At 53.1% G+C, this 69,815-nt stretch overlaps 2 protein-coding genes across 7 annotated transcripts in view; one reads left to right on the top strand and one right to left on the bottom strand.

Moving 5' to 3' along the window:
• The first annotated feature begins 11,172 nt into the window (after positions 1–11,172).
• On the top strand, positions 11,173–47,522 carry TMCC2 (transmembrane and coiled-coil domain family 2). Of its 6 annotated transcripts, none has more exons than XM_079761274.1 (5): positions 11,173–12,006; positions 23,942–24,484; positions 43,253–44,193; positions 45,439–45,574; positions 46,040–47,522. In XM_079761274.1, exons 1-5 carry the CDS (start codon positions 11,794–11,796, stop codon positions 46,349–46,351), a joined length of 2,145 nt encoding a protein of 714 aa, XP_079617400.1. In that variant the 5' UTR covers positions 11,173–11,793; the 3' UTR covers positions 46,352–47,522. The 6 variants fall into 6 exon arrangements, with proteins under 6 accessions (XP_079617400.1, XP_079617402.1, XP_079617403.1 ...); XM_079761276.1 differs by lacking the exon at positions 11,173–12,006 and adding an exon at positions 12,404–13,071; XM_079761277.1 differs by lacking the exon at positions 11,173–12,006 and adding an exon at positions 16,108–16,130.
• A 21,081-nt stretch (positions 47,523–68,603) lies between these two features.
• NUAK2 (NUAK family kinase 2) overlaps positions 68,604–69,815 on the bottom strand; it is a 20,561-nt gene continuing 19,349 nt past the window's right edge. Inside the window, exon 8 of the mRNA XM_079761567.1 lies at positions 68,604–69,815. This exon is cut by the window's right edge and continues 505 nt beyond it. The gene's annotated coding sequence lies outside the window, so the exon portion shown is untranslated.

Below are 69,815 nucleotides of genomic sequence, written 5' to 3'. Positions count from 1 at the left end.
AACATCAATTTGTTGTCCCACTTTTTTATGCATCCATTGGTTGATTCTTGTATGTGCCCTGACCGGGGATCGAATCCACAACCTTGGTGGGTATATTGGGATGATACTGTAAACCAACTGAGCTACCTGGTCAGGGTTAGAAATTTTTTAGAGTAACTGACCCAAAGCTTTCCAGAAATCCTGAACATAGTTTTGCCACAATTCATTTCTCATCAGCAAGATAATATTGCTTTTCCCAGTCTAAGTGGTTTTGATTCTTTATCCGCTATGTTGTCTGACACTTTAGTGGAATTCATTGTTGGTTAATGTTTTTTGCCTGCCCAGCGTAAAACATAGCAACAGGTTGTATTTTTATATCTCTGGGCCAATCCTGGATGGAGGAAGATGGATAGATGAAAACCTGTCAATACCCTTTTCTGTGTCAACGCTCTCTCGGTAGAGGTTTTCTAAAAGATTCTGAAGCCTGAGTTCTAAAACATATTCCAACTGGCATAGTACATATCTATCCACACGTGTCAAACATAATGCCTGAAACAGAGAGGGTGCTCAATCTATTTCGGCTGAAAGAAAATATCTCTCTCATATCATCCTCTGGCCTACCCCCTTTCTCAGGAATCCAGCTCTGAAGGGAGGTGGTTTAATGGGAGTGAGGGTTAGGATTCTGAAGCAAAAGTGGATGGAGGACATCCTGGTCACGAGAACATTCCCCATCCCCAAATTGTAGAGGAGAGAGGGAGTTCTACGTAGCAAGCTGCACATACATCTCTAAGTGCATGGAAAACAGGTCCTGGGACCCAGCGGAGCCACCTTCCTACGTGCCAGCGTCTGGGGCTTCTATCATCCTCCTGGAGCTGATTTCAGCAGCACTGATCTCCGGCCCTTCTTAAAGGGCTAGTGATCCACTTGGGCAAGTTTCCAGATGACATGAGCATACATCTCTGGCCTAGGGAGTATGGAATGTTTTAAGGATGTGGAGGAGTAAGGGGGGAAAAGTAGTATTACATTTAAGACATCATAAAAATAAATACATGTCAAATAAAAATGTTCAATAGCACTCCTGTCCCATCATGGTTTCTACAGATTTTACCCATAGAGTTTATATCATCTTTAATTCTTATAACAACCCTGGAAAGATAGGTATGTTTACCCCCTATTTTATAGACAAGGACATTGAGAGGCAGGTTAAGGGATGTGTCTCAGTCCATCTAGCTAATAACACAAGTTCGTCGGACTCCAAAGCCCTTATTCTAGCTCAAGGCGAACTTTGTATTCTAATGTTTTCATTTCACATCACTTAAAGAAGGCTTTTTTGTGTTTCTGTATCCTTGTATGTCTTTTGCTTAATAGCAACATACCATTCCATTGTATCGTTATGCCATTGTTTCTCATTCACTCCCTATTCTTGGGCATTAGGGTTGTTTCAGGCTTTTCATGGTAATAGACATTTTTTGTTGTCGTGCCATTACTTGCTTTCTTTTACATTATTTCCCAGGAAAATGCCCAGGAGGGTATTACTTGGTGAAAAGAGTACAGACAGACATTTATATGACTTGAGCTATCCACGGCTGAATTGCACCGTCATTCTATCTTGAATGGAGTACTAACTCCCTTCAGCAGCACCCTGTGAGAGGTACAAGGCAAGCCTGGGTGGATTCGCCAGTGAAAACGGCCCTTTGTCTCTCTGTCTGCGTGAGTATGCCCCAGGGTGTGTGAGACTGAAAATTATTTATAAGTATGCATGCTTCAGAATGAGATCTCACATGGGACAGTGTGATTCCCCTTCTCAGAAGAGGCTTCCTTGATGAAGTTGTCTTTTTCTTTGTAGTCACAAGATCAGCAGCAAGTTTTTCAAGCCACTGACATTTTCCTCTTGATTCAGACTGTGGCTCTCGTTCCTGTTCAGAAAAGGTGTGGTAGCTGTTGGAAAGGAGACCTAGGTTTCAGCTCACCATTGGCCATTCCAAACGAGGTGCAAAAGGGTCGGGATCATTTATACCAAGAAAGGAAGCCCTGGCAGCTAGAGCTGAAAAAAAGTATTAAAAACTCAGGAGGAAGTAAAAGTGAGGAAAAGCAAAGAAAACTCTGTTGTCACTGGTGGAAGGTAATTTTTAGGTTATAAATTAATACCTCTGAATCTTAGTTGTCTTACATCGCAAGAGTACCAGGCAAGGGCATTGAAAGATTTAGGTTGAAATTATATGGCACATAATAGGCACCCAATCCCTAGGCAACGCTGTGGTAGGCATTGTGGGAAAAGCATACACATTGAAGGCTAGCAGAACTGGTTTGGCTAGCTCTCTCCAACTCAGCAAGTTTTAATTCTCTTTGAGCCTCAGTTTCTTCAACTGTAAAATGGAGGTTACAATACTTACCTACTAAGTTTGTTTCACAGACGAAAGTGAGTGTGTGCTAGGCATACAATAAGTGCTCAATGAATAGGAGATATTATTAGCTCACAAATCTATCAATATGTGTGATTAACCAAGTCTTCTGCTACATCAGTTTCTCAAACTTCAATGTGTATAAGAACCACCTAGGGCCCTGGCAGGGTAGCTCAGTTGCTAAAGCATTGTCCAAATATGCAAGGTTGTGGGTTCAATCCCTGGTCAGGGCACATACAAGAATCAACCAATGAATGCATAAATAAGTGGAATAACAAATGAATGATTCTCTCTCTTCTCTCTCCTTTCCTCTCTCTCTAAAAATCAGTAAATAAAAATTTAAGCCCTTAGCCATTTTGGTTCAGTGGATAGACCATCATCCTGTGGACTGAAGGGTCCCAGGTTCAATTCCGGTCAAGGGCACATACCTCGGTTGCAGACTCCATCCCCACCCAGCCCTTGTAGGGGTGCCAGAGGCAACTAATCAATGTGTCTCTCTGTCTGTCTTCCCCTCCCTTCCACTCTCTTTAAAAAATCAATGGGAAAATCTCCTGGGGTGAGGATTAACAATAAATAAATAAATAAATAATTTTAAAAAACAGAATCACCTAGGATACTTGTCTAAAGTGCAGATTTTCAGGTTCCACCTCCAGCAATTTGGTTTCTATCAGTTTGGAGTGGGGCCTGGGAATCTGAATATAAGAAATCTGCATGTATACCTAAATTCCAAGGTGATTTATGTTGTCAATGTGATATCACTGTATCTATGTGATACTGTTGTCATTAACCCAGTTATTAATTAATTAATTAACAAGAAAGGAGCAAAGGGAAGGCCCGATAACACAGGCATGCCGTTTGTGCCAGGAAGCTGCAGCTTAACACTCTCCAGGTCTGTTCTCTGCAGGACCTGGGGAAGGGACTGGACAAAGGAAGAGTAGATGTGTGCCCAGTAACGTCTAGGTGACATAGAGAAGGTGACTATTTGTATTTGTCAGTCACACCTGGGAGTAGGTCATGGGCCAGAATAGGCAAAGCCACTGCAAGGGCGTGAAAGCTGAGGCATATAAGCTCCTGAAAAAAGGGAGCTCCCGCTCTCGGCCCTCTCGCGTTCCTGGCTCTCTTGTTGCAGGGAGTCTACTCCTCTGCATTCGCCCACAAGGCCCACAGCCATGTGGACCCCACACACAATGGACTGATGGGCTAAAATGAGCCTCATGCTGCCCTAGCTGGTGTGGGTCAGTGGATAGAGCGTCAGCCTGTGGACTGAAGGGTCCCGGATTCGATTCCGGTCAAGGGCATGTACCTCGGTTGCAGGCTCAATCCCCAGTAGGGGGCGTGCAGAAGGCAGCCAATCAGTGATCCTCTTTCATCATTGATGTTTCTATCTCTCTCTCCCTCTCCCTTCCTCTCTGAAATCAATATAAATACATACATACATACATACATACATACATGAGCCTGATGCTGTCCTGGACTCACCTCCACCGTGGAGTGGAAACTTGGGACACTGGCTTTGCTGCTAGCTCTGCTGAAGCCCCGGCTGCACACTCTCCAGGACTGGGTTTAAGGGAAATGGGACTTTACCCACCAAGGGGTATAACTCTGTGCAAATAAAAATCACTCATTCTCCCGTGTGAGTCTTAGAAACTTCTTTTTCTCGAGATATCATAACAACCCCACTCCCATGAGCAATGGAGAAACCCCACCCTGGCAACACTCTGATAACACATGAACCATACTTTGAGAAACACTGCTCCGTGGTCTCAGAGAATACAAAGAAAAGGTGTTTTTCCCATGACTCATATGCCATAAAAATTCTGTCATATGCAGGCGTTAAATTAAAGAGATCCAAATACTGAATGAGTACATATTCAAGATGACATATAGTTCTTGCCTACTTAAAGGCTTTTGAACCATTCTAAAGCAACATTTTATCCTTTTAACGTGAACGATATGGATGAATGTGTGTACCACTTCTTCCTTAGTCATCTTAATCCATCCCAGAGAACTCTCTCTCTCCTCTGGACGGTGGTAGGTAATCACCGCGCCCCCTCACCCCACTCTGAGTGTTGACCGACATTACTATTTCAATCCTGTGCTGTTGTTTTATGTTTCATGTGTGTCCCATTTCCCTCACCAGAACTTTTTTTAAAATATATTTTTAATTGATTTTTTACAGAGAGGAAGGGAGAGGGATAGAGAGTTAGAAACATCGATGAGAGAGAAACATCAATCAGCTGCCTCCTGCACACCTCCTACTGGGGATGTGCCCACAACCAAGGTACATGCCCTTGACCGGAATCGAACCTAGGACCCCTCAGTCCACAGGCCAACGCTCTATCCACCGAGCCAAACCGGTTAGGGCTGGACCTTTTTAAGTGCAAAGGCAGGGACCAAGGACTTTCTTTTGTTCTCTGCCTTCCACAGGCATCTTGCAAAGCGTTTGTACGTATGTGTTTCATAAATATATTTGAATGCATGTCGGTATATTTAACTGTAGACTAATACTCATTGATAAATTCTTTACCACGAGAGTGGCTCAGAATTACAGTCGTGAAAAGGTGAGCTATAGGCTTTTAGGGTTCGAGCCAGGCAGAGCACAGCGCAGATCTCAGGCCTATGAAAGGGCTAGGGTCTCTCCAAGCCTGTTTCCTCTTGGGGAGTGTGCGAGTAACACTTGCCTTTGCAGACTTGTTGTGGGGATTAAGTGAGCGAGAGTTCACAAGGTTCCCAGCGAAATGCTCCACACCTAGGTTTCTCTGTGAATGGTAGCTGCTTGCTCTTATTATATCTAAAAGCACCGCATAGAATAACAGATGAAACTGCCGAAGGTATTTATCTTCAGAAGTAAAATAATAAACAACGGATTTTCTCTGAGCGAAGCTGACATTTTCTCTCTTTCCTTCTTCCTTGTTTTTCTAAGGTCTAGCATTTTCAGCTTTAAGTAACAGATTGTCCGGAGGTTTGTATGGTTTCCCTATAGGGACGGGAAAGGACACAAAGCAGCCATTTTTCCAGTCCCAGGCTTTCACACAGAGCCGTATAATCAGGGTTTAAGTTTACGCCTCACAAGCCTCCTCTGTTCATGGCCATGATTATTGTGACTTTTCTCCCATCACGGAGCAGCAACAAGCACCCAGAATGAGGAATATGCATCCTCCCTGAAAGGAGAAACAGAAACTTCCAGCTTGTACTACCGATGGAGAGTCACCGCTCCAGGGACCAGCCGGATCCTGGAGCCTCCCATCCAGGCCTAGGGATGCTGGGAGAGCAAAGGTCACAAGCCGGGTAATCTATTCAGTTTGTTCAATCCTTTAAAACATTGACCGGTATCAGAGGTTCTATGCTATGGAGGAATAATATATATCATTTCTGAATAAAAAGAGTAATTATAGTTTATTTCTGAAGGTGAAAAATGGAAATAATTATCTAAGAATAAGGAGGTTAAACCAGGATATATTCACTTGATAGAATGGTAACCTGTCATTTTAGACGTTTACTTAGCATATGTCTAATTGCATACGCAGTAACATGGAAAATGTAATGACATCTGGAAAATGCTCCTGAGTACATTTTAAATAAAAAAACAGGATAACGTTTGTTTAGACACAGAGCCTTCTCCAACTCAGGAGCGAAGCAGAGCCTTCCTGGTCCTGCCTCCCTTTTACAATAGCCAATAGAAAGCCTGGATTGTGGTGGTGGGATGGTGATGTAATCAACAATCTAGCCAATCTCCCTGAGGATGATTTGCATAGTTTCCTCCTCCCAATCCAACAGAACCCAATTTATTTTTAAGGGGAAATGGATATCTCCGAAAGAAAGGGAAGAAAGTTACATCCACAAAGGAATATTTGTAATGATGCTGGTATCAAAATACAGTAATCAAAATTATTATATCTAGTCGTTCTAAGAATGCTTTCACCTTCTCAGAAAAGCAGTCTACTCCGTATGTTTAAAATAGCTCTCGAAAACTACCTACCCATTTGATACGTAAAATGTGTTTTTAAATTAAAATAAAACTTTTAAAAAATAAAATAATCTTGCCCTAACCGGTTTGGCTCAGAGGATAGAGTGTCAGCCTTCGGACTCAAGGATCCCAGGTTCGATTCCGGTCAAGGGCATGTACTTGATTGCGGGCACATCCCCAGTAGAGAGTGTGCAGGAGGCAGCTGATTGATGTTTCTCTCTCATCGATGTTTCTAACTCTCTATCCCTCTCTCTTCCTCTCTGTAAAAAATCAATAAAATATATTTAAAAAAATAAAATAATCTTAATAAAAATGTTTTTTAAAGAATGTCTACAGAATAGGAAACAATTTTCTTGGATAATCTACAAGCCTCTTGCTATTGGCAAAAAGAAGCCTTTTATTTCTCAGATTTAATTGATTTTACACACCCTACTCTATGCTTACTTGTTGATTTCAGCAACTTATCCTCTATAATTAAAACTGTATCAGTTTATCAAGCTAAATGAATTGGCTGTTGACAAAGGAACAGGATTCCACAACCCTTATCTTTATCCTTGTTTATACAACTTACTGGTTTCACAAATTTGATACTACCAGGAGAGCCCCCTTTCAAACTGGGGTTTCCTTTGACAAAAAGCATTAATCTTCATGGGACAATTCTGCCTGTCTCATGTGGCAGACAGGGGCTTGGACAAGTTGATTATTTTTGTTTCATTCAGGTTTACTGAGCACATACCATGTGCCAAGCATCTTCACATACATTGTCTAGTTAATCCTTACAATATCCATCTAGGATCATCTTGAACATCAAAACATAGTATGTGCCTGTATTTTCCCAAAGAAGCCTAGAAAAATAGAAGGATCCAATCCTTTAAACAGAATTTCAATCAAAATACTTTCAGGTTCTATTTATCTTATGTACTCAAGAATTTATGATGGTTGACCTGACCGGTTTGGCTCAGTGGATAGAGTGTCGGCCTGCGGACTGAAGGGTCCCAGGTTTGATTCCGGTCAAGGTCATGTACCTTGGTTGCCTGCCCAGTGGGAGGTGTGCAGGAGGCAGCTGATCAATGTTTCTCTCTCATAGATGTTTCTGACTCTCTATCCCTCTCCTTTCCTCTCTGTAAAAAATCAATAAAAATATTTAACAACAACAAAAAAAGAATTTACGATGGCTAATGCAAATGTGCTATCAGCTTCAAACTGGCTGTTGCAGGTCACACAGCTCTCTGCACAGACTTCCCACTCAAACTTCCTTGGCAGTAGCACATTTGTTCTACAATATGACACTCAGTGGAAGTCAGAAGTGGGTGCGACACATTTAAATGAACTACCAAGGATAGAACCGTTGGAGTGGAATGTGCAACGCTTTTGAAACCAGATGACATCTCTGATTATAGGTATCACCCTCCCTCTGTGCCAGGCAATATCTAAGTGCTTTACAGACAGAGGTGGCAAAAGTAGGTTTACCGTTGTGAGTGTATATGAAATATACATCCTTCTGAGTTAATAAAACTATTGCAATAATCATAACCTGCATGTCTGTTTCCATCCGAACTCCTGTAAACCTACGTTCGCCCACCCTATTACCCAATACCCACTAAGGTAGATACAGTCAGTATCCCCCCTTCCAAAAGAGGAATCTTGGCATAAAGAGGCTAGAGAAATGGCCTCCAATCACATACTCAGTGGAGAGCAGAGCCAGGATTGGTCCCCAAGCAGTCTGATCAGAGTCTGAAGTCTTAACGACTATGCTATCCTGCCTCTCCAAAACGGAATGTAAAGTATTAGTTCATTTCATGAAACACACCACTGACTTTTTGTTGATCTGCATCACACCTTGTTAAATATGACCACAAATAGGAAATTTGGCTATGTGTATCCTATATGAGAAAAGCCTAATATGCTAAGTGTACGGTCAACCGGTTGGCCATTCAACCAATCAAAGCGTAATATGCTAATGATATGCTAAGGCCGCTCAACTGCTCGCTATGACGTGCACTGACCACCAGGGGGCAGATGCTCCGACTGGTAGGTTAGCTTGCTGTTGGGGTCCGGCCAATCAGGACTGGGCGAGATGGGCCGGACACACCCTCGAGCCCTCCCTCAGTCCCTCCTTGGCTGGCCAACCTCCCGCATCCCTCCCCGGCCCTGATCATGCACCACCAGTGGGGTCCCTCAGCCTGGCCTGCACCCTCTCGCAATCCGGGACCCTTGGGGTATGTCAGAGAGCTGGTTTCAGCCTGATCCCGCAGGCCAGGCCGAGGGACCCCACTGGTGCATGAATTCGTGCACTGGGCCTCTAGTGACAATATAAAAACCAAGGCCTTGGCCGGGTAGCTCAACTGGTTAGAGTGTTGTTCAGATATGCCACGGTTGCAGGTTTGATCCCTGGTCAGGGCATTTACAAGAATCAACTAATGAATGCATAAATAAGTGGAACATCAATGCCTCTCTCTCTCTCTCTCTCTCTCTCTCAAAGCTTCACACCATCTCTCCACTTTTCTTCAGCTTAGAGTCAGGTCATGATCATGTGTCCATGTAGGTTCACCATTTGCTGGTCACTGCTTGCCCCCCCCCAAGACTGGCCCAGGGTCTGTGAGGCCCCTGCACTTCTCTGGGGCCAGTCAGGCAGGGGGCAGTAGACTCCTCTGCCTGACATCTTGCACCCTGGGGATCTGCCCCACTGGTTCTGTCTAGATCTGACTAGGTCTTCATGGCCTGTAGCCTTTCCCTCACCTTTGGAAATGCTGCAGGCTTGCAGCTTGTGTTTCTTCTACATTGTGTCTGATACTGTGTAGTGGATATGGTGGGGGGGGGCGGGGGTTACATTACCAACCCATCCTAAGTTCCCATCTTCTAAAAATGGAGCTGCCTAGTTTAGAAAGCAAATTCTTAACAACTTAGGCTCTTCTAGGATGCACATTAAGATGAGTGATTAGAATGGGAAGAAGATGGAATAGAGTCAAGAAACTCACAGGCTAGTCCTAACCAGTTTGACTCAGTGGATAGAGTGAGTGTCTGCCTGTGGACTGAAGGGCTCCAGGTTCTATTCTGGTCAAGGACATGTACCGTGGTTGTGGGCACATCGACAGTAGGGGGTGTGCAGGAGGCAGGTGATCAATGTTTCTTTCTTATCAATGTTTCTACCTTGCTATCCTTCTCCCTTCCTCTGTAAAAAGCAACAACAACACACCAATAAAATATTATTTTTTTTTAAAAAAAGAAAGAAACTCACAGGCTAGTAGGACTGACATGAGGCTAGAATAGGATGATGGGTGTAAAAAGGATTGTTAAACTGTAAAACAGTGGAGATCATCCCTGTGACTCACAGAGTCAGTGTCCCCTTCACTAACAGTCTGGGCCAGTGGTCCTCAAATGTTAGCTTGCATCAGAAATGCCTGGAGGGCTTGTTAAAACAGATTTCTGATTCGGTAGATCTGGCTGGTGTCCAATACTTTGCATTCGATCAAGATCCCATGTGCTGCTGACGCTGCTGGTCCCAGAACCATTCTTTGAGAACTGTTGTTCCAGGCTGCTGGATGGGCAACAAGTAAGCGCACAGTAGGCATTCGGATGGCCTTGTTATTACTAGGCTCTGTATATTGGTTACCCCAATATTTGCTCTCTTCTGCCTTCAGATTACTCGGTGCAGTTTGGCTGAGATTTATGGGGAAAAGAGATTGCGTTCCTCTCCTTCTCTCCCATACGTCCCAATCTCCTGCCACTAACATCCTTTCTTATTTAAAAAGCTCTTTACAGTTTACAAGGAATGCTCACACTCATTATTGTGTTCAAATGTGAAAGACAGTTGTCATTCCTGAGCGTAAAGATAAGACTCATGAGAGTTAAAGTGGGGGAAGGGACAATGGGACAGAAGAAGGCCCTTTCCCTTTGCGTTTGCAGCGCTGAATGTAGCTATGAGTTTCTGTTTCAGACCAAGTTTCCTAGGGACCAGAGTCTTCCACATTGAAGGGATATCTATCTATCTATCTATCTATCTATCTATCTATCTATCTGAAAGGCTAATATGCTAAGTGTCTGACTGGCCACCATTAACTGGTAGCTATGTTGTGCACTGACTACCAGGGGGCAGACACTCAACGCACAGGCATGGAAACATGGAACAGGCTGATGAATCTCAGAGGGCAGGGGGGAGAGGGAGGGCGAGAAGAGATTAACCAAAGATCTTATATGCATACTAGAGTCCTGGTGTACGATTTGTGCACCGGTGGGGTCCCTCTGCCTGGCCTGCACCCTCTCCCAATCCGGGACCCCTGGGGGATGTCGGACTGATGGTTTCAGCCTGATCCTGCAGGCCAGGCCAAGGGACCCCACCGGCACACGAATCCGTGCACCAGGACTCTGGTATATATATATATATATATATATATATATATATATATATATATATATATATATATATATATATATAGTGTGCAAAGTTAGAGAGAAAAAAGCAGTGATGATAAGCACACCTACTGCGCCCCCTCCCCACCAAATAAAACTGAGTGGGTGGGAGTAATCCCGAGAGAGTCTTTCCTGGAAGGTTCCCTGCAGCATCAGTCACCCTGGTCCCGGGTGGCCCGCTGTCCCCGCCCCTACTCCGCAGCCCTCTCCGCAATGCCAGGACGCCTTGGCAGAGCCCTCCAGACTTCTCCTGGGGGCGCACACCGTGCAACCAACCCTAAAACGTGGCGGTGTGACGCCCCCTCGGCCCTGCAGGCTTCCCATTGGCTCGTTGCCGTTGTCACTCCTTCCTTGCCTCGCCTTCCCCTGCCAGGCGGAGGCGCCGGGCGGGGTAGGTTGCGTTCGCCGTTGGCTTTGGCTGCGGTCGCGGCTTTGCAGCAGGCAGCGCGCCGGCGGGGAGCGGGCCGCGGGCGGGGAGCGAGGAGGCCCGGCGCGCCGGCGCGCCGCAGGCTCCGCGACCGGTCCATGCGGGGCGGGGGCCGGTGGCAGGGCCGGGGGGCCCCAGCCGGCGCCGAGGGCGGCCGCCGAGGTCCTGCCCGGCCGGCAGCCCCCAGCCCTGCCTCGCCCGGAGCCCGGCCAACCCAGAGGGATGCGCTGCGCTGCTCAGCTCCCCTGCCCTGGCCGTGCCCTGAAGCAGAAAGTTGGGGGGCCGGGGGCCACCCTCCTCCTCCCGCTCCAATGATCGCCCCAGGACTCCTGCCGGCCAGCCTCGACTGTGCTCTGCCTGCGCTCTCCGGGTCGTCGGGAACTATTCCAGGCTGTAACCAAGGCTCCCCTCCTCGTTCCCTCCTCCCTCTCCTTTAAAGATTTATTTCTTAATTCAAGAAATTGTATTCCGTCGACTCCTTTCCTCGTCGGTCATTTAGATCGTGGGCCTCGTTTCTGAGTGTAAGAGGGGGTGCGGTCTCTCCCCGCCCCCTCCCCCCAAGACGGGTCGCGGGAAGGACAGATTCCCCCGGCCGACCCACATACAGCATGAAGAGGTGCAAATCGGACGAGCTGCAGCAACAGCAGGGAGAGGAGGATGGAGGTGGGCTGGAAGATGCCGTCTGCCACCTGCCCGGCGCGGACCTCCGGCCTGGGTCGGCCACGGGTGCTAACTCTGCTGGCGGGCCAACTTCAGACGCGGGCGCGGGCGCGGCCTCGGCGCCCAACCCGGGACCCCGAAGCAAGCCTCCCGATTTAAAGGTGAGCACAGACCCTCCCCTGGCCGGGCCAGCCGGCGACTTTTCGCTTTTTCCCTGCCCCGCGCCCAAGTGCTTTCACAGGATGGAAGTGATGGGAAAGCCAGGCAAAGGTCAGAGAGGATGTTGGGCCAGAACCCTGGGCTGGACTTCAGGTACCATTAGTGCCTCTGCCTTTCGGCTCCATTTCAGGCTTCTGTTGTTTGTTCCTCGTTATTCAGCAGACCTTCTAGTGACTCACCCGTAAATATATGTTTGAAAGATAATGTGTGAAGTGCTAGTCTCAGACAAAGGGCTGGAGAAATCCAAGACGCTAACCAAAAAGTTGACACCACTCTCCGTCCTGTGAGATGGCAGGGGGAGACAATGACAGCGCGGAAGGCCAAACAGGACCATTAATCGTCTTTGCTGGATTAGTTTCCTCCTTTGGAGGCCTTTCTGGGTGAAGCTCAGTTTGTCCATCTGTGAAAGGGGAGTGTGGACTTCTTGCCGTTAGGTGGAGCCAGAGGTTAAGCTAGTGCTTGGCCATCCCTGCCTGCCTGCCTGCTGGTGGAACCCACCCCCGGGTGGAGAACTGACAGGTGGCCGAGCACTTGGGCTGGTTTGGGGCCTCGGTTCAAGTTGCACACATGCTGAGCCGGCAGTTAGAACCAGAATCCGAGAGAGCTGATCACACGCAGCGGGGAGTGGTTTATTTTCCAGCCTGAGGGTGCTGAGAAAATTATCGAGCTGCATTGAGTATGTCTCTATATTAATGAAAACAGCAGCTGCGGTAAATAACGCACCTTAGCTGGAGCAGGGACTGCAGGCTCAGGCTTCTCAAGCCAGCTCACCTCCAGACTGAGCGAGATGTCAGCCCACGGAAGGAACTTAGATGCCTTGGAGATTGATGCCTCGGGGAGATTTTCTCCAGAGCGGGTGCGAGGTCTGGACTAGGGGAGGGAACGGACTCGCTATGTCAAATAAAGCCTGTATCCTATAGCAGCAGACACTAAGGAGCTCACCAGAATAAGCCAATGACATTCCTCGTTTGGCCTGAGCGGCTCAGAGTCAGGAAGTCAGAGCGCAGGTGAGTGTGCTCTTACCTGTGTGTGTGACCTGTCTGTGTTCCTTGGGGAGGGATGAGAAGGGGGACAGCTAGCTCCTTGTGTGTGATTTTTTAAAAATGGTAGTAGTTCCTCGAATGTGACCTCTGGGTCTGCTGCCCCTTTCAGAGGTCTGGGGCTAGCCTGATGTCTGAGGATGAGTTCCGCGGGCCCGTCTGTGCACAGGAAGCTGGGGGCCTGGCCCCGCTGCCACCCTGGAGCCCACCCTGTGTGCTCAGGAGGCGTGGGTCCTATTTTAAAGGAGATGGTGAAGGGACAGGGATGCCCTGAATGCTGTGGTGGGGTGGGGGGCAGCCTTCTGCTGCAGACTTCAGCTTCATTCCGGGCCGAGGTGGATGAGTTTGGCCAGCGAACTCTGGTTCCTTCATCAGGTGGACCCTCACCCTGAGTCCAGAAAGAGCAGCTCGGAAGCTCCCCCCCCCACACACACTCCAGCTTAGGCCAGCTGTGGAAACTGAGGGCTCCGTTCATCCTCCATCCCCGCCCCCCCAAGATGGGCCGTTTGTGGTGTGAGGGCTGCAGCGTCTGCCTCTGTAGATAAAGCTACTTTAAGAAGCTTGTTCACCTCACTCTATAACATCTCTCTCTCTCTCTGGTGACACCTTCATTCTGGTTGCGGTAAAAATAGCAACACCTCTACACTTGATATTGAATGCTGAACTCCCCTGAACCAAAATTAACACCAGGTGTGACAAAAGGAGTTGGATCCCCCCACTCCCGCCCCGGAGAAAACAGACCCCTGAGGTGGATCTCGGCCCTCTGGACCCGGTTGGCAGCAAGGAGTAGACAACATAGCTGCTGCCTGCTGGTGGGAGCACAGGGAGACAGGCAGGGCTGTTTCTCCCAGTCTGCTTTCACACATGTTTACAGGGGAGGGACCGCAGAGCCAGACACGAACTTGGGGGCTATTGCAGTTTGATTTGCTGTGTGATCTCGGGCAAATCACCCCGCTTTTCTGAGCCCCTTTTCTGGAGAAAGGGACTAGGAATACTAGATGTGGCCAGACTTGTTTTCCAACGCTGCCAGAGCCTCCCAGCGATGGGAAAATTCCACCATCGGCTCTCGCACTGGGTCGACGCTGAGCTGTTTTCGATTTGATGGCCGTACAAGGAAGGGGCAAGTTTACTTTTGAACACCCCCTGCTTCACACCTGTGTTTGGCCGAGGGAGACCAGCAGTTCCGGTTTGCTTTTGTGTTCATCTTAAACTTTGGAGATAGGGAACTTTTGGTCCCTCAGTCCCACTTGTATTTTCTGGTGACAGCTTCAGGCATAGTGATGGGTTGAGTGCACTGGAGGAAGTCCTCTTGAGAAAGGGGCAAAGAAAGTAAGAGGCTTTATGTGAAGCACCTCCATTGAGGTGAGGGGGTGGGGAGAAGAGAGCATTTTAGCCTTTGCCAGAGAGATCTGAATGATGCCCTGACCAGTGGCAGCGAGGTGTTGGGGCGGGGGGCGGGAGGGGGGGTGGCGCTCGCCTGTGGTCTCCCTCCCCGTCCTTCCATCCTTCAGCCCTTCGCTCTGCACTGTAAAACTTCTGCTCGTGTGGCCTGGCATCTGTGGTTATGGGATGGGGAGGGCCAGTGAAAAGAAGGGGAAATAGTTAAGCAACAGTCTTAACTAGTTTCAGAGCCATCATAAAACTGTAACTGCCAACCTGAACGTGAACATTGCCCTACAGGGAGGCTGGTGCAGCTAGGTTGGGGCCGTCTGAGCTACTCCTCACGCGACAATCCAGAGGCACATCCCTTCCCTCTGTGGCTTGGGTTCCTGTTGAACCGCCCAAGCTCATGTCTTGATTCCACTGTCATCATTATCCAGTCCTTTGCTGCTCCCAGAAACCCTGCTAGGAGATGCCAGGACTGCTGGCCACAGAGAGTGTTGGCTGACCCAAGGTACACTGGCATTCTCCGGCGAGGAACCCAGCTCCAGGCAGAACGGGAGTGGGCGGAGCTCGGGAAAGCGGCAGAAAGGGCCGGGCAGCACACACTCCTGTTACACATACAGCAGGTGATGGACATTCTGAGGCCGGGGGGCGTGGCTAAGCGCAGGTCCCTGGTCCTGTCCTGATGCAGTTCAGAAGCTGAAGGCAGGGGAGGAAACCCCCAATCTTCTCCCCTCTGCCCTCTTTTCCCTGCCCTCCCTCCCCCCTCCCCAGCCCCCACTGGTGTAGCAGGAGGAATATCCGGAAAGGAAGGATCTGGATGTGCCTGCCAGAAGCATTTCCCTGGAGGTTCTTTTCCCTCACAAAAGCCCCTGCGAATAATTTCCCCAGGGATTTCTGAGCAGTATTTATATTTTTCCGGGAAGAAACGGGGTGGCTCCAAATTCCATTATTCCAAGTGCTTTTGACCCAAGACCCATTTGGGTTCCCGCTCATGTGCTTTCATTCCCACCGTACACTGGTCCCACTCAGGAAGGTCAGGAAAAGCAATTAGAAGCCGGAGGCAAGTCACAGCCGCTCCTCCGCCTTTCCTGGAGAGCGCCGGGCCTCAGCCCGCACTCCACAGTGGCCCTGCTCTCTCAGCACTCCTGCCGAGGGCCCACGGGAGAAGGGATCACGGTCCACAGGTGCTGAACGCCTTCAGTGGGAAAGGCGCTGTTTTAAACTGTGAAATACGACCTGCATATACACAAGTGTCTGAAAAGACAGGTGTGCTTTAAGTAACAATCGCAAAACCAACACCCCATCTCCCTACTGCCCAAGTCAAGAAAGAGAACATTGGCATTCCCGGGAAACTGCTGCTTGTTCTGTTCTTTTGTTTGTTTTACTTTTTTTTTTTTTTTTTTAAGGCCTAGGCCCTAGGGTTTTGATAAAATTAATGGGTCTGGGTTTCTCCATTTTTTTCAGTGGAGAAGACAAGCTATTCATAGGAATGTGGGCGGGATGAAGGAGTGTGCGCTCTGGGACTCAGGGGGAGGCTCCCATGGCAAGAGTGTGGCTCTGTGTGGCCTGGCTGCACCTCGAGGCTCCTGGTTCCACTTTAGAAGTGAGGTGCTGAGGTGTGGAGATCCCTGCAATCTCAGGTGGGAGCTGGGCCCTTGGGGGAGGCAGGCTTGAGGTAGACCTAAGAGCAAGGTCATGGGAGATCAGTTCTTTGGCAACGGGCATTGTCTCTGCCTCTAGGTGAGCTCCCAGTCAAACAGGATGGAGCACTTGCAGGAAAGTCATCCATCGAAGGACACATGAGTTTCAGGGTGCTTCAAGCATCATAGGATGGAATCAGAAGCACACGGGGTTAATTGGAAAAGATGTTCTGGGGGAGGTGGACATAGAGCAAGATATTAAAGTCAGGGCGGAATGTTAATTATGAAACACGAAGATCGGGGCTTTCCAAGCCGGGAGTGAAATGGCAGGGGCCAGGTCCCTTCAGGGACAGCACCCTTTTGGGCTGGAATGGCACTTGTTTTCCCAGCCTGTAAATAGTCAGGACCAGTGGAGGGTGCTGAAGAATGGTGAGGTCACCTGTTTGTTTGTTTTGTTTTTTGTTAATCCTCACTTGAAGATATTTTTCGATTGGTTTTTTTAGAGAGAGTGGAAGGGAGGGGAAGAGACACAGAGAGAAACATCAATGTGAAAGAGACACAGGGATTGGTTGCCTCAGGCACACGCCCAGGCAGGGGCTGGGGATTGCAACCGAGGTCCCTGCCCTCGACTGGAATCAAACCTGGGTCCCTTCAGTCTGCGGATCTGCGGTCCGCTAGGGCAGTGGTTCTCAACCTTTCTAATGCCGCGACCCTTTAATACAGTTCCTCATGTTGTGGTGACCCACAACCATAAAATTATTTTTGTTGCTACTTCATAACTGTAATTTTGCTACTGTTATGAATCGTAATGTAAATATCTGTGTTTTCCGATGGTCTTAGGCTCTACAGCAGCAGTTCTCAACCTGTGGGTCGCAACAAAAAAAAAACCGCTAGCAGGGTTGCCTAAGACCAAAATTAATTTTATGGTTGGGGATTACCACAACATGAGGAACTGTATTAAAGGGTCACAGCATTAGAAAGGTTGAGATCCACCGGGCTAGGGCGAGATCACCTGTTTTCATCCCACCTGCCCTTAATGTGAGGAGGGCAGGGCTCCCGAGGCCTGGGATTGCCCCACTCCCATCCCCTCTGTCTTCAGTAATATTCAGAGCAGCCCTGTACGTAGGCTCAGGAGGAACTAGCGACCGATGGGAAAGCATGTGTCAAAAGAAGCTCTCTGTTCTCCTGCCACACGTGTTCTAGATCAATTCCCAGCTGCCTAGTTCTAGTGGGAACTGTCCTGCAGGCTCAGTATTTACAGAATGTCCTTTCAGTGCATCTACTTGTGTCTTAACTGCCAATCCCATTAACAAGAATCTCTCCCTCAAGGAATGGAAACATCTGCTAGGATCTGAATTTGGGGTTGAAGTTTAAAAAAAAAAAAAAAATGAGTGTCGGGGCTGGGACAAAGCCCAGCTGGCTTCTCAGTGATGGTCTTGGAGGCCAACTTAAAACTCATCTCCACCTTCATCGCTCCTGTGAGAAATGGCACCTCCTTTTGACATCCTCATAGACTAGGAGGGTCCTTCTTAGAACGGGGGCTTGACTGGACAGGGTCCGCCTCAGCCAGCCAAACGCGTCAGCCTCTCTCCTTATTAAGACGTTAGAACAAAGCTGTTGAGGGATAGCAGGTACTTTTCGTGATGATGTGAGAAAGACAGCAGTTGACTTTCCAAACCAAATGGTGAAAGGCTTCCTCATTTCAGCCAAGTTAACTGAGTGACGCCCACCCTGGCAGTAGGGACACGAGCCCCACCTAAGTCACATGTGGGGACAGTGAACACATTGGAGCTCCTGGGTCTGTCACACGCCTCCACGCCAGCTTGATCCTGTCAGTTACTCAGACAAGGGTTGAAAATGTAGCAGGAGAGATCTGGGTTAGACACGACAAAAAGCGGCCCTACTAAGCACTTTTTTAAAAAATATACTTTTATTGATTTCAGAGAGGAAGGGAGAGGGAGAGAAAGATAGAAACATCAATGATGAGAGAGAATCATTGATTGGCTGCCTCCTGCACGCCCCGTACTGGGGATCAAGCCCGAAACCCGGGCATGTGCCCTTGGCCAGAATCGAACCTGGGACCCTTCAGTCCGCAGGCAGATGCTCTATCCACTGAGCCAAACCAGCTAGGGCCCTACTAGGCACTTTAAATCTTTGGAAAAGTAGTTGTCTAAGGATGAAATGACCTTTTAAAGATCGTTTTGTAGACGTGGATAGTTCCACTCAGAAAATAAACATAATTAAGTAGCACTCGCCATGTTTGTGTTGCGGTCTCTGCCGGGAATATTAGGGACACTAAGATATAGATGATACAGGTCCTGTCCTCCATTCACTCATATGCTCATTGTGAATTTCGTCCAAAAGCCAGTGAAAAGTTTGGGTGACATTTGAGAGAGTGGGGGGAAGCCATATCATGAGGCAGTACACGATTAATTGCAGATAATGTGCTCTCTAGACTCTAGAGTCCAGAGTTCGGAGCAGGGGTGGGGGGCGGAGAGCTCACTGCAGATGGTGTGGTCAGAGAGGGCTTCACGGAGGGGGAGGCAGGGAGAGGGCACACCATGCAGGTAATTTGAATCACAATCTTCCTTGCTGGTGGATGTTGAGTCTGTCCTGCCTAATGACCCGATGGGTGAGGTCACTGTCCCACCTTGCGTTGGCTCTAGACAGAACTCTGTAAGCCACGAAGGAAACGAATAAAATTGGGAATGGGGAAATCATTTGCCCGAGTTGAGGTCTGTTTTTTAATATCAGCTGTGATGCTGGAGAAGAAATGATTCAAAAAAAATTTTCATCACTGTGCTTCTAAAGAAACCCCAAACAGGCCTGTTCACTCTTCCTTGTGGTCCCTGGTGCCAGACCTGGGGTGACAGCTCCCGTCCCCCTCCAACCCCGGGGTCCCCACCCGAAGCTTCTGAAGAGCCGTTGGAGACTTCCGCAATTCACTTCGCATCCCAGAGAGTAGAACTCTGTGGGTTTTTCCAGCCATTAGCTCTCTAATGCTGGCCCCGTTTCCATAGAGACCCTATAAATAGAGAAACGTTGGCGACTTAGGCTCACTAAGGCTCACTGTGACCCAGTCACCCCGCTGAACCCTCACAGCCAAACCTTCGTGGGGGACAGAGGGAGTTTCAAACCCGAGTGTGAGGAAGGGACACGCAGGCAGCTGCCAGGTGGGATCCGTGAGCTGTAGGTTAGTGTGACTTTTCAAGATGCTTTCAGCTTTTCTGGGAGTTGTGAGGAACACAGGGACCTGTGGGCATGAGAAGCCACTTTGGCTGTTTTTCATCAGATGGTGGCAGGGACTCTGTGCCTCGAAGCGTTTTACTTTTGGCCTCAGGCAGCTGTGTTTGCAGATTTTGGAGCGAACTTCCTCTTTGGGGGACCCACACCCAGGGAGGAAAACAGATGAAGCCTAGCTGTTCGGAGACCACAGGCGTCTCGGGAAGGATCTTTCAGAAGCCATCTAGTCCACCCTTTCTTCCGGAGAGGACGATGTCACCAAAGAAGATGGGGTCCTTCCTGCCCTTAGAAAGGGCTCCAGGGAAGGAGGCAGCCCCCTCCCCTCATTACCTCCCATAGGCAGCTGACGCGGAAGCTCTTTCTGCTCACTCCCAGCCTCTGGGCTGCTTGGGGTAGATCTTGCTTTTTCTTGTGAATCAGGAAACCTCTGTTTGTGCCCACCTCTGACTCTGAAACATCTCAGCTCTTTTCCTACTACATGGCTTCATTTGGCCACCAAAAACTGGCTTCTGGCAGCTGGGGAAAAGCAAAAGTCAGTGTGGAAAAGCAAGTGACATTTAGTAGCTGGAACCTGTTAGTCAGAGCAGGTGGTGCTTTCTGCTGCGTTGGTGGCCAAGTTCCCTCCAGCTAGTCACCATGGTTTTCCTCGTTTCCAAAACTTAAGACTGGTTCCGTGGATGTGCTGAGTGGTTATTGTTTTTTTAACGCACCATGTTATATCAAAACTCCGGAACCACCTCCTCCCTGGCACCCACATGCAGCAGCAGTCCGGCCCGCCACCCCGCTTTCTTGCCTTGCACCTTGTGAGGAGAAGCTCTTGCGTTTGGAGCTCACCTGCCCCCCACTATCCTTTTGACTTTTTTGTTCCCTTCCTTCGTGCCTACCACAGGCTTGAGCAGACTCCTCCACGCTGCTGGGCCAGAGGTCCTGCGTCCCTTCACCTGCTACACGGGTGGGGAGGTGTGACACGAAGCCACAGCGTCGAAGGTCTTGCCCAGGTCCTACGTGTGACATGGGTAAAGTTACCACTCAGTTCAGGGGGCCGTTTGTTTTGTTTTGAACCTGCCTTTGATACTGTCCCAGGAAACAGATAGCTACCGTGTCTGCTCCAGGGTTGGGGTCCGTGGGTGAGCAGGGGAAGGTCCATCAGAAGCTGAGGGTTTGTCTGTGTGATTTGGATGAGCCACGTGACGGTGCTGGCCTCAGTTTCTTCCCCTGCAAAATGGAGACTCTGCTGCTGTATCCGTCCCCTCCCCCTTCCTGAGGGGTAGGCTGGCATCAGGCTGGAATGACAGCATAAATTGGCAAGCGCTTTGAAAAATGCTGTTGTGTAATATTAAAAATAAACGGACCCGGGGTTTTAGGATGCAAGGCCATGTGGCAGACCGCGCTGGCTGCTGTCCATGGCACCTCCACCCATTTCCTGGGGCTGAGGGCAGGAAATGCCTCCGGCGCTGGGACCTCTGGGGAGGCCTTTAGGAGGGCCTGTTTCTTACCTGAGTGGATGTGGAAGGTTGGCCTCATTGCTGGAGAAGCTAGGTTAGGCGTGGTGGGGAGAGGAGAAAGACCTGGAATAGAATGCTAGAAAGACAGTTTGTGATAGGTAATGGGACCATTTGGCAAAAGCGGCTGGACCAATGCCAGAGCCAGCTGGCCCATCCACGGCACTGGGGGGAGGCCTGGTATCAGCTTGGGCATAAGGAGGAGGGAGGTGTCTTGGCTCACGCCCGGTCTGGAGACGGCGAATCTGGCCCTTTCTAGCCCAGAGCCGACTGTGCTCCCCGGTCCAGGCTGCCTTGGACGCGTTGGTTCTACCCAGAGTGGATTCAGGTGGTTCTGCCTCGTCGGGCCCTGAGGAGTGGTGACTCCCACGGGAAAGCTGGCATTGTGTAGCCCGAACTCGGGGGGGAGGGGGGGCCAGTCCCAGAGTTAAACTCTTGAAGACGGAATGGTGGTAGCTTTAATTGACTCGTCTAAAAATGGAAATGTTACTGCTGTCACTGTTGTTAGTTTCTGGGGAAATCAGGTGAGATAATGCAGGAGAAAAAGCACATTGAGACTGGAAAAGGTTAGTTTACAGTGAGCTCTGATGATGTAACTTATCTGGTGGGTAGAATGGGTGAGGCGAGGGCCCCGCCCACTTGGAGGATTGCAGTGAGACTCAGGGAGGTGGGAATGAAAATGCTAACCTTTTACACAGCTCCGTGGCAGTGTGGCCGAGGACATGCAGGTGCAGCGGTCTGCACAAACGGACATGCAGGTGCAGCGGTCTACAACGCGGGGGATAGAGGAACGGTGAGCGTGGGGCAGCTAACGCAGATCTACAGGCAGCGTCTTTTGGTTTCTCCATGGTCTCAGTTTTCTGCTCTGGAAGTTTTTGTCGAGAAAAAAAGAAAATCCAGGAAGTGTAATTCTCTGGAATGTTTTTAAAATGATGGAGGCTGCCTCATGCGATTAAAAGCTGTTCCTCCAGATGTGGCTCCTGGGGCCCCAAATGGCTGGGTTCAGAGTTCCCGCTCAGGAGGTACAGACTGTGGGTTCTCACCTGGTCCTCCCAGTCCCGGCCCTCCTCCCATGGGCTCTGGAGCTCTGCTGAGGGCTCCGCCTGGCCACAGAAACCAGCCCCCTGACCGAGCAGCTGTCTGGGATTACAGCACACGTTGTCTCGCCTGGCCCGGTGGTCCAGCTGCCTGCCTCTCTGAGCAGCCCAGCCCGGGAGCAGGTGGGGAATCTCAGCAGCAGAGCTGCAAGGGCAGGCTGAGGCCAGGGCCGCACTGGACCCCAGCGCCTCTTGGGTTTGCTCCAGTCTGAGGGGAAAGGCACTCATTTGGACAGCAGGTTTTGATGCGTGTGCTAAAGAAGTGGTCACATTACTGACTACACGAAAGGTTTGTCCATAGGGATTTATTTATTAAAAATATTTTTTATTGATTTTAGAAAAGAAGGGAGTGGGACAGGGAGAGAGAGAGAGAAACATCAATGATGAGAGAGAATCACAGATCGGCTGCCTCCCGCATGCCCCCCACGGGGGATTGAACCTGCAACCCGGGCATATGCCCTGACCAGGCATTGAACCGTGATCTCCTTGTTCATAGGTCAACGCTCAACCACTGAGCCACACCGGCTGGACATATTTATTTTATTTTTTTATGGTTACCAGTTTGTTATAAGGGACACAGAGGAACAGCCAGAGGAAGAGGTACATAGAGTGAGGTCTGGAGGGGTCCCAAGTTTCTGTCCTGAAGGAATTGGGTGTGTCCCACCCTCCTGGCATGTGGATGTACTCACTGCCCTGGAATCTCCAGTGAAGTTTATTTTATTGTCAACAATACCAGGAATGAGATTAGCTCCAAATAACAGAAAATCATACTTGTGTTGTATAGACAAAGCGAGGTTTATTTATTTCATGCAGCAAGAATCCCAGGATAGGCACTCACAACTGGTTTGGTGGTTCCGTAGGGCCCTCGAGTTCTCAGGCTCCACTGTGTGCAAACGGACCTTCATATCATGCCAGTCACCTGGTGGCAAGATGGCTGCTGCGTCTCCAGGCATTACCTCCACATTCCGGTCAGGAAGAAGTAGGAAGGCCAGGACCTTTAATCAGGGAAGCAAGTCTTTCTAGAGAGTCTCACCTTGGGTTTTTTGTTGTTGTTGTTGTTTGTTTGTTTGTTTGTTTTTTGCTAAAACTGTGTCATGTGGCTACTCTTAGCTGCAAGGGAGTCCGATGAAGCAAGAATTTTTAGAGGGTGCATGAAGGCTATGCAGTTTGGTTGTTAAGAAAGAAAGGGGGAGCCCTAACCGGTTTGGCTCAGTGGATAGAGCGTCGGCCTGCGGACTGAAGGGTCCCAGGTTTGATTCAGGTCAAGGGCATGTACCTTGGTTGTGGGCACATCCCCAGTAGGAGGTGTGCAGGAGGCAGCTGATCGATGTTTCTCTCTCATCGATGTTTCTAACTCTCTATCCCTCTCCCTTCCTCTCTATAAAAAATCAATAAAATATATATTTAAAAAAATTTTAAAAAAAGAAAGAAAGGGGAAAATATATTGAGTGTGCAGTTAGCAGTGTCTGCTACAACAGCATAGCTTGATTGTATGGCTCTGATTTTCCCAGAGTGTCACCATGAGGCCTCTTTGGAAATGGATGCCTGCTGGTCTAGAGGATCCCATGCAGCTTGAAGGAGGACCTACCTTAGAATGAGGAAGGGGCTGGGGAACGGGGGAGAATCAGACCAGAGGGAAATCACCTCAGTGCTGCCTGCGTGTGCCCCTGGGCCCCAGACTAGCCATGAGGATCTCATGCCCAGTAACCCTGACCCCACGTGTGGATTGGGAATGTCCTGTGGGGAGCCATGGAGGTGCATTTCTTTGGAAGGAAAGGAGCAGGTCTGGGTGGCCCCCTTTCTGCAAGGCGTGATCTTTAGGTGTGACGGGCCCTTTATGGGGTCTTCCAGGTTCAGACAGCTGTAGTGGCTACACTGATCTCCCAAGAGCAGACTCCTCACTTCTGCCCACCAGCTGGGCACTCCGGAGCTTTCCACTCACCAGGGGCCTCTGTCTCTCCCTCTTAAGAAAATCCAGCAGCTCTCGGAGGGCTCCATGTTCAGCCACGGCCTGAAGCACCTGTTCCACAGCCGCCGCCGGTCACGAGAGAGGGAGCACCAGACGTCTCAGGATTGCCAGCAGCAGCAGCAGCAGCAGCAGCAGGGCGTGTCTGACCATGACTCCCCGGATGAGAAGGAGCGTTCCCCCGAGATGCATCGGGTCTCCTACGCCATGTCCCTGCACGACCTGCCCGCCCGGCCCACCGCCTTCAACCGTGTGCTCCAGCAGATCCGCTCCCGGCCCTCCATCAAGCGGGGCGCCAGCTTGCACAGCAGCAGCGGGGGCAGCAGCGGGGGCAGCAGCCGGCGGACCAAGAGCAGCTCCCTGGAGCCCCAGCGTGGCAGCCCCCACCTGCTGCGCAAGGCCCCCCAGGACAGCAGCCTGGCCGCCATCCTGCACCAGCACCAGTGCCGGCCCCGCTCCTCTTCCACCACGGACACGGCCTTGCTGCTGGCGGATGGTGGCAATGTGTACCTCTTGGCCGAGGAGGCCGAGGGCATCGGGGACAAGGTGAGGTGGGACAAGGTGAGGGCCTTTCAGGTCGGGGGGGCTACTCAGAGGCAAGTGCTATTTCGGGGCGCAGGGGGTGGTTCTGCACCTGGGGGCTGAGCTGGGGGCCCCCGCATAGTGGGCTGGACCCCTGTTGCCTGCGGATCTGTCTGCCTGCTTGAAGGAGGCAGAGGGAGACTAAGCCAAAGCCAGAGATGACCCCAAAGGCTCAGGCTAATATTAATTTTGGTTTTGTTTTCTTCAAACGTGCTATTGGGAGGAATTACGTGCAGTGGTTAAGAGCACAACCCTGGTTCTGCCACTTACCAGCTCCACCAGTCACTTAACCTCTTTGTACCTCAGTCTCCCCAGTTGAAAATGGGGATAATAATAGAGTTGCTATAGGAGTAAGTGGGTTCATCTGTGTAAAATACTTGGAATGGAGCCTGATACAGTAGCGTTGTTATTATGATTACCAACCAAAGAAGACAGGGGCGGGATCCAGGAAGTGCTGTTCAGTAAGGAGACCGTCTAGTTTGGTACTTCCTGGACTTACTCATGTAACAAGTATTTATCGAATACTCGTTCTGTGCTATGAGAACGTACCAGCCAGAGGTGTGTCCTCAGGGAGCTCACTGAGCAGAGGGGAGACAGCTGGGCGAGTGGAGCGATGGGGTGATGAGGCTGTGATAGAGGCCGCGGGAGCTTCAGGAGAGGGAGGCTGGAGGGGAAGGGGGAGTTGGCAAAGACCTTCTGGAGGAAGCCAGCGAGCTAAATCTTGAAGAAGGAATATAATTTAGGCAGCAAAGAACGGGGTGGAGGGGACCAGAGCGGGAAGGTGTAGTGTGTACTAAAGCAATTTAGCTGGTGCCAGGGGCTCCTAGGGGCTCGTTGTGGTTGGAGAGTCCAGCACTTTGGGGGACTGACAGGTAGACTGAGGCCAGTGAGACATGGAGAGGAAACAAAGTCAGAAAACACTTGGCGTTAGAATCCATGGTACAAGCTGAGAAGTGGATATGGAAGACGAAGTAGGGAGGGAGGAGAGGGTGGCTCCAGGGTTTAGGGACGGGGCTTTCTCTAGTTGGGAAACACGGGCAGAAGGAGCATGTTTGGGAGGAAAGGGATAAAATCCGTTTTGCTGCTGTCTAACTACAGAGCACCAACTGGCAGCCGGGTTCTTGGGGCGAGGTCTGGGCTGGGTCTAGCGCCCTGGAAGTCAGCACCGAGCTTGAAGTCCTGGGTGTGGATGAGACTCTGGAAGGGCATGTGTTGAGTGAGAAGGAGACCAAAGGCGGGTCTGACATATAGGGAGAGAGCAGCCAGGTGTGGAGGAGTAAACCTGGAGAGAGGAGGCCAGAGCCAGAGGAGAAAGGCATTTGAAGGAGGAGGAAGTGGTCCGCAGAGTGGAGTGTGGCAGGGGTGCAGGTCAGATCTGGGTTTGGAACCGTAGATGGGTAGTAAGTACCAAGGTGGGACTGCGGGGGTCACTGGTAACCAGCAAGAAACCAGTTTCAGGACATTGAGGGAGACGGTGGAAGGGGTGGCAGCACGTGTAGCTAGTCTGGGGAGGAGAAAGGCCGGTGATATGGGGTTGGGGAGATTTTATTTTGAGTGGTTTTTATTTTTTTTAGTGTTTTTTGTGTGTGTTTTTTTAAGATGGTCAGGGAGGATTGCAGATCACATAGGGCCCAGTAGGCCAGGAGAAAGGCTTTTGACTTTTTTTCCCTCAAGTGAGATGGAAAGTTATTAGAAGGTTTTCATACAGATGAGTGACACCTTTCAAGAAGATCACTCCGGCTGCTAGGTGGAGAACGTGCTGTGAGCCAGGGCATGAGCATGGAGCCAAGCTAGAAAGTGCTGGGATCCTCTAGCGGGGAGGTGATGGCTTGCAGCAGGATGGGGGTGCTGGAGGTGAGGAGAAGTGGTGGGCTCTGGATTTGCTTCAGAGATCAAGCGACACCCATCTCTGACAGATGTGGGGCACGACGGGGAGCAGGCGAAGACGGCTTGCATGGTTTTGGCCTGGCAGCTGGAAAGAAGAAATTGCCCTTGACGGAGTTGGGGGAAAGCAGCAAGTGGAACAGATATTTGGCAAGGGCTGTGGGGGTAGAAACGGAGCAGGTTTTAGGCATGCTACATTTGAGACGGTGATTAAACGCCCACGAGGAAATGCTAAGCAATCAGACGAGTAAATCTGGAGTCTCAGGGAGAGAGCCAGGCTGGAGGCATACACTGGGGAGTTGTCAGTGTATAGACAGTATTTAAAACGGTGGCGCCGGACCATTCACAGGCAAAGTTTCAACTGCGAAGAAGTCTGTTCCGAGAGTGAGATCTGGATGTATCTCCAGAAGGGTAGCATGGCCTTGGGCGGGGGAGGAGGTGGGGGACCCTCTGAGGGGCCCGGCACACCGTCAGCCAGGCCCACCTCTCACTGCTGAGTCAGCGAATACATTTTAAAAATCAAATTAGAACAGTCCTGTTAAGTGAAGGTCTCTGGTGCTACAGCGACCGTACTTTAGCAAGAGAGAACATGGACCGTGTGGTCTCTGCCCCTGGGGCAGATGGAGCGGGTGGGCGGTGGGCCCCGTGGGAAGCTGGGAAGGGTTGTAGATGTTTGCTGACTGGGAGCACGGGCTGGGGAGCTTCTCCCCGGGGTTTTCCATGTGGCTCATAGTTGGCCTTCACAGTGGCCTGGAGATACCCAGAGGGCAGGGCAGGAGTCTCTTCTTGCTGCCGGCCGAGGCCAGGCCCAGAGACTCTTGGGTGAGCTGAGTGGGGGATGGCTCCTGGGCTCAGGGTGGTGATGGGGGAAATGGTTGTTCCTGTGATTGTCTTCTATCCTTATTGAAAGCTTTCAGCTTTCCAAAGCCTTGTCACGTGCACTGCCTGGTTAATCTTAATAACATCCCTGTGAAGCAGGCGTTATGATCTCCATGTTACAGCTGGATAGACTGAGGCTTAGCGGCAGGAATCAAGGGGCTGCTGGTCTGAGGGTGCCCAGCTAGTTCATGGCAGGGAGGAGACTAGATCCGCTGTTTCTAGCCTGTCCACAAGATCAAATGGAGACCGTTTTTATGCAAGGTCTCCCGTGAGCAGGTTTGCCTCGGCCCCGGGAGGGTGACTTGATCTCCTTGTTGACATTTCCCTCAGTTACACAGCTTCCTAACCCGGACCTGTCCCTCCACGGACAGGTGTGGCCTTGGGGGGTCCTTCCAGGTCAGGGAGGGAGCCCTGCTCTGTCAGCTGACTTCCCCAGACCCAGAGGCCATTGGTTGGTGTGAGAAGCTGTGGTGGTTCCCCCCTGGTCTCTGGCATGAATAGAAGGTATTCTTCTCTCTCGAGTAAACACAGCCCCACATGCTCTCTGCAAGCTCCCTGGTGATTACTAGCATCTATTTTTAATTCATAAGCCTCCCTCACTACAACACCCCTTGCCATTGTTTAGAATGCACCAGCTGGCTTTCGGACCAGAGCCCTGACCAGAGTCCTCTTGGGGGGTTGAGTTATCAAAACACCCCAGAGGCAGCTGAAGTTGCTGGGCTGCCCTGGAGAGGCTCATCGCACCCCAACCTAAGAAAGTAGGGGCCCTGGAGCCCCGAGGAGAGCTTGGGCTCCACAGAGGGACAGGATGGGGCCCCCAGTCCCAGCCGCAGTTCTGCCTTGGTGATATGGTCTGGCTGTCATGTGTTCCCTTCAAACCCCGTTAGCTGTCTTTGAGGTTGTGCCTTAAATAAGTCCCTTTAAAACAACCAAAAAAAGTTGTCATCGCAGCCTCACCATTCTGCTTTCTATTATTTGTGTGACACTGAGCAAGGGAACCACTCTGTCTCATATCTATGAAGTGGAGAAACATTGTCAGCATTCGCTGGTACACTGGGGCATTGGCGGGCGAATAGAGAAGGCAGGTGACAGGACTTCTGGGTCCCCATCTGTGTGGCCTGCTCCTGGGCATCCCGGGGCTGCAGCAGGAGCCACTGGTCGTAGGTGCAGTGATATGGGCTGCCTGGTTCCTCAGCGGATGAGTTCCTGCCCTCTGTTTTAATTTGTTCTCTGCTGAGCAGCAGTTTCTAGAAAATGTGTACTCAGGAAAATTGAGTAACTCTTTCGCCCTGGCTTCATTACCTGGGAGTGGACTGGCAGGAGTCAGCAGTCTGTATCCCTTTTCTCCTGTTCCTCCCCTGTCCGGATTGTTCTTTGCTTCCCTTTCAGCCTTGTTTAAAACCTCTCCCCTGTCCTGGCCGACGTTGCTAAGTGCACAGAGCATGGGCCTGTGCACCAAAGGGGTCCTGGGTTCAAGTCCCAGTTAAGGGCACACATCTGGGTTGCAGGTTTGCTCCCTGTCCCTAGTCGGGGTGCGTGCAGGAAGCAGCCGATAGATGTGTCTCTCACATCGATGTTTCTCTTGCTCCTTCCCTCCCCTTCTCCTTCCCTCACTCCCTCCCATTCTCTCTGAAAAGCAATGGAAAAAATATCCTCAGGTGAGGATTAAAACAAATTTAAAAACACACACAAAAAAACCTCTCCCCAGCTGTCACCACATTCCTCCCACCCCTCCGGCTGTGCTTGGTGTCCGCAGCGGAGGCTCTGTGGAGAGGGCTAGCGCAGGAGTGTGGGTTTACAGCTAGCTCTGCCCAGTCGCCCCTGACCTTGCCCTGCTCGCCCTTTCCCCTCTGTGCACAGGGAGCAGCATGGGGGGTGGGGAGCTGGGAGCTCACAGAGGGTGTCTGGGCAGCCTTCAGAGGCCAGCCAGGAGGGCCCAGGGGCAGGAGGGCTTTTACTGACAGGCCAGCCTGCTGACCCCGGCTTGGAGGGCAGGCAGGGTGGGGAGAGGACCAGGTGCTGAGGAGTGAGGAGGTGGAGATGATGTCATGACTGGACAGTTCCCTGTGCCCGTGGAGGTGTTATCTCCAGGCTCCAGCTGGGGAAACCAGTGGCTCATCATCTAAAGCAGGGCAGGCTCCGGACACTCCTCCACCAGATTCATCAGCAGCAGGACTTCCCCTCCACCCTGGCGTAAATAAGCACCCCTCTGTGCTCCGGGGGAAGAGGGTGAGGGGCCGCCCTTTGCCTGAGGCTCTTGCCAAGAAGACAGAGCTTGGCAGGCACAAGGGCTCTGGTTTATTTATGTCTGGGAGCCTGCTGGTTCAAGGTGGGTGGGGTCGGCTCTGCTGAGAGAGGTTTCCAAACATGTCCCCTCGGCAGCTGGGGGAGGCCAGGCCATTCATCTGTGCGGCCTGCTGATGTGTCTGAACTTGGAGGCCAACGCACGATGCATGCACTCCCGGTCACAATCACTCGTGTACCTGCTCGAGTCTGTGCCAGTTGCTGGGGAGGACAGCTGCCGACTCTCTTCCCTCCTCCACCTTTCATCCTGTCTTCCCCTCTCTCTCCCCGCTGCCTGGAGAGGCTCCTTAGGCAGAGCAGGGCCAGAGGCAGCCAGCCCCGTGGCCTGAGAGGAGCCTCCGAGGCCAAGGCAGGCAGCTCTGTGATTTGCCACAAACTCTTGCTTCCAGTCCCAGTGATTAAAAGCCCGTATTCCCAGGGGCCTCCGGGCCCCACCACAGCAGCCTGTCTTACGGTACCTGGCAAGCCGAGCAGTGCGCGCAGCACAGGGAATAATCAATAGTGTCGTCGTAACTCTGCATGGTGACCGATGGTCACACTTACTGTGGGGGTCACTTTGTAAGTTACATAAATGTTGCATCACTGTTATGCACCTGAAACTAATGTAATATTGCACGTCAGTTGCACTTTCATTGTTAAGGAAGCTCTTTCTTTAGTCTGGTTTGAATTCCCGTTTCCGGGGAAGCCCCTTTCCTTTTAGGGTCTTGTCCAATCAGGAGAGGGGCCAAACGTGAGGACTCTGCCCCTGACCTAACGCTCTGGCACCGGAGCGCACGGGCAGCAGCTTCCTCTCGACGTTTAGAACGGATCGTGGGCTCAGGCAGTGTCCCCCCAGGCACCTGCCTCTGGAATTAGCCTTTATTCACCCTTTCCCCACTGATATCCGTGACTTTCTTTCTAGATAGGAAGTCCCCAGTGCTCCCCAGATTAGCTCTGACTTCTGAGAGTACAGAGTCCCCGGGTGCCGTTAGGTAACATCCCGTCACCTCGCTGAGACCTGATGTCATGCGCTTGCCACCTGACGGCTGAGATGATGCCAGCCCAGACACCGATGGGCGACGCCAGCCAGGCCCCCCGCCTGCTCCCGCCGCGTCATCGGCCTCAGCCTGGGCCTCGGCACCCGCGGACACGCGTGCCCCAGCGCTGCCAGGGGAAGATGCGCTGCAGGGTCCGGTGTCAGCCCCCATGCCAGCGCGATAACGGTCAGCAGCAAGAGGAGCCCTGTCGTCTGGTCCCAGACAGCGAGGAGCCGGCGCTGGTGATGTGGGCATGGGGCATGGGAGCTGGCACAGGGCTCTCAGACACTGGGCACATTCCTCCCTGATCCAGCACATCCCTGAGACGTGAAACGTGACCCTCGTCCCCTCTGGTGCCAGATGAGGCAATGGAAATACAGTATCGTGAACCTGATCCCTGCCTCGGCCTCTTCTTGCTTTTCATAGGCACAGTTTGGGCTTTATTTGTACCCTCTGGGGCAGAGGGCACTGACATAGGAGCAGAGAGGAGTGCACACCTTCTATTGCCTTCCTTCTGGGCTCCCAGGGGCTCCCCGGCTTTGCAGTAGCGGGGCTGGAGGCAATGAGTGAAGTTTCTGAGAACAGTAGCCTTCCCTTCTCTCTCCAGCAACAGGCGTTGGGGTGTCGCAAGCAGCTCGTCTGACTGTTCTTGGTGCCCCCGGCCCACTTCCCACCTCCTGCAGAGGCTGGTCAGATGCCCCTGACTCCTTGGTCCTTTTCGACCTTCACCCAAGTCTGGATTTGGGGGGGTTCTCACTGCCTCCTTTTCCATCTCTCCAGATCCCCCACCACGGGGGACCCCAGAGCTAGGCCAGTATCCATAGCTAGTGAATAATTCAGAACGCTCACCACAGCGAACTCGGATCCAAAGTGATACTGTGACCAGGAGGCCTCCTTGGGGTGGCTGGAAAGGCGAACCCTGCCCTGGAAAGACGAGTGCTCTGTAATATTAACTTCATTATATAAGGTTTCTCCCCTGACGGCAGAGGCAGCTCCACACCCAAATATTAGCCGAGTCCCCATGACTCCTCGGGGGCTCAGCGCCATCGTGGGCAAGCCTCTGGGACACGCTGCGCACGGCCCTCTGCGCCTCCCGGGGCAGCACGCTGCCGGTGCGGAGTGCTTTCGCATTCGTTTCTCCTTCGGTCACTCACGTCGGCTCCTGGGAGGCTCTGAGCCTTTGAGGCAGCAGGACGCCTGAGAGTTCTGTGTTTCCACCCTCCACATTCGGTGGAAAGGAACCCTTTGAAATTATTCTTGGCAAATAGGGTGGAGTGGAGGGTGCTTTGTTTCCTAAAAATTGCCCCCAAATAGTGCTTTTTCTCTGGATCACTTTCTCTTACACCTGTCAAGGTCCCCTCCCCCAGGAAAATAGAGTGGCCGGGAAACGCTTGGCATCGTCCCTCTCTCTACCTGCCTGGCACCCATTTTGATTTTTTAAAACGTGACCCAGGTGCGTGGTCCTCTCCACTGCCCAGCATCTGGCTCATGACTGTGCCCCGGGAGGACTCCGGAAACACGAGTGTCTCTGGCATCAGGCGGGCGAAGGACCAGTGGGTGGCAGAGGTGGCCTCCTCCCTCCCCGGACGCAGCTGGAAGGTGGCGTGGGGTGTGCGTGCGATGTCGCCCCGTGACTTTCTGGGCTGTGGCCTCGCCGCCCGCTTCCTCAGCCCCTTCAGCCAGGCCTGCCCACGTGCTCCTGGGAAACACCCCGCCCTGGTTCCTCTAGCTCAGTGGTCGGCAAACTCATTAGTCAACAGAGCCAAATATCAACAGTACAACGATTGAAATGTCTTTTGAGAGCCACATTTTTTAAACTTCAACTTCTTCTAATGCCACTTCTTCAAAATAGACTCGCCCAGGCCGTGGTATTTTGTGGAAGAGCCACACTCAAGGGGCCAAAGAGCCGCATGTGGCTCGCGAGCCGCAGTTTGCCGACCATGGCTCTAGTTCATCCTGAAGAATATGAACCTCCTACCGCATTTCCCCAGGGGAAGGCCAGGCTCCTCGCTCACTGGAGTTGCTGAGAAAATGCAATTTCCGGCTGCGGCTCAAAGTGAGTGTTAGGTGAGAGACCTCTGAATATTGACCGTTTCCCAAGCCCCGAAGTCCGAGAGGTGAGCCTTAGAGGCCGGAGCCCCTCACAGCACAGTCCTAACAGAGAGTTCACAGTTCCTCTGGAGCCTGAGGTATTTTTTAAGGCCTCACCTTGTATTCCGAGCTACTAAATTTAGCTGCTTTTCAGCGTTAGACTTTGCTCCTAAAGACTCTGACTTCTCAGGTTTCCCCACCTTTCAGAAGGTGTGGTTCATGCTTTCTTTTTTTTTTTTTCTCCCCCAAGACAAAAAAGTAAGTAGGAAGATTTAAAGAGGAGGGGACTGAAGAATGATCACAAGGGCAAAGGGAGAGACAAGAAACATTTAATATTTAGAGTATTAAAGAAAGAAGGGGCGTGGCGTGAAAACTAAGGGTCGGGAAGGGAAAACTAAAAGAAGGGAGCCCAGTGAGAGAGGGGGCTGGGACCCGCCCGGTGTGCAGGGAGGAGAGCCTGCGAGCAGGACCTGGCTTCCGTCCAGGGTCCCCTTCCAGGGTGCCAGGAGCCCACCTGTCGCCCCCCGACTCAGGCTAACTTGCAAAAGTGGCGAGGGTGAGGCCAGACACCTGCCGCCACTCAGCGGCCCGGGCCTGCGCATCCCCAGTGACGTGGCGAGGTGGGGCCTGCGTCTCGGCCAGGCCCTGGAGCAGGTGGCAGGGCAGCCAGTGATGGCCAGGACTTACCAGGAAGGACACGTAACGGCACCTACCCGGCTCTGTGGCGCCTGTGCTTTCAGAGCCTGTGGCTTTAGCACCCACGGCAGCTCTTCCTGCGTCCTTCGGCCACTCTCAACGGTGCTCCTTACGGCAGCCACTCTCCTGGCTTTTTCTGTCCCAGGCAAAGTCTTCCAGGGGCCTTCTCTACTGACTGTGGCGTGTGTGTGTGTGTGTGTGTGTGTACATGTGTGTGTGTGCACGTGTGTGTGTGTACATGTGTGTGTACATACACAGGTGGTGAGGAAGCCTCAGGACCAGTCATCTATTCAGTAAGACCTATGACTTGTCATGCTCCCCATTTTACCTTCCCTGTAGCCTAGGAGCAGCTAGAAAACCCAAGACTGGGCTTCAGAGGAAGTCTCCAAGGCTCAGCTCACCCCCTCTTCCCGTCTCCCCATGCCGATGCCCTGGTCCCGTTCCCTAAGGCCTCGTCCTTCAGGCAGCCGCTTTGCAGGTGCTGCTGCCTCCTCGTGCACTTGTGAAGAAGTGTGTCCGAGGCCACACAGCCTCGGAGTGGCAGGGCGAGCACTGACAGCAGCCTCTGGCTCCACACCCTCCGTGTGCCACTGAGTCTCAGCCAGCGCCAGGGACCGCCGAGCCTTCCTGCCGTACGCCCGCTCTCAGCCAGGGCCTTCCCAGCCCCCCACTCCTCTCCGAGCCCTCCCACTGCTGTGTGGACACTGAGTATCCGAGCCTCTGGTGACTTGAACAAGGTCCCTTAGCAGGTCTGGACCCGAGACCCAGACCCTCACCGTCCATCCCGAGGCCTTGGGCGCCTGCTTCCCCACCCCAGAGCAGGAGGCAGATTGAGAACAGGCCTCACGTGCAGACAGAAACGGACTAGAACGGGGATCTCTCCCGCGGGCTTGCCCACCAGGCACCGCTGCTTCCTGTTTGCTGCTTTCCTCTTAGCAGACTTCACCCCTGGGCTTCACCCCTGAGCTCCACTGGCCCTTCCTGAGGTTGTTACTGTGCTGATGGGTAGGTGTGTCTGGAGGGGAGCTGAACCCTCTCGTTAGGGGATGCTAAGAGCTGTGTTGGGGTGACTCTCCTTAGGGTCATCTTGGTGGTTCCGTGTGGCCTGGTAGAAAGCTCTTCCGGGTTCTTCTGAGCCTGCAGGATCCTTGGCAGCCTGGGGAGCGAGACCTGTGAGGGGTCCTGAGAGAGCCCCAGGCTCAGCTCATTCAGCCCCTCCCACCTCGGCTCCTGCTGCCACTGCCTTCTCCCTTTTCTCCTCAGCCTCTTTGAGGAAAGGTTACAAATCCTAGCCTGGGGAGCCTGGAAAGGACGGGCCGGGAGGGTTGTCTTGCGTGTGAGGACCAGGCCATCTCCATTGCTGCTGCAGTCGATGACTGTCTCGGTGGCAGCCGAGTGAGATGACGCGGTCACTGTACAGACATAAATACTGAGGGAGGGTCGGTCTCCTGCTGGGCGCAGCACAGGGCCTGGCGTATTTGCCACCTGATCCCTGCCTTCCTAGGGGACAGCAAGGCCTATTTATACACAGCCATTATGCAAGAGGGCAAGCGCTCAGTGCCAAGGCGTCAAGTGAAAATTGAGAGAGTTCATTCTTTATAGATGGGGGGCTGCCGAAGTGGTCCCTGGCTCCCCAAGTCCCTGACTCCACGTGTCAGAGCTGGCCCCAGAAATTAGAATCTGTGTTTTTGCTTTTGCTAGGTTCCTGTCCTCACAAACCCCAAGTCATTGGCCACCACAAATATTTGTAAGGTTTTCACAAGCCCAGGGTGGGGCCTCCTGCCCCTGGTGTTTTGGCTGCAGGACCTGGCCCTGGGCCCCAGAGATAACACGGGGCCCTATCTCCTCGCACCTTCTTGAACTTGGAACCACCCCATCAGCATGATGATCCATGTTGACCCTCAGTATTTAAGCTCTGAGTCCCTCACCAGGCTCAAGTGGGTGCAGAATCCATGTCTTCTTTGACTGGTGACTCTGCCATGGGAAGCTGCCCTTAGAGAGACGCAGCAGACCCCAGAACTCTTGTGGCCTCCCCACTACCCTCCTCACAGCTTGCTCTCCTCAACTGTGAACCTCTGGCCCCCTCTGCTGGCCATTCCCTGGATTTCCTGCTGGTACTGTCAAGATGAAGGTCAAGGAGGAAGAGGCTGCTGTGAGTTTACCATTAAGTTTTCTCTTAGATGTTTTTGCCTGGGCAGGGCTGCTGGTGGTGAGGGGCAGGGGTGGGGCAGGGGATGGGAAGGAGAAGCTAGCGGAGCAGTAGCCACAGGGGCGTTCAGAGCACAGAGTGGATTTCTAGGAGAGGACCTCAGGGCAGAGGAATTCCCCGGGGAGGCTGGCTGCAGTCTGGGTATTGGAGGGGGAGGGTGCATTGAGAGGATGGTGCCTGAAGCCAGTGGGCAGGGCAGCAGGACTTGGCTAAGCTGGCTGCGTAGGGATCCAGCAAGGAGCCCCTTTTGGGCTCTAGCCCATTGGCTTTGGAGAGCTTTCGATCCTGGAAGCCTGGCGAGGAGACCCACACTCTTTGGAAGGCTGAAGAAGGGAGTCAGGTGACTGTAGCTCTGTTTGTGAGAGGGGCTGTGATGGTGGGGGTGTGTCTAGGCATGCACGACGGCAGGGAATGATGCAGGTGCACGCGTTAGAGTTGCTTCCTGTCACACCCGGGTGTTCCATGCACACTGAACTCACCTGGCAACAGCTGGACTTGGGGACAGGCAGGGTGGGTTGGGCAACACCTCATCCGAGCTTGGTCTCCAGGCCCGGTGAACCCTTGTCTCCTTCCAGATGGGAAGGAGCAGTGCGAGAGCCCCAGGGGAGGGGGAAATCGCCCAGAGCAATCCGCCCCTAATCCTTGGGCTGGGCCTCAGGCGAGATGGCGGCTGCAGAGCCTGGGAGCACCGGCACCCCTGCTCGCAGGCCCCGGCTCCCCTTGGCAAGCCCAGTGCTGCCCAGGGACTGTGACCCCGGGGGTCTGGCTCAGCCTGCAGAAAGCTGGGGCCCTAGAGCCCCCGGCACCCCGGCACCAGCACAGCTGCGGGAAATGGTGCCCACACAGGTGAGGTCCCTGGTGGGTGGAAGGAGAGAAGCTGATGGGTAAGGCAGGGTGATGGGAGAAAGCCACTTGGGCAGTTTGTCAGGCGGCTGTGCTGGGTCTCAGGGTGCGGCTCCCTCCTCTCCCTTATAGAGAACTCTTTGTGGAGGGAGAAGGGAGGAGGGGCGAGCACGGGGCCTCCAGGCTCAGGCTGCCCAGTGCCGGGAGGGCCTCTGAGGGGACTTGTGCAGGAGGCGAGTGAACCTCGGCACTGATGCTTCCAGAAACCAGTAGCCATGTGTCCCTCCACCCGGGGCTGGAGGAGCTGAGTGAAGTTACGTAGAAGGGCGTTCCTGGTTGTGGTTATTTGTGTCCGTGGAGACACAGTGACAGGGAGAGGGGAGTGTGAGGGTCCATGAGCACTGACCCAGGGGGCCAGTGGGAGAGTCTGGAAGGAGCGACACGTTGGGCGCTGGGAGCTTTGGGAGAACTCAGAGGAGGCCCCCAGGTGGGAGGGCAGCTCGGGGGCCTGTCGGGTCTGTGGGAGTGAGCAGAGAGGGGACTATGGGACTTTTGTGTGGACAAAAGGGCATTGTCGTCAGCAGGGTAGGGAAGGAGGCGATGGAGTGGAGGCTGTGGTTTTGACCAGAACCCAGGGGTGGACCTAGCAGAAAGGCCTGGCAGCTGAGGGCTAGATGAGGGGGGTCCCCAGGAAGAAAAAGGAGCCTGAGGGTCAGGGTGGGGGAAGTGTCGCTGGCTGCAGGAGGAGGCTGATTAGAGCCTCAGCCAGTGGCGCTGCCTTGAGATCGTGGGTGCAGCATGAGAGGATGAGGGTGCTTCCTCGTGCGTGTGTGCGTGTGTGTGTGTGTGTGTGTGTGTGTGTGTGTGTATGTACTCTGCACTGCGAAACCCTTGTGGCAGCGTGAGGTTGTCTGTAAGCCACCGAGGCCGGGAGAGCCAGGAACCTTGTGCCTCTGCCCTGCACCTCGAGGGCCCCGTGTGGAGGTGGGGATGTTGCTGCAGTTTTTCACCCCACTTTACCCCGGTGAACAGGCCAAGTTCACCTGCTGCCCCCTGTGTACCCCGTTATCTAAGCATTTGCCTCCCAGCCCTCTGGAGAAAAGCTGAGGGTCTCTAGCATGGTGGGACCACTGGGCGGGCTGGTGTGCTCCCCCCGCTCCCCCATACCTGTCTCCACCGGAAGTGCCCGGTTAAGCTGTGAAGCCACATGTCTCCGCCAGGAAGAGAAAGAGCCCGCAGCCCAGCAGCTGTGCCCGCTGATTTGGTGAAAGGGGGGCAGCCCCTGATGCCAGGACCAAGAGCTGGGATAATTACCCTGCCTGCGATGGCTGGAGTGCCAGGGTGGAAGGGGAGATGTCAGGTTCCCTCCCTCCCAGCTGCCTCTTCGCGCTGAAGGATTGTCGCCGGCCATGGATTTTCCTCTCCGCCTGGCCTGGCTTACCTCCCTCCCTCGCCCTCTGGGAACTCATAGGAAAAGGGAATCTGGGGGTTCTCCATCCTGAGAGGGGTGCTCAAATCAGTCACGGGGCCAGAAGTGAGCAGTTGCAGGCATCTTGCTGAGTCGCCTGGGACTGAGCTCCTGACTCACTCGCCTGCTGGGCCTTTGGCCACTGGAAGCCCAGGCCCTGCTCTGGGCAGTGTCCTGAGTGGACCTTGACCCGCTTGGCCAGGCCCACAGACAAGGCAGTTCCCCTTGTCCCACAGACCCCCTTGTCCCGACCCCGGGAGGGCACCTCAGGGCCCCCTCTTCCTGATTGACAGGCTGCCGTGTTCCCCTTTTTTTTTTTTTTAAATATATTTTATTGATTTTTTACAGAGAGGAAGAGAGAGGGATAGAGAGTTAGAAACATCTATTGAGAGAGAAACATTGATCAGCTGCCTCTTGCACACCCGCTACTGGGGATGTGCCCGCAACCAAGGTACATGCCCTTGACCGGAATCGAACCTGGGACCCTTGAGTCCGCAGGCCGACGCTCTATCCACTGAGCCAAACCGGTTTCGGCTGCCATGTTCTCTTAAAGGGAAGCATCGGCACCCTAGCGCTCTTTCCGTGTGTAAGAGCGACCTACCTCGGTGCTGGCTTTCCACCCCTGAGCAGGACTGAAGGCCCATCTCTGTCAGCCGGCTCTGGGGACCCGACAGGAGCTCTTTGTAAATCTAGGAAGGCACTGCCTGTCCCTGGGGGTGGGGGTCAGTCTAGGCCCCTCTGCAGTCTCTTGGGAACGGGGAGCTCAGGTGTGGAGCACACACCATCGTTAGGACCCTTTCCCTCCCACACAGCTCCACGGGAGCCGGGATGCTTTGGGTTCCACCATGTCTCCTGTGTGCTCCCTGCCTCGGGTCCAGGCTGCTGGGCTAGTGTGCGGAGGAAGGGCCGCTGTCCCGTGCCTGGGCCGGGTTAACACGAGGACATGAGCTCAGGCCTGGGAGGAGGGAGCCAGGGCTGGGGAGCGCCTATAATCTGGCCCAGTGCCTAATCTGGCTTTGCTTAGAGAGGCTGGGGGAGGGGGGGGGGGCGGGAGGGTAGGGAGGGGAGTCCTGTGAGCCATGTGCAGGGGTGCTTCCAGGATCTCACAGGGGCAGGGAGAGGAAAAGGGCAAGTAGAGCCCGGGCCACTAGAGACAGCATCCCACTTCTGGCTCTTCCAGGACGTTCATCCGCACTTCCTGGAGCTCAGTCTCTGTGTAGAGTACGGTCTTTGATGCGGGCCCTGGCTGGTGGGCACCCTGCACAGGGAGCGTGGCATGGCCTCCCTAATGGCCTGGCATAGAAGGGGCTCATGGAAGAGGCATGGCCTCCCTCCCCAATCTCCTCTTCTTAGAACTTGCCCAGCCTGTGCGCAGGGGTCAATGCTGGGGTCAGGTACCTGCGGAGTGTCCAGCCCCTCTCAGGCAGGAGAGAGCGGGGAGGGGGCCTGGGCCAGGTGAGCCCCTGACCGTTTTGAGAGAGGAGCGGTGGTGCCTCTTTAGCCCACGCACTTCGTGCTCTGGGCTGGGGGACCCTGGGGTTCCACCTGCTAGTAACCGGGAGCTGAGTGACCAGTATTGCTCTTCTTTTTACTCACCCGGCCCCAGGAAGGGGGTCGGCAATGAGTTAGAAAGAACCTCTGCTCTACTGAAAATGTGGCTATAAGATGCAGGGCCCACATACCCTCCACAATAGGACTTTGGTTGGACCTGCAGCCCAGGCTAGCAGGTGGGAGGACCTTGGCCCTCCACCCCCAGGTGTGCAACCATCACCTCTAGTTCCAGAACCTTGTCATCCCTCCCAAAGGAAGGCTATACCCATCAAGCAACCACTCCCCATTTCTCCCTCCCAGCCCTGGCCACCACTAATCTGCCTTCTGTCTCTATGGATTTAACTATTCTGGATGTTTCATATAAATGGGATCGTTCAATATGTGACCCTTTGTATCTAGTTTCTTTCACTTAGTGTAATGTTCTCGAGGTTTGCAATGTTGTAGCAATGTGTCAGTACTTCATTCCTTTTATGGCCAAATAACATAATATTCCATTGTATAGATTGACCCGTTTTGTTTGCCATTTACTAATTAATGGGCATTTGAGTTGTGTCCACCCTCTGGCTATTGTGAATAGTACTGCGATGAACAATATGCACAAGTATTTATTTGAATACCCATTTTCAGTTGTTTTGGGTATCTACCTAGGAGCGGAATTGCTGGGTCATTTCATTTGGTAATTCTATGTTTAACTTTTTGAGGAACCACTGAATTGTTTTCCACAGTGGCTGCACCATTTTACATTGCCACCAGCAAGGTATGAGGGTTCTAATTTCTCCACATACTCGCCAACAATTGTTATTTTTCTTTTTAAAATTGTAGCCATTCTAGTCGGTGTGCAATGTTGCTTAATTTATTCTCACTTGTTTTTGAGCACCTTCTGTATGCCCTGAGGTTGTACTGCCACTGTTGACTTACTCAGTGTCTTGTTTCATCTTCCTGACAACCCTTTGGTGTAGGTAGAATCACACCCCTTTTCTAGATGTGAAAACTGAGTCTCAGAAAAGTTAATGACATATCCAAGGGCACACAGCTGCTAAGTGAAAGCCGGGATTCTAAACCGGTGTCCGACCTCAAGTTTAGTGCCCTTTCCGTTCCCAGCATGGGTCCTATAGCCTGCCTCATTGCTTTTGCTTTTTGCTTTTTTTTTTTGCAAATCTTTCTCCTTTCCTCATACTCTGCTTATTCCATCCCTCTTAACAGCTTTCTCCTTCTGTGCTCTCATTTTCCTTCCTTAGTTGACGCACCCTCCCTCCTTGTCCCTCTGCCTGTCTTCTGCCACCTCCTTGGCTCTCGTTCGCTCAGCCACCCCATCTCCCTTCAGTCCTTAAAGGACACTGCTGCTGCAGGGGGTGCCTGGGAGGCCAGGGCATGGAGAACCCCCCTTGCTCCTACGTGCTCCCTTTCTCCATGGTGACGAGGGCGAAGGGGATGTTCTGTGACTGGAGATGACCAGCAGGACCCAGGCATGGCAGACCTCGGGGGGCGGGGGTGGGGGGGGCAGCGAGGGTGCTGGTGTCCTCCTGCAGGACCCCAGGACAGAGAAAAGGGTGGGCGAGGGGGCCAGGGCCCCAGCCCCAGGTCACTGCAGCCCACCAACTGGTTTTACCAGTGTGTGTTCTCCTCTCATTCCTGGGATTTCACAGCCAGCTTCAGCTCCGTGTGTAAGCTAGCTGGACTCCAACGGGGGACAGACTCCAGGCTGCCAGAGCAGAGCTGCGTGCATGCCCTCGTCGTCCTGAAGCACCTCCACTTTTCACAGCTTTTCCGAACCCATGTCTCATTAGTGCCCCCACGCTCCTCCAAGGCGCCGGGACAGCCGCCCTCCTCATTTTGAAGAGGAGCAAACGGCGGTGCTGAGCCTCAGGCAGTGACGCAGCCAGACCCAAACTCTTCTCTGGGAATTCTTTCTCCAGGAAGAGGGTGGAAAAGAGGGAAGGAGTTGAGTTTCTTTGGAACGCACATTGGCCTTCTGAGAGGGTCAGGTTCCTTCATTGTAAAGCTACGTGTTACAGAGAGAATCTTGTCTAGTTCACTGCCTATATTGCAGCATCAGTACTGAGTAAACGTGTTGGTATAATCTCTTAAATACATGTTATTCCTCCCCTAAAAGAGAATTGTGCTGTGTAGACCCGACAGCATTTATGAGCGCCTTCTGTGTGCTCTGAGGAGCAGTACTGATCACTCAACGCCCGGTCCTGTGTGACCCTCACCACAGGCCTGAGAGTAGGTCTGATCATCCCTGTGTCACAGGCGGGGGACTCCGAGGGGCAGGACAACTGAGAGGTGGGCTGCTGGCCCTCTCTGCAGGGAGCAGCATGGGAGGAAGTGGCTAGTTGCAGGCTCGGTTGTAAGTCAGACTGGTGGGGCCGTTAGACCCCAAGCAAATGTAAGAGGGAAGTCCTGACTGCAAGAGAGGTGGGGAAGGGACCTCGGTGTCCCCAGCATTCCCAGCGGAACCACGACCTGAACAGGCCCAGAGGAAGCCCACGGAGGAGCCGCCCTCCCCTGGCTCCCGAGGGTGGCGGGGCCATTGTTCTCAACCGTGTTTTCACTGCTTTGTATCTCGGCAGGCATCGAGTTGGGTGACTTCTGCCTCTAATTGGCATGGGCTGTTTCCAGTTCGAGAGCATGTGACTGGGCCACGTGCTTTGTGTTTGACCCCTTCCCCCACATATACCTCACCCCGCCCCTGCCCCCCCATACATATAAAAAGCGATGATGTGACCCAGCCGAGTTGGGGTGTGTAAAAATACATGGGGTTGAGCCATTTCCTGCTGCTTCCGCTGTTGCATGGCGATAAGACACTGAGACTCGGTTGTGGAGAGAGAGCCTCCAACAGGCTGAGGGGAGCCGGCCCTGGAGAACAGGGCTCCAGGCCCGCCCGCCCTCATCTGACCTGCCTTTCCCATCTTTCCTGTCCTCTGTGACCTTCCCTTCCTGCCTTATCCGTCTCTCTTTCCTTCGTGCTACCCTGACGCGCCGAGGGTCGGGCCGGCTTGCCTGCCGGTGAGGAAGGGGCTGTCATCTCTTTCCTGCACGTCCAGCCCCTTCCCAGCAGGGCAGCTGGGACCTCTGGGCCCCAGACCGCTGCCTGCTTCCCTCGGCCTGTGGGTTACTTCTGGGACGGAGTCTTCGGGGACCTGGCCAGCAGGGTGGCAGGGGGTGCTCTCCCCCCAGTTCTGGGAGCCTGGGCGGGGTCGGGCGCTCCCACCACCATGAAGCGGAAGAGGTTGCTGACAGCTCCAGTGAGCTGGAAGGTAACGGGCCTGGAGGGTGCAGCAGAGGTGGGGTGACCCGCTGAACTGCATTAGAGAAGCCGGGGTGGGGAGGGCGGGGAGCTTCCTGTGCCAGTGCTGGGGCCAAAGTGTGGGCTCCGGTCAGGTCTGAGGAAGAGGCCGCTCAAGGCAGGAGCCTGTGGGGAGGTTGGGTCCGGAGGGACGGCTTGTCTCATCCCTGAGAATTCAACCCTGTGACTCCAGTGCAGCCTCAGCCCCGCGTGGTCCGTGTGGGCGGGAGGCCTGACGGCTCATCGTTGTGTGAACTCTGTCCCGAGGAGGAACACCTCTGCCTAGACTGCATTCAGGGCCGTCGCGGGGTCAGCTAGATAACAGGTGGCAGGTGGGTGAGCGGCGGCTGAAAGGGATTCCGTTGTCACGCTGAACCCTCTTCCTGAGGCCCCCGGTCATCCGCCCCCACGTTCTGGGTAGAGAGGCCAGGTCCACAGGTGTCGGGCTCCCCCCGTGGTTTCATGGTGCACCCAGGCTTCCTCTGCTTGCCTCCCGCCCTAGGTTGACAAGGGGGACCTCGTGGCCCTGAGCCTCTCCAGCGGCCCCGGCCATGGTGACCCCGACGGCCCCATCAGCCTGGACGTGCCGGACGGGGCCCCCGACCCTCATCGGACCAAGGCCGCCATCGAGCACCTGCACCAGAAGATCCTGAAGATCACGGAGCAGATCAAGATCGAGCAGGAGGCGCGGGACGACAACGTGGCGGAGTACCTCAAGCTGGCCAACAACGCGGACAAGCAGCAGGTGTCGCGCATCAAGCAGGTGTTCGAGAAGAAGAACCAGAAGTCCGCCCAGACCATCGCACAGCTGCACAAGAAGCTGGAGCACTACCGGCGGCGCCTGCGGGAGATCGAGCAGAACGGGCCCTCGCGGCAGCCCAAGGACGTGCTGCGGGACATGCAACAGGGGCTGAAGGACGTGGGCGCCAACGTGCGCGCGGGCATCAGCGGCTTCGGGGGCGGCGTGGTGGAGGGCGTCAGGGGCAGCCTCTCGGGCCTCTCGCAGGCCACCCACACGGCCGTGGTGTCCAAGCCCCGGGAGTTCGCCAGCCTGATCCGCAACAAGTTTGGCAGCGCCGACAACATCGCCCACCTGAAGGACCCCCTGGAGGACGGGCCCCCCGAGGAGGCGGCCCGGACGCTGAGTGGCAGCGCCACGCTCGTGTCCAGCCCCAAGTACGGCAGCGACGACGAGTGTTCCAGCGCCAGCGCCAGCTCAGCCGGGGCTGGCAGCAACTCCGGGGCCGGGCCCACTGGGGTGCTGGGGAGCCCCAAGTCGAACACACTGTATGGGGCGCCCGGAAACCTGGATGCTCTGCTGGATGAGCTGCGGGAGATCAAGGAGGGACAGTCGCACCTGGAGGACTCGATGGAGGACCTGAAGTCTCAGCTGCAGAGGGACTACACCTACATGACCCAGTGCCTGCAGGAGGAGCGCTACAGGTGGGTGCTCCCCCACCCTCGCCTCCGCCCAGCCACCCCCGGCCTGAGGTGCGGGCCCAGGGCTCAGACGCAGGGCCGTGGGGCAAGTGGAAGAGCATCCACAGGGCCCCGCGCTGCCGGAAGCCTCCTCCGGACTGGGCAGGGAGACGGGAGTACGGGCCCCGTGGGAGGGAGGCTCTGCCTGTCTCAGGAGCTGTGAGCATCCCCATTGATTTTATGTGCTCAGCGTACAGAAGGGGACACTGAGGCAGGGACCAGCTACATGGCCTCTCCTCTGGTTAGGAGCACTGACTCCGGAGTCAGGTTACCCGGGTTCAAATCCCAGCTCTGCTCTTTACTGTTTACTATTTACTGCTGACAAAGCCTTCCTGCCCTCAGCACCTGGTTTCCTCGTCTGTGGGCGGGAAGAACATGAATCCCCACGCGAAATGCCTGTGAGGATGAAATGAAACCAAGTCTATGAAGTTAAAGGGTGTAAGTCTCCGGCACGGCCAGTGTGCACTGAGCTGCAGCCCTGGTCCCGCCTCCCCTCTGCCCACCTGCTCTTCTGCGCTGTGCCTCTCGTGTGGCATTGGCACTCGCTCCCTGGGATTCTTGGGGATTTTATCCTTAGCACTTTTTCTTTTTTAAAAAAATTATTTATTGTTTTGAGAGAGAGAGAGGAAGAGAGAGCGAGAGACATCCATTTGTTGTTCCACTCATTTATGCATTAATTGGTTGATTCTTGTGTGTGCCCAACTGGGGATCAAATCAGCAGCATTGTATTGGGAGCTCTAACCAACTGAGCTACCTGGCCGGAGCAGCACTTCTTGTGTATAGCTATGAAGAAGGTTTGGAATCCTGCCTGAAAACTAACCACCCCCACCTAAGACTCAGCTTTCAATACTTGTGCCTTTAGAGCAGAGATTGTGACTCTATATCCCTGTGTGCCCGGTACCCAGGAGAGCATCTTAGCTCAGGGCAAATTCCTTAACCTCTCTGTGCCTCAGTCTTTTTATCTGCAAAATGGGGGTGACTAGTACTTACCTTGTGGGGTTGTGATGATGATCCTATGAGATAATCTGGGTGAAGTGCTCAGCACAACACCTGCTCCTGAGGAGTGCTGTGTAAGTAGTACCTTTCATTGGTGTCGTTGAGCACATGGGGTGGGTTGAGTGACTGTTGAGAATGAATGGAATTGATCCTGGCGAGAGAAGGGAGGCTCGAGAGCCAGGCCTGGTGTCACACACACTCTCCCTCTGCCAGGTACGAGCGGCTGGAGGAGCAACTCAATGACCTGACCGAGCTTCACCAGAATGAGATGAGCAACCTGAAGCAGGAGCTGGCCAGCATGGAGGAGAAGGTGGCCTACCAGTCCTATGAGAGGGCCCGGGACATCCAGGTATATCCAGGGACCCTTCTTGAGGAAGCCCCAGGTGTGCTGGCAGCTGGCAGCAGCCAGAGGGTGAGGCTTTACCACGTGGGGGATGGCGGGCACAGGCTATTGCATCAGCTGGGGCAGACGGACACGTGGGTGAAGCGGGTAGTGCGGGGAGAGGTGGATGGAGATAAGAGCGGAACGGCAGGCAGAGTATGCACTGTGCAGAGGCAAGCTGACTGGCGAGGGCTGCCAGTGCCCCAGCTCTGTGATGGCAGCCGTGCCCATGAATGATGGGAGTTCCCAGAGCCTCAAGAGGAAGCTGGGATTGGGCCAGCTCCTCCCCTTCCCACACTAATCAAGACTCCAGTTTTCTCCCAGCCTCCCCAGATCGTCATAGGGCTCTGCCCACAGCTGCAGCTGCTCAGCCTGTACCTGCCTGGCCTGTGCACTGTCCCTCTCTCATGGGCCCACCCTCTGTCCCCACAGGAGGCCGTGGAGTCCTGCCTGACCCGGGTCACCAAGCTGGAGCTGCAGCAGCAGCAGCAGCAGGTGGTGCAGCTGGAGGGCGTGGAGAACGCCAACGCCAGGGCGCTGCTGGGCAAGTTCATCAACGTGATCCTGGCGCTCATGGCCGTGCTTCTGGTGTTCGTGTCCACCATCGCCAACTTCATCACGCCCCTCATGAAGACGCGCCTGCGCATCACCAGCACTGCCCTCCTGGTCCTCATGCTCTTCCTCCTCTGGAAGCACTGGGACTCCCTCACCTACCTCCTGGAGCACGTGCTGCTGCCCAGCTGAGTGGCCAGCTGGTCCCTACCCCGTGCTCCCCCGGCCCCCATCTGGCCATGGCTCTCCAGGAGGGATCTTGGGACGCCCCACTCCCTTGGACCTTTTCATGTGTCTGGTTTGGCCTCCTGACCAGACTTCATTCCAGCAGCTCCTGCCCTCCTCTGTTCTTGCTTCTGTCCGTCACCTTCTCCCTGTTGGCTAGAAGGGAGCCTCCAGAGCAGCCCTGGCTGGAGGTGGTGGGGACATCTGTGGCCAAGTGGAGCAGAGGAGGACACCGGCAGGGACTGTTTTGATGGCTTACATTTGCACAAGGACTTGGATGCGGCCAGGCAGGAAGGCCTGTGAGCATAGGAGCAGGAGAGGGCTGTGCCTCAGCTTCCCCAGCAAGAGCCCACCCGGTGGCAGCCACTGCTCCCTCTGAGGCTCTGCTGGCCCCAGAGAGAGGGAGGGCCTTCCCAGCCTCGGGCACCTGCTGGGCTGGGCCAGGCAGAAGGTTCAGCCCACCCCTCCTTCCTCCGAGCTGGTGTGAGGCTGGGTTCTGGACTGGCCCTTTGGGGAGCTGGAGGAGGCAGGCCCTGGAGGCCTGGTGGGTGTGGCTTTGGACTGGAGTTTTCCCTCTTCTTCTTGCTGCCTGTCACTGGATCTGCTCTTTTCAGGGAAATGGCCCCGGGGGGCCCTGAGCCTCAGCCTAAGCCCTTAGGCCCCTGGGAGCGCGCTGGGCTCTATTTATTTATTTATTTGTTCCTTTGTCCCTGATCCCCACAGAGCTCCAGGGAGAGGCCCGCCCCGTCCTCTCTCTGAAGCCAGGGCTCGTTCTTGGCTGTCAGGCACTTCCATACCAGTTAGCCTCTGGATAGTCCTGGCCGGGAGGAGCGGGCCACGCCACCCAGCCCCTCTCCCAAGCCGCCTCTGGAGCCAGGACAGGAGGAGCGAAGCTTCCCTTTTATGTGTCTATTTATTTTGTGTGCGTGTGCTTGTGTGGAGGAGGTTGTTTGTGGCTTTATTTTTTTAAGGCTCTGGAGTGTTGTGTATGGTTTCTCTTCATACCCCAGCCTCCCCATGAGCACTTCCAAGAAGAGAGGGGATTTCTCAGAAAAGGAGAGAGAAATCCCCTGGAACGGGAGGGCAGTGGCTGCCAGCTGTGGACCTTAGGAGAAATAAATATCCTCTAAATTTTCAACCTTCCTGTCTAGTGTTGATGGATTAGGCTGTCTCCGTGTGTCTCCGTGGAAAGCGTGAGTCTCTCCCCACTCTCCAGCATTGTGGTGGGTAACACACATCGGGCCTCACCTGTTGGCCTGAAGCCTTCTTCCTCTGGATCCTGCATCGAACAAGGGACCATCTACTTTGCTCAGGCTACGCGAGATGGCACCTACCTCCTCCAGCCCTCCTGGAGTGCTTTCCAACAGGAGGGGAAGGGGATTTTCTTAGCTCGGAGAAGACAAGCAGCGGGAGGCCTGGACAGCAGCAGTCCTGCCCAGAGGTGGCCAGGAGAGGGCAGCATACTCCTTAAGTCTTAGGTTCAGTCCCTAGGGGCCTCTGTTGGCCTTCGCGTGGCCTTATCTGTTCTGTCCAGCCAGAGCTGGAGCAGGGCCTTAGCATAGAGGCCAGGCCCTCTGGCTGCGTCTCCCACTCCTGGCAGTGAAGGGCACCCGCAGAAGGCCCTGGGTTCCCGGCAAGATCACTGTGGGAGCTTGAGTCTCCCTAAAAGGAGAAGGATGCTGGCTGCCAGCATTATAGGAGCAAGAGGGTGGGGAGGGCACCTACCCCAAAGTCCTGGCCCGTAGTGAGCGTACCTGTGGCCAATCCCCCCCCCGGGGCGTCCGTTTCCATATCTGTACTATGGGATGGGTGAAGCAGCTGCTCATTGCAAAGCACTCTGACATTCTGTGGTTCTGTAGGTCTGAGAAGTCCAAAGTTTAGCTGTCTCCATGAGGGGACTCCGGGAGCAGGGACCAGGCCCGAACAAGCTCAGAAAGGGCACTATGCTGGTACCATGAGCAGGGCAGCATTTCTGTTGTTGCTAATCCTCACTGGAGGATGTTTTTTCCATTGCTTTTTCAGAGAGAGTGGGAGGGGGAGAGAGCAAGAAACAACGTGAGAGAGACATATGCACTGGTTGTCTCCTGCACTCACCCCGACCAGGGCTAGGGATCAAACCTGCGACCCAGGTATATGATGTTGATGTAGGCCAAGGCTCTAACCACTAAGCACACCGGCCAGGGCAGGAGTTTCACCAGGTGACCTTACGGGGCCTCCAACAGTGTCATTCCTGGACCCTGCACCTCCTCCCCTCTTCCCTTCCAAGCACATGCACATCTCCCTGGGGGGCACTGGAAGGGAGGCTGCCTGGCTGGGAGCCCACATTCCTGGGCCCTAGGTCGGGGTTTTCCGCTCCAAGCTGCAGACATTTTCCACATTCCTCCCCAAGGTCAGGTGCCTTCTCTGTGCTGGCTCTTAATGTCACTGCAGCCACAGTCCACCCTGAAAGGGACAGGGGGAGGGAGGGAGGGAGGGAGGGCAGGCTGCGTTCTCAGCCCATCCTGAGGCTGCAGGCCCAGCAGTTCAGGAAGAGGGGAAGGTTAGCCTCAGCTCTGGTCACCTGCAGAAAGGACCACGAGGCCCTTTGCCTCTTCGTGATAACGGGGTGCCCAGTAAAGCCCCACCCCAACTGGGAGTTGGGTTTTGCTCCCCTGATGATCACTGATGCTTCCTTGTCTGGTCAAAGCCTCCACCCTCTGTAAAGAGGGGGTGAGTTGCCCCCATTCTGGACCTGCCTCCCTCTCCTGCCAGGGGTTCGCAGGGTGGCCTCCTCTGTGGGGGACCATCCTCCCTCAGCTGCAGGACCCGCAGGCAGGCTCCTCCCCAGAGCATGTGTGTGCGGGTCCTGGCCCCACACCTGGGGGCTCAGAGGGCTCGGTCAGGCCTGCCCAGGGCGGGGGCTGCCTGGGCGTGGTGTTTCCTGTCCTGGCAGCACCTGGGCAGGTGGCTGGCCGGGAGCCGCACGCTTCCGGGGCCCACGCAGAACTTGCGCTTCCGCCAGCCGCGTGGCAACGGTGGGGCTGTGGCAGGTGCAGGCTGAGCGAACACCACAGCCCTCAGCACAGCACCCGCAGAGGGAGTGACTTCCCCTGCCTGGCAGGTCATTCTGGGGGTCCCAGGAGAGGAGGGACGGAGGGGAGGAGAAGAGACCTGGGCCACAGGGTGGGAGAGGAGAGGCGCTGTCGCTGGGGCACCGGCAGGGACCCTCGTGGCTTCATTGCCCCGGGGTGGTGGGGCCCCTGAGTGAATTCCCGACGCCAATATTAGAGCATGGGCTTTGGGGCCCGCAGACCTGGGCTCAAATCCCAGCGCTGCCCTCACCGTAGACACGGCGCCAGCTGCTCTCACACCAGCCTCCTCATCTGCCAGTAGGAAAGCCAATGACGGGCATCGCGGGTTTAGGGGGCAGGAGAGAGGGCATTCCCGGGACTTGAGCATGTCGCCACAAACCTAATGGGACGAACCCAAGGCAGTATGGCTACTCCTGCTTCCTGGATCCAGGCCCCGTCCGAGGGCTGCAGAACCGCTCACAGGAGTCCAAGGCAGACCTGCAGGGCCGCGCAGGCTGAGGGGGACGGAGGGTCTTGGCCTCCGATGCCTTCCCTGCGAGTTTGCTTATTCCCGAGCCGTTCCCCCAGTCTCAGAAACAAGGCGGCCCAGTCCCAAGAGGCCAGCCCCCGCCTGAGAGCGGACCAGGAGGCCTGCCTGGCCGGGGCAGCTGCCTGTGTGCCGGCCCTGGAGTGGGTCAGTGCACAGCATCCAGGGGCCTGGGATTGCCCAGCTGGGGTAGCTCAGGGGTTGAGTGTCGACTTTGAACCAGGAGGTCACAGTTCAATACCCCATCAGGGCACGTGCCCAGGCTGTAGGCTCAATCCCCAGTAGGGGCGTGCAGGAGGCAGCCGATCAAAGATTGTCTCTCATCATTGATGTTTCTCTCTCTCTCTCCCTCTCCCTTCCTTTGTCTGAAATATATATATATATATATATATATATATATATATATATATATGTATATATATATATATATGTATATATATATATACACACACACACACACACACACACATATATTCTGAAATACTAGTGTGTATACACACACACACACACATATATATATGTATATATATGGCCTATACATATTCTGAAATACTAGTGTGTATATACACACATATATATATATATATGGCCTAGGTTTGAGTGACTGAGACTCAGCCACTTGCTGGCTGTGAGGTCCTGGGCCTCAGTTTCCTCATCTGAAACATGATAATGATTCCTGTGCTACCGAGTGGCAGGCTGTACTAGTAATTAATGCTGAGGAATCTCGGATACTTGGCTATGGGTGCCTGCCCCCACCACACCCAGAGCTCTTCCCAGGGGAGATACCGGTCAGGAGGCTGCTGGACCATCTGAGCCCCTGGGAGGGATCCCACTTGCTCTTGGCCTGAAAGGTTGCAGCCAATCTCCAGACGGAGAGGGAGGAGGCGGTATGGCCCTGCCAAGCATGCTGGGACAGCTGTGGGGAGGGAGGGGAGGCCGGGACTTACCTCAGCACATCTTGACCTGCGGCTGGGAGACTAAAGGGAGGTGGCTTCTGCCCAGCAGGTGTGGCTCAGTGGCTGAGCGTCGGACCATGGACCAGGAGACACGGTTTGATTCCCCATTCAGGGTCCATGCTCCGGTTGTGGGCTCAATCCCAGTGGAGGGGGAGGGGGACGTGTAAGAGGCAGCTGATCAATGATTCTCTCTCATCAATGCTTATATCTCCACACCTCTCCTTCCCTCTCTCTAAAATCAATAAACATATAAAATAGAATTTAAAAATTATCTTAAAAGAGAAAAAGGAGGTGGCTTCTATGCACAGCCATCGTCTCCTCAGGTGCGATTTAAGGGTGTGGGAAGGCCCAGGCCAAAGTTATGGCAACATCAAACCCTTTTTCTGTCCAGAACCTTACAGCTAACACATGCTGTGTGCGTACACCGATTCCCTTTCTCTTCACTACAACACGGGGGGATGGCTAAAGAGATGCCATTAAACCCCGTTTTTACAGACAATGAAACGGAGTCACGGAAAGATGAGGGGAACTTTCTCATGGACACAGTGGTGAGCGGCAGACCCAGAACAAACCCAGCCTTGCTGACGATGTCACTGCCCGTAATTAAAGCCCGACACCCACAGCTAGGTGAATGCTGCTTCTTCATGGACAAATGCGAGTGCTCTCGGGAGAGGAAAACCTTAGGCCATCCACACCTTAGTGTGTGGGTATGCTGCACTGCCAGGGAAGGAGAAGGTTAGGGCTTGTGGGGCGAGGAGAAAACACTTTCAAAGAGGCGGGAAGGTGCTCGCTTCGGCAGCACATATGCTAAGATTGGAACGATACAGAGAAGATTAGCAGGGCCCTGCGCAAGGATGACACACAAATTCGTGAAGCGTTCCATATTTAGAGAGAGAGAGAGAGAGAGAGAGAGAGAGAGAGAGAGAGAGGCAGAAAGGGAAGACAACACTTCTACAAATTCCATTGACTTTCTAAATTTCCCCAGAACTGGGTCCTTTAAACCTTGAAACCTAATGCCAGTCCCAGAGGAGAAAGGCGAGGGGGTCCCAAGACACCATTTATTCACCTGGTCAGCAAAGCTGCATAAACGTCTGCCTCGTGTAAGACACAGAGGATGCTCTTCAGACACCTGGAGATCTGTCCTGGAAGACAGAGTTCAAAATGGGTAAATGACAGGGCAGCTTGGTAACTGCTGAAACAGCTGTGATCTAAGGAAGAGCAACCACTGCTGGAGGGGAGCTGGGTTGGCAATGTTCTCCTCGCTCGATGACACACCCCTCGTCATACATTTTTCACCCATCCCAGCGCCTCCTGAGTCTTCCAGCCAGAAAGTCCTTGTGATCTCATGTACCTCTCTCTTGCCCAGCACCGCCCAGGACACCTGGCCACGCCCAGTGCTGCCACCCTGTGACCTCAGCAGCTAGGTGAAGGGCTCTGGGGCCTTTATGGAGTCTCTGGCCAATGCTCCCATTATACAGATGAGGAAACTGAGGCCAAGGCAGGGGAGATGACTTGCCCAAGATCCCCGAGGTGAGGTGGTGCTGCAGGAGATGTCCCCACCACGACACACAGACCTGGAGGGGTGTGACTGAGGACCCTGTGCTCTGTACGTCGTTGAAGAAGGAAGGTAAAAAGGCATGTGGGGCCGAAACCGGTCTGGCTCAGTGGATAGAGCGTCGGCCTGCGGACTCAAGGGTCCCGGGTTCGATTCCGGTCAAGGGCATGTGCCTTGGTTGCGGGCACATCCCCAGTAGGGGGTGTGCAAGAGGCAGCTGATCGATGTTTCTCTCTCATTGATGTTTCTAACTCTCTATCCCTCTCTCTTCCTCTCTGTAAAAAAAAAATCAATAAAAATATATTTAAAAGGCATGTGGGGGGACCTGACTCCACCCTGAAGAGAGGGCGCTCTGAAGCCAGGGGGAAGAGAGAAGGTGGGGGGACGCACCTGTCAGGACAGGCTCAGATGGTGACAGGGCCGGAAGCTCGTGCTAAGACCCCAGTTTCCCTCCACAGATGGACACCCCTGCCGCAGGTGTCTGCTCTCTACGAGCCTCCGTTTCCTCACGTGTGCAACAACCCCGGCAGCCTGCCATTCTGAGCTTCCGTGAGCTGCAACCCCCGGAGGCATCAGGAACCGAGACGTGGGCTTGACTGGGGGCGTGAGGGAGGCTCTGCCCCTCAGACCAGACCAGGCCCTGCTGAGGGGCAGGAGTGGCACTGTCGGGCACTGACCCTGAGTTACCCTCGCTCTTCCCAGGCTCCCCCGGGGCCCTGAGGTAGGGTGGGGTGCTCAACAGGCCTGCTAGGTGAGAACAGGTCCTGAGGAGGTTTAGGAAGGGTGTGGTGGGGAGGGCGTGCCGCTCAAACCCGGTGTGATCACTCCAGGGGGCACGCCTGCCAGCTTCCTCTGAGGTGCCAGACGGGGCAGGGCAGCTTCTCACATCTTAGCAAGGAGCGAGGGGAGTTAGACACCCACTCCCTCACCACCCACCCAATGCCAGCTCACCAGCCCGGCCTTGCTCAATGATGGACAAGGAGGGCCCGGGAGCCAAACCCAACTGCCCAGAGCTGTGAGGACAGGAGTGTGGAACCTGTCCTCACAGGCCCAGCTGGCCAGGAGCCTGGTCTCCCTCGGCTGCCTCCCCAGAAGGAGCAGGAGCAGACAACTGCCACAGGTGACTCACCAATGAGCCTTCTTGCCATTCCCACTCCCGGGGCCAGCCCAGGACAGCCCAGCTTCTCCCCCGAGGGGCCTGGAGACCAGCCCTCCTCACGGCCAGCTTCTCTGGGTGTCCAGCCCTGCTCCCCCGCTCTGTGCAACAATCAGGGTCCATGGGAGGGGGGGGGGGGGCTGTGTTTGCAGCAGATCCAGGCAGTCAGAGCAGATGCCTTTGTGAACGCAGACAGAGGCCACGGGCCCAGACCTGGCCCGAGGTTTGCTGTCCTGCCCCCTCTCTCCTCCACAAGGCCACACCCATTCTCCCTGAGTCCAGGGACGGAGTGGTCATTGTCATTCCTTCTCTTTTTCTTTCTCTCTTTTTTTTTTAATAAACATCAATGATGAGAATCATTGATTGGCTGCCTCCTGCACGTCCCCTACTGGGGATGAAGCCTGAAACCTGGGCATGTGCCCTTGACTGGAATCGAACCTGGGACCCTTCTGTCTGCGGGCCAACGCTCTATCCACTGAGCCAAACCAGCTAGGGCCGTGTTCGGCAAACTGCGGCTCGCGAGCCACATGCGGCTCTTTGGCCCCTTGAGTGTGGCTCTTCCACAAAATACCACGGCCTGGGCGAGTCTATTTTGAAGAAGTGGCATTAGAAGAAGTTTAAGTGTAAAAAATTTGGCTCTCAAAAGAAATTTCAATCGTTGTACTGTTGATATTTGGCTCTGTTGACTAATGAGTTTGCCGACCACTGAGCTAGGGCGTCATTGTCATTTCTTCATCTCCTTCCATGCTAGAGCTTAGAACCTGCCTCACATTTATTCCCTTCTCAACCACCAAAGATGTGGGGCCCCGCAGTCCACTCACTCCCTGTGGGATAGAGCTCACGGTTAGAAAGTACTTCCTTCTGCTGAGTTACTATCTACCTCCGTGGAATCCATTCCTGGCACTTCAAGAACTGCATGTCCCCTCCCCATCCCCCATCTAGAATTCTTTGTTCTGAGCCAAATACCCTCCTGAGACTGGTTTCAAGACCGCTTGTCAGCTGGCCTGTGTCCTCTGGACACATTTCCATTTAGCCACATTCCTCTTCTAACACGGTGGGCACGACGCTTCAGCCGAGGCCAGGCCAGCGTGGAGAGTGATTCCAAGACCTCATGTCCTAGACTTGGGCACGATGTGGATGCGTAAGCTCTGCTCTCTTGCTGGCCTGCTCAGAACGTGAGGTCACTGAGCATCTCCTTGGCATTTTTGGACCCATGTAGCTGTCTCACCAGGTCCATGTTGGACGGGTACGCACAGGTCACCCCAGCCTGCGTTACTGCTGATCCTTGGAGGCCCTCTGCCTGCCTTGTGGGCAGTTCCCTGGCACATGACTCCCCATAGAGGGAGCCCCAAGGATCAGGCCTCTTAATAGGTTTTTGCTTGTGGATTCCTTTCAGGGTCTGATGGGAAACTCCATCCTCTTCCTAGAAATATGCACTTGCTCAAAGTTCTGCAAATGGCAGCAGGACTTTCTGCAGGCCACCCCTGGACCCAGGTTAAGAATTCCCATCTGGAAGCTGATGCCTGAAAAATGAACTCTGTGACAGCCTTCTGTTCAAACGATGGGCCCAGGGCAAAGCCAAAGAAATAACCTCCCAGACCAGTGCTATGCTCAACAGCTCGCAAAGCGTGTTCACCTACATCACCCCAGACAGACCCTCGGGTACAGATTATGATTGAACAAATGAGACGTCGAGGTCCAGAGATGTGCAGTGACTTGCCCAAAGTCACACAGCCATTCTGGGCAGACTCCTCTACCCACACGGGGCCTCAGAGAAGCCCAACACAGTGGGGAAGACACAACGGAGAATCCACTGCTGCCCAGCCGAGTGGCTCAGTTGGTTGAGCATTGATCTGTGCACTGAAGGGTTGCCGGTTTGATTCTGGCTTAGTGTACATGCCTGGGTTGCAGGCTTGATCCCAGGTTGGAGCATGCATTGAAGAAAGTGATCAATGTTTCTCTTCACATTGATGTTTCTCTCTCTCTCTCTTTCTCCCTCCCTCTCTCTAAGTACGTCCTAGAGTGAGGATTAAAAGAAGAATCAGCTCCACTTGGCTACTGGGCACACTGGTCCTGGCCTCTGTGGTGAGCTGTGCTTTTAGCAGCCTCCTTCTTGGCAAAGGCAGAGAAGGGCTGTGTGTCAGGCTCTGGCTTGTGGGAGGGGAGGGACCCGAGCAGAACCAGGCCTGGAGCCTGAACCTCAGGGACCAAGGGGACCGAGAAAGAGGCTCCGGCCTCCACCTCTCCCAAGAGTGCGGACAGCTGTCTGGGCAGGAGCATACCTTCGGGGAACAACATGCGGGGGAGGGGAGCGGGGCGGGGGGCGAGAAGAGGGGGAAGAGAGTTAGGATACAGAGCCCATCTGAGTGTATGGCTCTAACACAGACACCAGAACTATTTGAGGTCAATTTTGAAGTTTCCCAAAAATTCTTATTTCCTAAAACCCCCTCTTCTTGACCCAGAGAACTCCTCAGCCTGCGTGGCCCAGCTCCCTCCCTGCAGGAAGCTTTCCCAGGCCTGTGGCCCAGGGCCTTGCTCCCTCTGATGGCCTGTGTTCAGATCCCACTCGGGCACTGTCTGGTCATTATCTGACTCCTCTGCTGGCAGCTGCAGCCCGAACTCAATGCCTCACCTCACCCCTGGCAAGTGAACTCTGGACACTAGAAATGACAGGCTATCTTTTGCCTCCACTTGTTCTATGACTTCAAGCTGGATCCAAAGCCATGGTCAAAGCCAGCCAGGCCCCTCAACGTGTCCTTTAAAACCTTCTGAAGGAGCCCGGCCGGCGTGGCTCAGTGGTTGAGCGTCGACCCATGAACCAGGAGATCAGGGTTCAATTCCCTGACAGGGCACATGCCCATCAATCAATGATGGAGGCAGCCCATCAATGATTCTCTCTCATCATTGATGTTTCTATCTCTCTCTCTGCTCTCTCTTCCTCTCTGAAACCAATAAAAACATTAAAAACAGAAACAAAAAAGAAACCACCTTCTGAAGGAGCAGCTAACAGCTGTTTCCAGGCTCTGCTGGGTGAGGGAGAAGGTTCCGGAAACTGTCATTTCTGTCTTTCCTCCAACCAGGTTGTTGCTCCGAACAGTTGGCAAAAATGGGCAGAAGAGGGGTCAAGAGCGTTGCTCTGCGGACAGCTGGATGACTCTCTGTTCTCTATTGATCTGTGGCCTGGGCCAGAGGCTGGGGAGTTGCGGGGCGGGGGGCGGGGCGGGGGAGGCGGAAGGGGAAGGAGCTTAGGTTGTGGGGGGGGGGGTGGTGCTGCTTGGGCCTTCAATTATTCACCCTTATCTCAATAAATTCATGCGTTCAGATTGATTTTGTGCGTCTGTCTCCTCCACTGGACTTCCAGGCTCTGGAGGGCAGCAACCACATTTTATTCAACTCAGGATCTCCAGGGCCTGGGTCAGTGCCAACCACCCAGTGGATGCTCAATACACATTGAAAAAAGCGTGCACCCCAGCCTCCCCACCAGTCTTATTTCTGGGGCACCGCTGTTTCCCTCAGTGGGAAGAGCTTCTTGGAGCCTCCGGTGCAGGTGCAGGGAGCGGGCGCCCCTCCTCTGGGCTGCTCCCGAGGCCAGTTCCTTGAGGCTGTTTATTTCCAGCCCCAAACGTGCTTCTTAGGTTTTCCTGCCCCCTGGCCTGAAGCGCCGCCCCGCCCCCAGCCTTAGCTGCGCCGCCTGCTCAGACGTTGATTCACCTCCCTCCAGCCCCCTGATAGACCTCCCCCACCGAAACCACAACTATTTTTAGCAGAATCTCCTGTTTTGACATCCTCCTCCGCCCCCACCCACCCTTCACTGGTGTCACTTCCCTCTTTCAATAACAACAACATTGAGGATGGTGTGTTTCGCTGGCCTGTTTTGCTCCTGGGGGCTGTCTGGATTCCTTGGGGGGTGGTGACTCTTGGGCCCAGCTCAGGGCAGAGGTTTGTTTCCCCAGGTGGTCGCCTGGGCCCTGAACAGCTAGAGGCCTGCCCTGGAGGTCCTCAGACACTCGCTTTCCTTACCGCTGTCCAGAACAGGGAATTCTCCATCCTTTCCTAGGTCAGAATCCCAGTGTCTGACCCAAGTTCTTCTCAACCTCACCTAAGCCTTCCCTGCCCTTGGCGTTGCCAAACTTAGCAAATAAACATTCAGAACACCCATTTCAATGTGACTTTCAGGTAAACAACAGTTTTCCAGTTCAGCATGTCCCAGGCAATATACTAAAGAAGTGTTTGTTGTTTCTCTGAAGTTCACATTTCAGTGGGCAGGCCTTCTGTGTTTTATCTGGCACCCCCACCTGCTGTGTTCCCTCTCACCGGAGCCGCAGTTTTGAGATGTTTTGGTGTCAGGATCCCTTTACACTCTTAAAAATCACTGCGGACACTCCAGCTTTTATGTGGGTGAGTTGACATTTAGCATATTAGAAATTAAAGCAGAAATTTAAAAATACTATTAATTTATTTTTAAAAAACAGTAAAAACAAATTACTCATTACATGTCTATGTAAATAAAACCTGTTAGTGAAAAATAACTATTTTCCAAAACAAAAACAATTAGTGAGAAGAGGGACACTGTTCTACTTTTTTTTTTTTTTTTTGCAAATGTCTTGAAGTATGGCTTAATGAAAGAGAGCTAGATTCTTTAAAAAACTTTTTTAAATTTTAAATTGTGGTAAAAAAAACACTTTAAACGCTTTAACTACTTAAAAATTGATTTGAGAGAGAGAAACATTGATTCTTGTTCCACTTATTTATGCATTCATTGGTTGATTCTTGTATGTGCCCTGACCAGGCCTCCACCAGCAATCTAACCAACCGAGCTACCCAGCCTGGGGCTAAGATGTATCATCTTAACCATTTGTAAGTATACAGTAGGGTTAAGTATGTTCACAACGTTGGATTCTTCTAGCTTCTTCAGCATTCGGTGTGAAGCCCTGGAACATTCCACTGTACACTCATGAGAGCATTAGTGTGAAAGTGGCAAATACTGTTTTCACATTATTAGTAGAACAGTTTTGACTGTGCACATTCTCTGAAAGGATTTGGGGAGCCCCCTGGGGTCCCTGGGTCACACTTCGAGAACCAGTGCTCTAGCACAATCCCAGAGACTCCAGTACCTGCTCCTTTCCCTCTTAACTTAACTAGGCGTGGGGATGGTGTTAACACGGCACACATCATTTAATGTGATTCCAAACTGGTTCTTATGCCTGAGATAGGTGGTGGGCTGGGAGGCTGGATCTTGCCCAGTGCCTTAGTAAGGAAGAACAAATGGGTCTAGAGCCAGGGGTCCTCAAACTTTTTAAACAGGGGGCCAGTTCACTGTCCCTCAGACCGTCGGAGGGCCGGACTATCGTTTAAAAAAAAAACTATGAACAAATTCCTATGCACACTGCACATATCTTATTTTGAAGTAAAAAAACAAAACGGCAAAAACACCCGCATGTGGCCCGCGGCCGCCTGGTCTAGACAGACTCTGAGCCAAGGGACCTGGGCATGGGACACAGGTTGCAAAGTGCACCAAGCCAACTCAGGTGAGAAAGAGAGTGGCAACGGTCTCACCTTGAGGCTGTAAGAGGCATCTAAGAAGGTACCCCCCTCCAGGCAGGGAGAGAGAATGGATGAGCCTGGGGGTAGCTCTGGCTCCTTGGGAACAGGGTCAGTGAGCCAGCTGCTTGCTGCCCCACCCCTCCCCCAACCATGGCTGGCAAGGTTAGGGGGAGCTGCCTGGCTCTCTCCCTCATTCCTACCTGGGGTGTATCATTCTGATCCTTGTTGTCATTTGTCACAAGGCTAAGTGGTACGAGTCTAGCTTTGGCTGTGAGGAAGGACAGCTGGGCTGTCACATTTCAGCCGAGTGGCCTCAAGTGAGACCCTGCCTCCCGGTCTAGGCACCTGAAACCGCCAGTCAGGCAAGCCTATCCCTTTACTGGCCAATCTAGTGACCAAAGAGTGGGGGCCCTAAACAGTCAGTGGTCTATCCCACATCCACACCCGTGGTCCCATTACAACCAAATCCAATGGGACGTGAGCGTCTCACACATTCTCTGTACCAGACATACACCCTTAGCACACTTACCTCTGCGCCATTCATGACCACCCTGTAGGCGTTAGTTTATAGTTTATAGTTTCAACTTTATTGTATATGAATTCCTTGAGGGAGGGGACCATGCCTTTATTGTTTCTGTAGTTTTCATGGCACCTAGAACAATGGTAAGGTCTCAATGCATGTTGACAGTTTATGAGGGGGTGGGTTTTTACTGATTTAACTACTAGATTCCCCTTTATAAAGGGCTGGGGCCTGGGGAGTGGGCGGAGGCCATTTATTAAACATATATTGGGCACCTACTCTCACGCCTTAGGCTTTCTTTGTTGAGGTTGCACTGACAAAGCGTGTTCCTGCGTCGTCCCTTTCACCCCTGCAGTCGCTGGACTGTGCGAGTGGACTGTGAAAGTGACCCCCGCAGTGTGCTCTGCCTGACGAAGGAGCTAAGCCACGGAGGCTGACTCTGCGGCACCAGATATGTGTGTGGGGCGCTGTCCAGGGCTGTGCTGGGCAAGGGTGTCCTGAATGCAGCCACCTGGTGTGTCCTGGCATGTCACGAAGACCATTCAGCTGGCGCTCCTTGCCCAGCTTTCATGCTCTGAGTGACCTTCCCCCTGACCTTGAGCTTTCCCGTGTGTGAAACTGCCAACAGATAGTGAACGTGCGCGTCAGCAAACCCAAGTATCTGGTTGGTTGGACAGCAGTTCTGGTTTTCAGAAGACGTCTGTGAGCTGGCATTCTGATTGTACCCGTTCATCCCCTGGAGACTGTGCGTCTGCCCTGGGGTCTCCTACGCCTGTGGCAGGCAAGGCTTCTGAGCAGCAAAGTGAGGCCCGGACCCTGAGCTGTGAGGAGGTCTCAAGGAAACCCGTCACCGGGTGGGGCTCTGACCAAGGGCCAGCCTGCCCTCCAATGGCTTTTCCACTCACAGAGAATGGGGCACCAGGCTCGCTGGCAGAGCGAGCCAGGAGCCCTTTAGTGGGAGGGGGGTCCATGCCAGGGCTGGGCTGCGGCTACCAGCCAGGGACCTGCCTGCTGGACCTCAGAGTGATCCCTCAGGGATCAGGAAGTCTGGGGGTGACGCACAGTCCGCGGGGGTGTGGGGGGAGCTTTGAAAGGTCATCACACCTTTTCGCCAGCTTCCAGGTGGGCAAGTGGTCAGTCCTGCTGCACTGTTGAGGGTCCCACAGTCCAGAGCCTAGGCCAATGGTCCCCAACCTTTTCTTGGCCTTGCCCCACCTAAGCATCTCTAAAATCCTGATTGCCGCCCCCCCATGACATATAATTCTCATGATTCAAAAAGGGAACTCCTATTCTCATGGAGGAAGCCTAAAAGGCCATTAACTTGGTCTAAACAAGCTTCCAAAGAACATGGCATCCATGAAAGAGGAAAATAAAAGAACGAAAGGACGGTTGAAGTACCGAGGAAGAAATCCTACGAAACTGTTAAAAAATAATATGAAGTGATATGAAAAAAAATAGCAAATAAAGTTTCAAAACATATAATAGGGAACTGAAATGCATAAATATGTCACAATATGTATTTCTATACTGCACAGGAGGCCCCAGGACCATAAGAAATGCAAAAAACTCACTGTTAACAACTCCTTCTCGAATTGCCCCCCTTAAATATCAAATTGCCCCCCTGTGGGGCGTGTGCCCCACGTTGGGAACCACTGGCCTAGGCCAGTGCCGCCTGGAGCTGGGACTGTCACCCAGAGGAGAAAGTGGTGCAGAGCAGGGAGGAGGTGGGCCTGTGACTCTAAGGCAGAGCTGGCCACTTCCACCTGGACACGGAGCTTCGGCCTCTCGGGCTGGGAAAGTCCTGGCTGGCGGTCTGTTTATCACGGAAGCTGAGTCAGGCTGACCCTGTCTCCTAAAAAAACTGCTGTTTTTAGAAGTCCATTAGTCAAGCCAGCCTTCCTTTCCTCTGGGAATTTCTTTGGGGGAGGGTACAGAGGGGTGAGACTGGCCCTTTCCTGGAGGCCCAAACCTGAAATCAGAGTTTTCACCCATTTATGGACTTGAAGCCCCTCCCCCACCCGAAGATTACTCATTTCTCCAGTGTGACCTAAGAGCCCCGGAGAGGGGATTGGGAGGAATTGAGAAGGTGGGATTAGCTCTGGAGAGGGTTGGAGACTGGACAGAGCAGGGAAGAGATGACTGATAAGCCTGGGGAATTCCTTTGCGAAACAGCAGGGAGGGCAGGGGAGGATTTTAGAGCCAAAGAAGGTAGAGTGTGTGTGTGTGTGTGTGTGAGAGAGAGAGAGAGAGAGAGAGAGAGAGAGAGAGAGGCAGGGAGAGAGAGGAAGAGAGAGGAAGAGAGAGAGAGAGGAAGAGAGGGAGGGAGGATGGGAGGAAGGAAGGGAGAAAAGAAGGAGGGAAGGAAGAAAGAAGGGAGAAAGAAAGGAAGAAAGTGATCTGTATCCCAGATAGAAGCTGCCTGCAGGCAGAATGAAATTCCTCTAAATTCCTTTCTTTCTGTCAAAGGCCATTTGGATATTTATAACGTCCTTTGCAGGCCATACAAAATTATCAACTTAAAAATTAGCCTTCTACATTTGGTCAAACTCACTCCTAAAGCCGTGGCAGGGCCAGACCAAAGGATTGCGAGGGCCTTATATGGCCCACAGGCTGTTCCCCATCCTGCAAAGGCAGCAGTCCAGGGAGGCAGGTAAGGACCCTCAGCTGGAATAAGTTATTTTATTATATATATATATATATATATATATATATATATATATATATATATATATAATTGATTTCAGAGAGTAAGGGAGAGGGAGATAGAAACATCAATGATGAGAGAGAATCATTGATTGGCTGCCTCCTGCACGTCCCCTACTGGGGATCAAACCTGTAACCCTTGACAGGAATTGAACCTAGCACCCTTCAGTCTGCAGACTGATGCCCTATCCACTGAGCCAAACCGGCTAGGGCTGGAGTAAGTTCTCAGACTTCAGTGTGATCAGAGCCTCGCGCCAAGCTTGTTAAGTGCTGATTCCCGGGCTGCGGTGGGCTGTGCTCAAGCCCCAGTGACCTGAGGGAGGAAGTGCTGGGGGGCAGGAAGAAGCCTGGAGTTGGAGGGCTGGCTCATCCTCTGGGGGCCGGGTGACGTTTCTAACGTTCTTATAAAACCTGGAAAGCCTTTCGGGATGTGCAGCTGTGGGGTTTCAGAGCCAGAGGGTCTTGAGAAGCCTTTTAGTCATGGCATAGATAGCAAACCGCGTCTCGGGCAAGTTCGACTATACGAAGGACCATTTCCCCCCAGCCTTCTGTCTTCCCTAAGAGAGAGCCCCTCGGTCTTCCTCAGAAGAAAGCCAACCCCAACCAGGCAAAATGCCTCCCCAGCTCAGCAACACCCACGTCCCCTACTAGCAAACTCCCACTAGCAAGGTATCAGCTACGGAAGTAACTGTGTTCCTATTCAATGAAGTCCTAGACTCTACAACTCAGAAACTTCTGAGATCACCTAGTTCCACATTCCATCGCTAGCAGGAATTCCTTCTCACAATTCCTAAATCCCTATCTCCAATTCCCATCTCCTCCTCAAAGTGCAGAGGCCTTATACATCTTATCGCCACTGGAGGCCTAAGTGCTCCCAGGCCCCCCACCCCCACCCCCACCCCCACACACATTCTACCTGCAACCCTTCCTGGTCTCAGCTAATGGCCACTTCATCCTTCAAGTCCTTCAGGCCAAAGATCATGGAGTTGACCTCCCACCCCCTAGCTATTCTCAATAGCAGCTTGAGAAGTTTGTCTTAAAATCGAAAGTCAGATCATGCCACGCCCCTTGTTCAAAACTGGCCCCCCATTTCGTTCAGAATAAAAGCCAGAGTCTGTCCACCGTGAGCTACTCCCCACCCCTCATCTCTCTTGACCCCCTCTCTCTCCACACACTCTGCTCCGGCCTCACTGGCTGTTCTAGAACTTGCCCGACCTGCTCCCACCCGACAGTCTATGCTTGGCTGTTCCCTCCATGGGAACACTGTTCCTCCAGATAGCCGCATGGTTAGCTTCCTCCCCTCCACAGGTCTTTGCGCAAATGCCACATTCTCGGAGAGCCTTCCTCTGATCATTCCTATTTGAAATTGTATTCCCTGTCCCCTCCATTCCAATGCCCCATCCTCATTCTCCTAATACTTACTGCCTGTGGATATAGTATATACTTTTTAAAGAGGATATTAAATTGTTTCTTGACTACTCATGATATTAGATGCCACACAAGCTTTTTTCCCATCAATAACTGTGTCTGGTACCACAATTCAACTTAGATGTGCCACAATCGTTCATGACCAAATAAACTTTTCATGGTGAACTCCAGGTCACAGCACAGTAACTGTCCATTCGGCCACACCCAGGTTTCTGAAGACAGCGGCTTCTTGCCCAAGCATGTTGTGAATACATTTCAAATGGAAGCTAGCATCACCCTGAAGGAATTCTAACTTCACACTGATGACTTCAGAGTGGACAAACTTTACACAGCACATTTTTAAAAAGACATTTATCAGCATCATGATCAGACGATTACATTTAGCAGTCAACAGCACAGGCACAAAAAAATCTACGTGAAAACCCTTTGTTGGAATGCTTTCCACTTTCCACTGAACAGAAATGAAAATAACCTGTTACACCATTAGTCACAAATACAGTCCTCGTGGTTCCTGCCCTTTCACGTGAGTGTTGTCTAAACCCGTGGTCGGCAAACTGCGGCTCGCGAGCCACATGCGGCTCTTTGGCCCCTTGAGTGTGGCTCTTCCACAAAATACCACAGCCTGGGCGAGTCTATTTTGAAGAAGTGGCGTTAGAAGAAGTTTAAGTTTAAAAAATTTGGCTCTCAAAAGAAATTTCAATCGCTGTCCTGTTGATATTTGGCTCTGTTGGCTAATGAGTTTGCCGACCACTGGTCTAAACCATGTCTTCCTGGTAGCAGCGAGGCCCTGCTACCACTGAGCTGGGCTGCGTTCACAAATCGCTGTGACCTGTGGCTGCCCGGCCCTCCTCCGCTCTCCTCTCCTGCTCAGCGTTGTTTCCCGGCGGGAACTCAAACCTGCTGCCACGCCACGGCTGCTGCTGCTGCCGGCCCGCCCAGCCACCTTGGTTGCGTGGTTTGGCGAAGTGCGGCCTCCACCCCCACAGGGGTCAGCGCTTCTGCCTCCAAGGTTCCTCCTTTCCTGGGCCCAACATCTGAAGATTAATTGTTGTCATTGCCGAAATCATTGCAGCCTCTGCCACCTCCTAAACCACTTCCCTCGTTACCAGATCCATTACAGCCATCCCCATGCCGCCACCACCACATCCACCCCCCCCCCCTCCCGGCTGCCACCTGTGACGTTCCCTCCACGGCAAGGTTGTCATTCCCACCAAAACCACCTCCACGAGCAACACCGAAGTTTCCAGAACCACTTTGGTCGGGGGAAGCACTGGCCATCTCTGCTTAGACAGGGCTCCGCTTACTCCTCAGCGGGGCATTCGCAGTGTGGTGCTTCTGAACGACAGCCTTGTCTAGAGTCACGGTCACCAAAGGTCACCCAAGCAAAGCCTCCTTTCTGCCACGGCCTCGGTCAGTCCTGATTTCAGTCGCTTCAGTCTTCCCACGCTGTTCAAACAACCTCGCGGCGATGTTCTTCGGTGTCCTCTTCCACACCACCGACAAAACCTTCCCACAGTGAAGCGGGCACCGGGTCTGAGAATTCTCTCTTGGGACAGCCCTCTCGGTCCCTCACTCTTCCGTCCACCCCGGTGGCCCCCACTCGTGGCTGCACCCACCTCCCCCCCAGTGGCATCGTGACAAACCAGAGCCCCCGGAGCCCTTGGTGTTGGGGGTCTCTCGTCCCCACAGCCTGTGAGCGCCCCCATGGCTCAGGATGGCTCCTCGGGCTCCCATCGGCTGTTTCCAAGCTCAAAGCTCCGCTGAAGAGCTTTCCGCAGCTGTTCCAGCCCTTGGGGGGACTGGCTTAGACATGAGGATCGGGGGAGGGGAGACGTCCATCGGCAGAACGTGATATACTATGTAGTTTACTTATCTATCACGCCTATGGCTTTATCTTCCTCCACTAGAATGGAAGCCCCGTGGGGTGGAGATTGTCGTCAGTTTGTTCAATGACTCCTCAGAGACTAGAACAGTGTACAGGGTAGGCACTCAGTAAGTAATTCCTTACGGAAGGGATGAATGGACACATCATGTAGGTGGCTGCCCTACAAGCAGAATCCTGGCTCTCAGGAGCCCCTACCCAGGTCTCGGTCCTGCTCTCTGAGCCTTGAGTCTATTTCCTCTTTTCAGAAGACCACTCCTACCATCTATCATGTGGTTTCCCCTCCGTCTCCTCTTTTGCTTAAAAATGCCAGGCTCTTCAGCTAATCCTCTGTCCTGGGTCCATCCGGGTCTTCAGTCCTCAGGACATGCTTCAGCGGCCAGTCAGGTGTCAGATTCTGACTTGAGCTGACCCAGAAGCTCCAGCAGGATGTGGGCACTGTGCCTGGAGGGGAAGGTGTTCCCCACACAGTGGAGTCGGAGTCCCCATCCCCCTTCACTTGGGCCCACCAGGAGGGTCCAATGGAGCCCTCTGAAGGGGTGGTCCTGACCTGGGCACAGGCTAACATGCCAGGGGGTGTCCCTCCTTCTCTACGAAGGGGCTTCCACTCAGGGACAGCCTGGATGGACGTGCCCAGGAAAGGGCTGAGGACGGGAGAAGATTCTGACCAAGACATTTCTTGTCTTGGTTTCCGAGGGCCCTTTCCTGTCTCACAACACTGGCCCTTGTCTTTGTCTGGGTTATTCACATTCTGGAAGCGCTCATGTGGCACTAAATATTCCTAGGGCTCCAGCATTCTCCCCTGGAGCCCAGCGTCATCTCTCGGAGCCTGCCTCTGGAATGTTTTTGGTATGAAGCTTCGAGGCAGGTGAGGGGAAGGGCTGTGCTGCGTGGGGTTCACAGCCCGCGTCGAGGTCTCTTAAGGGCTGGGGTAATAGATACTCTCTATCCACCCAGATTCTCCTTCCCTAGCAGGCTTCCCCCACATCACCCCCTCTGCCTGTGTGCCCCCCCCCCCCAGCCCCTGGATTAGAAGGGGTTAAGCAAACCGGTCACTAGGAGGACAGCTATCGCAGGATCTTTCAGTTCCTTCTCCACTGAAATGCCAGCTTCCCCCCTGCTGAGATAGTGCTAATGGGACGAGGCAACAGGGACTATGGCCTCCTTCTCCCTCCTGCTCCCCCATTTTCTTTATGTGGCTGCCCTTCCTGCCAGTCCCTCCTCTCACTTTAGCTTCTCCTGGTTCCCACTCACCCTCTTCTTTCCCAGCTTCCTTTGGGGCTTGTAGAGATAAGGGGAAGACATTTTTGTAGGAGGAACTACTGTATACCTCCTGCCTGGAAAAGAGCCTGGCATGTAATAAATGCTCAATAAGTATTTGTAGTTCCATTCACTTATATTCTTGCTCTCAACTCTCTAATCCAATCCAGATAAAATGTACCCCCACCCCATCCCACTAAGATTTGGCATCCCACAGACCTGGATTTGAGGTCTGGTTTTCCCACTTGCTAAGTAGGCAAGTTATTTAATGTTTTAATTTCTTCTTCTGTAATACGAGAATGATAAAAATTGTATTAAATGAAATAACACAACACAGTGCTTAACACATAAGCACTTAATAAATGGTAGCCCCTATTATATTATTTTTTTAAAATATATTTTTGTTGATTTCGGAGAGGAAGGGAGTGGGAGAGAGAGATTGAAACATCAATGGTGAGAGAGAATCATTCCTGCACACCCTCAATGGGGGATCAAGCCTGCAACCCGGGCATGTGCCCTGACCTGGAATTGAACCGTAACCTCCTGGTTCATAGGTTGATGCTCAACCATATGCCGGCTGGGCTGTAACCCCTATTATTAACTCCTAAGTTTCAGTTCTTTTTTCCATCATTCAAAGTCCCCTTCCATATTCTCTGAACTGACAATTTCTATGTTGAATTTTACTTATTTTTAAAAATCATTTTTATTTTTCAATTACAGGTATAAAAGGCTAATATGCGAAGTGTCCCCTCGGGAGTTCCACTGGGAGACTGGGAGTTCAATCACTTGCTATGATGTGCGCTGACCACCAGGGAGCAGCACGGAATGAAGGAAGTCCCCAGCTGGTAGCCAGAAGGCCCCCAATAGGCCCTGATCACCGGCCAGGCCTAGGGAACCTACCCATGCATGAATTTCGTGCACTGGGCCTCTAGTAATATTAGATTCAGGTGTGCACTACAGTGATTAGACATTATACAACTTACTAAGTGATTATGCTGATAAATCTGACACTATACAAATACATTTTTATTGATTTCAGAGAAGAAGGGAGAGGGAGAGAGGGATAGAAACATCAATGATGAGAGAGAATCATTGATCAGCTGCCTCCTGCACTCCCCGCACTGGGGATCAAGCCCACAATCTGGGGAATGTTGAGAAATCAGCTGACAGTCTAATGGGAACTCCCCTGTAGGAAATTAACTGGTTTTCTCTTGCTGCTTTTAAGATTCTCTCTTTGTCTTTAAACTTTTGCATTTTAATTATGATGTATCTTGGTGTGGGCCTCTTTGGGTACATCTTGAACTCTCTGTGCTTCCTGGACTTGTATGTCTATTTCCTTCACCAGGTTAGGGGAGTTTTCTGTCATTGTTTTTCAGATAGGTTTTTAATTCCTTGCTGTCTCTCTTCTTCCAGCACCCCCATGATGCAAATGTTGGTATGCTTGAAGTTGTCCCAGAGGCTCCTTACCCTGTCCTCATTCTTTTTGGAGGGGAGGGGGGTTCTTTTTTCTTTTGGGGTAGTTTTTGCTTCCTTACATTCCAAATTGCTGATTTCATTCTTGGCTTCATCTACTCTAATGTTGATTCCCTGTAAATTATTCTTTATTTCAGTTAATGTATCCTTCATTTCTGACTGGTTCTTTTTATGGTTTCCATGTCCTTTTCTATGCTGTTGAAGTTCTCACTAAGTTCATTGAGCATCCTAATAACCAGTGTTTTAAACTCTGCATCTAGTAGATTGTCTCCATTTTGTTTAGTTCTTTTTCTGGACTTTTGTTCTGTTCTTTCATCTGGGCCATGTTTCTTTTCTCATTTTAGCTGCCTCCCTGTGTTTGTTTCTGGGTATTAGGTAGAGCTGCTATGTCTCCCAGACTTAGTAAAGTGGTTTAATGTAATAGGTGTCTTGTAGGGTCCAGTGGTGCAGCCTCCCTGGGCACTCCAGGTATATCCTTCCCCCCACCCCATGTGAGCTGTGTAAACCCTCCTATTGTAGTTGAGTTTTGATTAATGTTGGCACGTTAGGGGGAGGGATTTACCCCCAGCCCAATCAGCTGCAAAGACTGGCTGCGACCATTGACCACCAACCTCCGATTAGAATCAACTATGCAGGGGCCCACTCCACAGAGCTGGACTTACTTCAGCAGGGCTCTGGTGCCTGCTGAGTCTGCCCCTTGACTATGTCACTTGCAGAGATGATGCTCCGAAGCTGCCCACCAGGTACACCAGCTCTTGGGCCTCCTGGAAGGTGCAAGCCAAGGTCAGCTGCTGCCTGTGTTCTGCCTGGGGCCACCTTGGAGGTGCTCAGGTGAGGCTCAAGGCTGTGAACCAAGGTTGGCTGCTGCTAGTGCCAAGCCTGGGGCCACTTAGTGAGAGGTATAGGGAACACTGAGGCCAGATGCTGCTTGTTTGAGAGAGTTTAGGAAAGTCTGAAGCATGAGCCAAGACAGGCCATTTGTATTGAAAAGCCACTGGTGGGCACCCAAGTTGGGTGGGGTAGGTTCTCTGGGAATCACCAGGGCAGAGTGAACAGTGTGATCCAGGTTGATGGAGACTCAAATATGGAGCCTACCTGCTGGCTCTAGGGGGGTCATGGAGGGGGGTCTCTAGAAAGAAACAATGGCCTCTGCCAGCACTTTTGTCGGCAGAAAGATGCTCCCCTCCAGCTCTCCCCCTGATGCCAGACAATTCAGTTCCTCCCTATATGTTACTGGTGCCTTTTGAGTTGCTGCCCTGGTGCTGGAGCTCAGAGGGAGTGAGTCTGAGTAAGTCTGTGTGTAGGCCCTTTAAGAGAAACTGCCTGGAACTCCAGATGTCCTCCGTCTCACTCAGTT

The sequence above is a fragment of the Cnephaeus nilssonii genome, assembly GCF_951640355.1.
Source record: "Cnephaeus nilssonii genome assembly, chromosome: 21".
NCBI classification, from domain to species: Eukaryota; Metazoa; Chordata; class Mammalia; order Chiroptera; family Vespertilionidae; genus Cnephaeus; species Cnephaeus nilssonii.
The sequence above is the reverse complement of the archived record's forward strand: the minus strand, read 5'-3'. Positions and strand labels throughout refer to the sequence as shown.

Excerpts from the sequence above, each read along its gene's own strand:
- TMCC2 (XM_079761274.1), top strand. The coding sequence starts at position 11,794 with ATGAAGAGGTGCAAATCGGACGAGCTGCAGCAACAGCAGGGAGAGGAG. Across the intron at positions 12,007-23,941 it reads GCAAGCCTCCCGATTTAAAG|AAAATCCAGCAGCTCTCGGA; the intron begins GTGAGCACAGAC and ends CTCCCTCTTAAG. Across the intron at positions 45,575-46,039 it reads AGAGGGCCCGGGACATCCAG|GAGGCCGTGGAGTCCTGCCT; the intron begins GTATATCCAGGG and ends CTGTCCCCACAG.